Below are 72,089 nucleotides of genomic sequence, written 5' to 3' on the forward strand. Positions count from 1 at the left end.
TAACAATTGTTCTGCTTGTTGTTTTCATTTTCAAAATACGGTAAGCACAATATTTTTATTATGTTATTAAGATTTTCCGGAAAACCTTACTATTATTCTGAAATTTTTTTTAAATTTCTTATTATTTTTTTTTCTTCTAAACGCCAACTTTGATCCTTAATATCTCGCTCGTTTGTTCACTGATTGTTTTGAAATTTTCAGGACTGATAACATGCCGCGTGATGTTGTCGTTGCATATTTTAGTTGAGGAAAATCCATATCCGGTTTTGAGTTATTCCCCTTTTAGTAAAATTTAACGACTTCTTTTGTCCAGGGGGTTTAGCTTTAACGATGACCGGCAGAGTCTCAAAGATGGGCTGGTTTGCAAGCTAATACATTGAATTTGTGCGAGATATATTTTATTTATTATCTTAATGCAAATAAAATGGGTGGTATAGATGTTGAAACAAAGGTAAGAAAAAAAATTAAAAAAAATTCGCGTATTTTCCGTGTTAGTTTTTTACCTGATAAAAATTTGTTATAACATGTATTTTACAAGTTCTTGGTCTTACCCAGACCTTTCATTCGGTATACCGAAAAAGGGGCTGGCCCTTATAATGAGGGAGTTAGAGGCGTCCAAAGTTTCTTGTCAATAACTTAAAAAGGAATAAACATTTCTAAGTCATTATTGAAGCAAAGTTGTAAAGAAATTAATTTTGAATCCTTCTATAGTATTCAATTTAATGTTTTCGTAATTTATAGTCAGTATTTGCAGAAACAATTGTTGTCAGTTCGGTCCATTTTTTGTGGGGGTGCGCACGTTTATGAGGTTATGAAAGGGCTTCTTGTAATGCACAATCTGATACATATAGCGCACAAAAATAATTCCACATAAAATTCCCAAATGTTTTTATACATATGTACATTTTCATTTCATATAGATAAACCTCTTTGACCTTATTTTTGTTGTTTGTTTCATAACTGTGCCCCTGTCTATATTTAGATGCATTACGAGACTCAGGTAACCGATCGATAGGAGAGTCGCTAGCTGTATTCAGGCCGTCGCCTAGTCGACAGTGCATGTGCTTGTAGAGCTGGACGTACACGATTAACGCCCCACTGTGTTACTGTAACAGACATTTTGAATTGTTTCAGTACTTGGAGATGTGTTAATAAAATGGTTCCAATGCATGGTAATTTAACTCAACTTTTCTACAATACGTATACACGGCCGTCATATAAAGCACAACGTGTATTACTGACATGACAAATGTACGCTGGCAATTTAAACGAACGCGGGATTGCTCCCGATAGAACAATTTTTTTAAAGCAAAAAAAAAAATAAAATACTGATTTGCGATGGATATAATATAATTATCATCGTGGAGATGATTTTAAAAAGTGAACTTAATATTCGTATACGATAATATTTGAATCCAAAGCCGCTAGTTTTAAGTTACGGTTATTAGGGATATTAATTATGACTTGCCCCGCGTTTCAAGTTTTTTACCTGCAAAACATCTACAAACGAAAATACCAAACAACCTTCAGCAGCAACTTATGAATTATTTATTTCATATACAATTCTAAAGAGGTAATTAAATAAATTTTATAAATACTTAATACTTGTATTCGCTATCTTCCATGGAAAAAAGTGGCATGGAAAAAATGTTGTTCAATGTTCATCAAATACGCTGTAGCCTTAGCAATGGAAAATAATTAACAAACTGTATATTGATAGATTGACATATCAACAAACATTCAGACCCGCAATGTGTTTTTTTACAAGTTCTATAAAATGTAGACTTAATGACTGAATTCTTTACCGTTTTCCGTGTGGGTTATTTTGAATCACGTGTGTACGTTATGTGTAGCCATATAGTTGAACACTTTTTAAAAGTGTTTAATTTTTAAAAGAAATTGTGTACATGCAGAGCAATGCAATGCTAGGACAATAAAATTCTATGGAACGCCATAGCTGCCTTATGTGGTTATTTAACGAAAAGGGGTTGCTTTATTATGTTATGCTGTGGTTATTTCATGTGAAGATGGTGCTTTATTATATGAAGATGGTGCTTTATTATATGAAGATGGTGCTTTATTATATGAAGGTGGTGCTTTATTATATGAAGGTGGTGCTTTATTATATGAAGGTGGTGCTTTAATATATGAAGGTGGTGCTTTATTATATGAAGGTGGTGCTTTATTATATGAAGGTGGTGCTTTATTATATGAAGGTGGTGCTTTATTATATGAAGGTGGTGCTTTATTATATGAAGGTGGTGCTTTATTATATGAAGGTAGTGCTTTAATATATGTAGGTGGTGCTTTATTATATTATGCTGTGGTTATTTCATATGAAGATGGTGCTTTATTATATGAAGATGGTGCTTTATTATATGAAGATGGTGCTTTATTATATGAAGATGGTGCTCACTCGGAACTCCTCTTATTTTGACGACTGAGTTTAAACGCTATTTTTCAAAATTTTGAAAGTTAAACAAAAGAATTAATCTTATTAAAATCTAGTAAATACACAATTGCTAGCTCCTCTTCTTCTTTGCGTAATAAGTATATACGCCAACGAGATGATCTGTGTTCATGTACGACTTGACCTCAACCGAACGTACCATTAGTGACGAAAATGGCGGAACCGACAGACTCAATCATGCCGATGAAGAGAATATTAGAAGAACTTAAGTTAAGTAACCTAATCCCGACTTTTGAGTCCGAAAAAATTGATAGTTCTAATTTTTTGAGTTTGTGCGAAGAGCAAGTAATTATATTAGGGGTAACTGCCCTAGGAGACAGGATAAAACTGGAAGAAAAAGTACGGGAAAATCAGAGGGAAAAAAAGACAAATTTAGCTGATCTTATAAAGTCACAACGAGATGTCCTTTTTATTGGTAAAAGAAAAGGGAAAAAGCAAAGAAATACTAGCAAGATATCCTCATCTAATAAAAAGCTGCGTGGAATAGGTAATAGACGTTGGACTGTTACAGTTGTATGTTTACCAAACAAAGATTCAACTTCTTCTCCAACTGCACTGCAGAAGGAAACACATTTCAAGGCTGGCCTTGGACCGAAAAAAATCTGCCTATCAACCAATGACACTGAATCTGAGGTAATGGCAAAAATATCATCAGATGCTACAGATGAGAATTCTGAGAATTTGGGAATTCCTCAGTTACAGACTTGTGGAGGGTTTGAGCTTTTAAAATGCAGACAGAATTGTCGTGACTTAACATTGATTGACTGTGAATGGAATGCAATGACTTTAAAGAAGTTTTTGGGAAATCAAGCAAAAATATACGTCAGACCAATTCAGAGAAGCTTGTCGACAGATCCAGTAAATGAACATAGCGAGCAGGAACAATCGAAAGCCCACTGTCATTACTGCAGGCAGATGTTTAGTGTTCGGGAACTTAGAGAACATTTACATGCATGTGAACTCCGGTCTAATCTAATTAGTGAAAGTGAGGATGAATTACCTGACCCACACCTGACACAAGATTTTTCCAATAAAAAAAGTGACTTTGAAGAAGTGATAGATCAGAAAACTGCTCTTGAACAAGTTGAGGATTTTGTCAGTGATAAGGGTACAGAAAGTCCTGAACAATTAAGAACTGGCCACTTGACCGTGCCTGAGAATACCAGATCTGGTGATTTATTTGTTGATAGGAGTTCCATTCAAACAGAATTTTCATCTCAAATCTTAAATCAGACAGTCATTAATGATGTCACCCCTGCTGAAGACATGGAAGATGACAGTCAAGGAACCACACCTGATGCATGTGGAGGCCCGATGGACTTTATCATAGCAAAAGCCATAGACTATTGTATTTCTGAAAGCATCCAGGACCCTGTAGAAATTCTGAGATACTTGCAGTCTGTTATTGTTTGTGGCAGACAATTGGAAATCACAGACACAACACAATGTGATGAAGGAGACACAAATTTCATCATAGTGGACAGAAACAACATATTGGAGACAGGATTCGAAGAGGTCAATTCCATATCAAATCTACAAAAGACACTTGAAGTGCAGTTTTATGATGAGGTAAATGAGAAAATTTTATTGTATTAATTTCATTTCAAAATAGCTATCCTTGCATATATGCACTGTCCAAAAATTTGATTATCAGTTAAATTTAATTTGTGTATGAAAGTAATATAACCCTAATTCTATTTTTTTAAACATGTTTATGCTTTCTTTGTCATGTTCATAACAATTTAAAGCAAATTTGGAAGATTTAAAAAAAAGGTCCCTTTTTTTTGGCAGACAGCCAATGATCAAGGAGGCCCCAGAAAAGAGTTTCTGGCCCTAATTTTATCAGCCATAAAAGAGAAATAGTTTGACAAAGGACTTCGAGAGTTCATGGCTGCTGACTATACTGTGATCGGAAAACTCATAGGTGAGTATGTATTGTAAATCAATTATCAAAAACATAAAGAAAATATAACATGAATTAAATATACAGTTTAATAGATAAATTATTCAGAAGTTAGCATCTAGACCATTAGTTATCCAGGTTCAATCAAGGGTTTACGAGGATTAAAATGAACATAAATAAATTTACACCTGGTGTATTTTTTAATCACGTGAAAGTAACAAAATCCAAAATGCACACCTTTAAATTAATTGCAAATACATTTAATTTTGTAAATGCATATGAAAGCAGTTTCTGTTCTGATAGTAATATGATAAAAAATGTGTTTACATATACTATATAGTGAGTTTCATTAATTACATTAATTAGATTAATGCTTAGATCATATACAATATTAGAAGGGCAAAGCTTTTTTGCATGTACGTGATTTTCATATATTTCCAAATGTAAATTACATATTTCCAGGTTTAAGTATGCTACAGAATGGACCTGTGCCAAAATTTTTTGATGAAAGCACTCTAAACAGGCTTTTTTCAAACAACAGCTCAGAAGAATTTGAATCAGCATGTGTTCACAATTTGAAGAAAGGTTTAGATTGTCTTTGTCTGATCAAGGTAAATGATGATAAATTGTGTGGAATCTGTTGTCTCCTCCATCATACTCATATTAGTAATAAAAATTTATATACATATTATCATTAATTTTATAAAAAAAGCTACATATGTTTGGTAAATACATGAATGTATATTTAATATACATGACAATTTTAGGTTGGCTGTGTTTTGCCAATGTTCCGCCATCTTTTTCGACCAAGCAGTTGTACACTTACAATTAAAGCTGTGATACAGCTTTTGCAGCCAAAATTTTCAGAGGAGGGATCAAACAGCAAACGATATGAGAGTGCAGTTTATACATTATTTCTGAAATATTTGAGAGCAGTTGCAAGTAAGCTTTTTATAACTCTTCCATCCTTCAAATCTTAGGAAAAAACTAAGTTGGTGAAGACATTTGATGTGTCTTTTTGTTTGTAGATATTTCAATTTACAAATTGATATAAGAAACTGATTTTTGGTTGGTTAAAATGTTTAAATCTTTGTGTGTTACAGTATTATTATTCAACAACGTTACACGCAAAGAATATGTGGAATGTAAATATAAAAGATTGACCACTAAAGGCATGCAAGTCTCTTTTTACCAAAACTTTAGAATTGTTGACCCCTGAAGCTAGAGTATAAATAATCTGATCATCATCTAATGAACATCTGACCCCCTACCCCTTTTTAATGTATTGATGTTTGTAAAGAGCAAATAGTACAAGTGGAAGAGTCTTGGATTAGGGTTAAGACTCCTAAATGAAGCTTAAAAATAAATATGAAAATACGAGACCCCTGACAGGTCCATCTAAGGGCTATGGTGACTGTCAAGGCGGTGGGCCTCTTGGATTTTGATAATGCAAAACATTTAGTGCAATTTAACTCCTAAATTGCAAAATGAAATTCAAGTTGGTTGGGGGTTCATGTATCTCATTTTCACTAGGCCTATAAAAAAAAATTGTGTGTTTAGGGTAACATTAATGAAAAAATTAGGTTAGGTAGGTAGGGATATTTTTTTATTTTATCATATTTTTTTCTGCATGAATCCTAAGAATGTTTGTTTGTGTCATACTTAAAACCAGATTTTTTAATAGAAATAATATAAAATCACAATCGGATAAAAACAGACATCTAAAAATGGTAAGATCAGGGCATTTTTGTAGGTTAGGTCGGGTTACACTAAACTTACAACTTTTTTTTATAGCAGGGACTTGGTATAATATCCAACCATTTCCATGAACACAGAAAATCAAATTTAAAACAGTAGTAAAAGTGCAATATGTGTATAAATTCTATGACTTAATATGAGAAATTAAGAACATTGTTAAAGAGGAAAAACCACAATTGGCAACAAAAATATGTATACCACAATGCTTCCTTAAGAAATTTATATTTTTTGTTTTAATTTATAGAAATATATGTATCCATTTTGTTCGGAAACTGTTTTGTAGGTGGTAGAAGGAGAACTGTTGGTCTCAGGGATGTACTTCAGTTTGCTACTGGAGCAACAGAAGAACCTGTTCTTGGTTTTGTCCTGCATCCATCCATTGAATTTGTGGAGAGCACACCGGGCACCTCCTTTATTCCAACTGCAAGCACTTGTACCAACACTTTGAAAATACCTAGACCATCTGCTGAAATTCCCCTCCCACAAGAAGAGGATCTTTTCTCGTACTACGATTATGCATTTTCAAATGCATATTTTGGTCTTATGTAACTTGAAAGAACTTTAAATTGATTCAGCACATCACATCGCAGAACCAACATTGCTACATGTAACACTTTGATGGAGTAACATTCTCTTATAATATGAAATACATGTAAGGCCAAGGTGTAAAAGAATGTGAATAATTAAAAGATGTCTTTATTACAAGTTTTGAATAATGTGTGGTAATTGATTAATTTGGACTCATTGATCTGCGAACACCTTGTAATTTTTTACATTGAGTTGTTGAACAGATCAGCGTGTATTCTTTTTACCGGTATATGATTTTGCATATTTAGTTTTTAGCTCCCCTGAGCATCATTTTGTCTGCCACTGGTTTGTCTGTCTTTGAACTTTTAACATTTGAGTATTTTCTAGAACCATTTTATTTTTTCGCTAAAACCATATGGCAAAAGCAATTGACACTTATGTGGAAACATCCTCAGTTTGGGTAGATTTAATTTCATTCAAATCATGATCCCCAGGGGATAGGATGATGACACTATGGGATTGGGGTGTTAATATTTTTACACGGATGTTTTTCAAAATGTGTGTTCCATTTTAAAATATGTGTGGAATTTTAGATATTAACTATTTGAAAAAAAACATGACATGCTATTTTTTATAGAAATTTCTGTTTTTCACTTTTTAAAGCTGCTTGAAGTATCCTTATCATTTGACTGATGTTTCTCATGTGAGAGTGAGGATTGTGGCCCCTGCTAGTTTTGCATTTTTTTAAAGCAGTAGTTCTTAGTCATTAAGGTGTTGAGTTTGATTTATTTGTTTTAGCTAATACTCATATGTGAACACATTTTCTAGAATGTATTACTTCAAAGAGAAGTGAAATTTCGGTGATTTGTTATGGTAATTAGGGTCTTCCGTTTCCAACGGAAGACCCTCTTGTTATTCTATTGTTTCTTTTTATTATTATTATTATTATTATTCTTTTTCTTTATTTTTCTGACTTTTTTGAAGCTTCATATCTTAAAAAGTTTTCAACCGATTTGAATGAAACTTTCAGAGGTTACGTGACATTATCGTCCCTTAAAGATGTGTAAGTTTCCATTACAGCCTCACTTCCGTTTTTGCGTTACGTCAATTTTAAAACTTTTAAAAAGTGATTTTGTCCAGGACGTTTTTCAAAAACGCTTTAAGATAGAGACTTAAAATTTTCTGTGTTCATACATTGATCATTTTTATTGGGACATAAGGCTGGAATTCACCTTCCGTCACTTCCGGTCCAAACTGGGAGTATTTCAAAATTTTCGAAATTTTCAATTTTTTGTGTTAACTTAAAAAGTTGATGCTATTTATAGTGTTTTTCATGCTTAATACTAAACTGAAATCCGTTTTAAACTCGGATGACGCATTGCAGAGATATCAGGGTTCAAAAATTGATTTTTCCGGAAATTTTGATTCCGCGTTTTTTGGTTCAGAAAATAGTCTTAAGCTCAACGTCAAAATAACTCGTTCCAAACGAATTCGAAAATTGCCTGCTGATCATAAAACAGAAATCTGATTTGAAAAAAATTAAAGTTAATCAGCGTGGGTATTGAAATGATATCGTTAATTTGATTGATAAGTACGTTGAATATGTGATACCAGTTTAGAAAATAGCGACTTTTTTTTATCTGAATCATAATAAAAAAGAAGCAGGAGTAACACACTGTTCCCGATTTAAACAGCGAAAAGCTATTGAAAGTCATTACGGTAGTTAAGAAAGACTTTGCTGAGACTTGAAATAAGCGTAAGTGCAATATAAGCCATGCTCGTCAGACAGTTGTTGTATAATAGAACAACACGTACACATGTATAATTGAATGAAGAGTTTGTAAATATTTCAATTCACCTATTTATTATAATTTTACTCACAAAATAAATGCATAAATGCAAGTTATACAAGTTAATTTGTTCTCTGCATATCAAACACAAACATGTTTGTTTTGATCGAAATAAATATCGTACGATCACCACGTCCACGCGCCTTGTTTTGATTGCGAACAGCTGACAGTAAAGTGTCCACATTTTCATATGAAACATGGCTTGCAAAACTTCGATAGTGGAAAATGCATCTCAACTTTCCTTTGGGAGATTATAAAGGTATGTTTTAATATTGGTTATGTCCTGTTGACTTTTTCTTTTCAAAATAATTGCACTTTTTAGTCTAACCCGAGATTCCTCTGACTCCCAGTCTCGTAACCTCTGCTTTTATGTTGTGACGTGCGTCACGATATAAAAGCGGGGATTAGAGTCAGTGAAATCTCATCTAGTTAAGTGTACTTGCACGTTTTTGTTTTACACATCGCTGATTGGAATTTTTATTTGTTATTTCACTATATATATGTATACCGGTATGTCTATGTGTATTGAATTACATACCATAACCTGTAAAACAGTGCTTTTGAAAGGGTTGGGGGCCCCAAGGTACACAAACGAAGAATGCTGTAATTAGTGTAGTTTATCTCTTTTACATATTGTTTCATTCTTGAGTAATTTTTCATGCATATCACATCTACATTGTATGTAAACAATTTAAATTAAGACAGATATAATTGATACTGTGCCCAGATCTCTCTCTCTCTCTCTCTCTCTCTCTCTCTCTCTCTCTCTCTCTCTCTCTCTCTCTTGTGCTTTGAATCTTGGCAAAGCGTCAGAGAGCAATTTAATTTTGTAACAGAAATATCTCTGTCAGGTAGAAAAAAAATGAACAGTTCATTGAATTTTGAAATAAGCGTATAATATCAATTGCACATTTTTTCCCCCTATGTTCAGCGGAATAACAAAGCTTTGTAAAAAAGTTCATGAAATTTTATGTGCATTTATATGCATAGAATTGATTTCTCGCTAAATTCATTCCCCCCAAAAAACATTAGAATTGACAAAACTTGGTAGAGCAGAAGCTTATAATCTGATGCTGTTTGGATGTGTGATATTTATTTGTAGTTTTCGAATTGAAATATTGACTGTCGCAGTCGTACAATGAGTAAATCTCTCTCTCTTTGTGTCTCTGTCTGTCTCCTCACTTCTCTCTCTGTCTCTGCATATGTTAATGTAAACACAGCTTTTATTAGTATGTTAACACAGCTAATTGATTTTTTAAAATTTCAGCCCAAAAAGACTCTTGTTCCCACATGGCGACTACATGGCTTTTACTTGTTCATTCTTGTGGATTCAGCTCATGAGGTTACCCGTTCAACTTTACCCACATGCATGATTCCTTGTGTTTTACAGACTTTTTACCGGTAATTCAAATTCAATACGATAAAGCGTGAACAATAATGGAACTTTAAGATAGCATCATGCTTGTTGTGTTTGACAAGAAATTATGACAAACAAGATTAAGGCTGTTTAAAGAAATTTACAATTTTTATTTGTTAGTTGTGAAAATTGGTTTCTCAATAAAAGTATGCAATTATGTTTCCTTTATTTTGTATTTTATAATGATATTTAGATGTGTTTAATTGAAATATCATCTCTGTTTCTAATTTTCTCCTTTAAGATTACATGTAGGATATGTAAATGTACATTTGACCAGGATATAACAACTGCTATGATAATTACTTTTGAAATGAACAAGAAATAGCATATTTTTACATTTTAAATGTATATAATTATGCAAATGCAGAAAAACATGTCAAATTTGAACATTTATCATGGAGTTTTCATCCGTCTCCAGCTACCCAGGTTTGTTTAAATTTAATTTTAATGTAAGAAATTGTCAAACTTGTATACCTAAGGTCTTACTGTTCAGCATGAATAAAAGGAGACTAGAAACCAGAATTGATTAGATATTCTCAAAATATGACTGTTAGCTTACTTTTTTTCATGGAAATAAGAAATGACATGCAGCACAATAATCATCCAGTAAACAAAAAAAGATCAATTCTTAGTATCATTGCAATTGATTGTTTTCAAATATGTGTGAGAAATAACTCAAAGAAATTGCCACAAGTTTTATAAAATTAGGTAAAAGATTTCAAACCATGATTTTTTATTAAAATCAAAAGATGGGGGAGGGTATACATGTAAGGGCATTTCTAAGTGATATAATGCTTTTTTCATGATAATATCTTGTAGATGTATGTAGTACTGAATAGATTACTTATTAAAATAGGTTGAACAACAATTGACCTCTAAAATGTTGGGTAAAGATTTTTTACTATGGATAACCCAATGAGTCTGTGTTAAATGAGGAAAGTGAAAATGGTGCACGGGTTCACTTAAATGGCCATATTTTTCTTAAACCTCAATGGAATTGGCAATATGTGGTATCCTTTTTCTAAGAATTGCATTAGCTTTCTTATTGTAAGCCAAAACATATTTTTATATAATGTTGTTGTACAAAATGTACTAAGTTAAAGGTAGCAAAGAACAGTTTCAGATAAACTACCTGTGAATATTTTTGTAAAATTGAGAGTTGTTGTACTTGAAGGCTTATGAGTGTTGCTAAGATTCATGAAATGAATTTTAATGATTAACATTAGTTAGTGGCATGAACGGTTCGAGGGGGGAGGGGGTCAGTAAGTCTCAGACATGTGATGCCTGTGCAACAAGCACACAGTACAGACGGTCAACCCTTTAAAAAGCAGCTAGTGTAGAGGAAAAGTTGCTCAAAATAATATTTTAAACTAAATGCTACCTTTTTTTGTTAGTGGCCACGTTAATGAGTTTATGAGTCAGTCCCTAATACACAGTTGTTCAGATATGTCTAGAACAGTTAACAATGGTCTTGAACACTTGTAGAACAAAATGTGTTTATATTTACGAGACAGATTTCAATGAAACTTTCAAAATTGCTGCATGTACGTTAGCCACATTACAAAGAAATGTTTTTTACAGTGTACTATTATGTTATCTCGCATACAAATTGACAGTTGTCGATAATTAAAATTGATTTTATTGTTATTGTAAATATTAACATACAGAATTTTTAAATGGTATTGAAAATTAGAACTATATTTAATTGTTGAATTAAAACCCAGGCACGTAACATCGTGGGGGGGGGGGGGGGTGCCCCCTTTTTTTCTCTCAGCAAACATTTTTCTATAATTGTCTAAATTAAAAAAAAATGGAAATTAGAATTTTCACGTTTTATGAAAAGTTGTAGTTGTACCCCCCTCCCCCCTCTTTTTTTTTATTAGTCTGCCCCCCCCCCCCCCCCACACACACACAACTACACATTTAAAAAAAACAACGATGCTACATATACGTGTCTGTACAAACGTTACTTTTGAAAATCTGGGAGACTGAACATTAAATCGACATGTTTATCGTACGAGTTAACAAATGATGCAAAGGTGAAGGTCAAAAGAGAAGTTTTCTTGCTGTTGTTTACTTGTTAGATCGAATGTACTTATGTAGCTGATCCACCATTTACGAAAGAATGTAATGTGACGGGGAGAGAAGTTAAAAAACAGAAAGTAAAATTTTGCACCATAACATTTGGATGCCGCTTTGTTGTTTACCAGCGCAGTTTACTTGAAAGTCGTAAGTTTTGTTTTTGTTTTGTAACAGGTCACGTGTTCGTCGTACAACGGCCATTGTTTTGTAAGACCAAAATTATTGTTTCCCTAAGATTGTCGTGCTTTGTTTGTAAAACAGGAATTTTTAAGCCTACGAAATCTATAGAATCGGTCGCAATTTAGCTTTAATAATTTTTTAGTTTTAAAAACAAGAGTTATCGTTCCTGTTCATGGTAAAATGGGTAGGCAAACGCGGGCCAGGGCAAAATAAAAGCCGCGGCAGATCGAGATTTTTCAATTTCCGTCGATAATAATTAACTAATGTGAATTAAATTTTCAGGATATGTTACGGAGCGGTATATTTGTATTCGCTGCAAATATTGTTTCACAACAATGCGTATTTTGGAATTTATCGACGATTGTTGATTTTCAGTTTGCCCATTAAAAAATCCAGTATCTTACAATCAACTGATAGAAATAAAATAATTGTGAAATTATATTAACATATTAATTATCCATAGGAGTTATTAAGAGGCTGATATACTATATATATAATGAAAGTTGAATAGGAAAATGTCACCTGAATTTGTTACACATGCACATTTCTGATGATACCATTTCATAAAACAGAAAATAAATATCCATGTGGGATAACACAGACACGCAACTATTACGGAAATTTGGATTTTGTCCCGGGTGATCGAATCTGGTTGTAATGACCTGGTTTTTCTTAAAACAAAGATTCTTTGAAAACAATTTAAAAGATAAACAACACATTACAAATATCACTTGTCTGAACTTCATTGGTCACCTGACTACATCCTGTCAGAACATTTTTTCATTTACCAACCAATTTCATGTCTTGGTGAACTTTTTAACATTGCTGTTTGTTACTTATATTTACAGCTAAGAATGGTTAAATTGTTCAAAATTATAAATATAACCATGCTTTTATGTTTACAATATTGATGCAACTTTTAATGATGAGCCTGTGGGTAATCATTTTTACTCAGAATTAAATGTTTTCACTGTATATTCTATAGGTTCATATAAGGAAACATTTGCAAATCTACCTTAGTATGCAACACATTTGAGAAGCCAATTAACCCCACTCATAGTATATATCTCCCCAAAACAGGAGCTCAAAACTGTCAAGAGTCAATTATTTATTAAAACAACATGTGTGATTATTAAATTGTTTCTTTTAACACCTGCAGTAATTATAACAGTTTATTTTGTGCTTTGAATTATTAATATGTAAATCACTAAACTAGGGGTTCAAAAAGCTGGACTAAAATTTGTACTCTAGCAACTATTGAAGTCTTTGGGAATAGGTGATCTGCAGGTCCAGCACAATCTCTTGATTTAGCTATATAGCTTGAAAAAGCTATATAGCTTTATAAAGCTATTCAAAATAGCTTGATAAAGCTATTTATGTGCAGTTTTTGAAGAAAATATTTATTGGAAGAAATGGACAAAAAATCGCAATTAACTTGCTACTCATATTTTCACAACTGACCATTATAAACTTGACCACAATTATAGATAGTTTTAACACTGCAGCTTTTAAACACTTATAAGCAAAAAATATATTTCCATTGTTTGGGTAACTGTTTGCCACTTTGTGTGAAATGGGGCGTGGATAAGTATGATTTCTTCTCATTGTGATAAATTGTTACCAATCAATTATCTTGTTTACCATAACTGACCTCCTTTATATTTCATTCAAGAAGTAACTGTGTGGTCATGAATTAGTTGCCCCCAAACTTTTAGTGCAAAGTCTCTTAAGGAGGCGCAAATTGATGAATAATCTTTACATGCATTGTTCACAGAACAGTTCAAATTTGAAAACTATCACTGGACTAAAGTGCGATTTTTTATACATACTGATAAAATTAAAAATGAAGAAAAATGTATGACAAAATAGCTAAATGAAGCTACTCTGAATAGCTTAATAAAGCTGTTTAGCTTATTCAAGCTATATAGCTAAATCTGGAGATTGTGCTGGACCTGATCTGGTGAATTTAAGATTCATAAACTGACAGTGAAATGGCAAAGTATGCTAAATTGTGTTTTGATGCTTATTGATAGTTAATATCTTATATCTCAAACATACAATTGACATTGAGCAAATTAAAGAAATAAGGAATACAAATTTGTATTTCTCAGTATTCCCCAGTTTAGTGAAAATCAGTAGTATTTACCAGAACGGGAAATACCGGTATTTACCCAGCACTGGTATTTCCCGACCAACCCTAATACTATTTGATATGAATACACTGGAATAGCCAAACCTTTATCATTACTTGAGGTTTTAGTTGTTATTTTAAATTATTGTTAGTTAATTAAATAAATTTATGACTGGGTAGTACAGGTGCAATGATACACTTGCCTCACGTTACGATACATATCACGATACAGACAATGTGACATGATACATATTCTGATACTTTTGATGTGCTTTTAAGAATAACAAATCAACATTTGAACAATTACGCATATTGTTTAATCTCCAACTCTTTGTTACATAATTTTTTCCACATATTTTTCTTAATCAGCTATGTATATATTAGAATGTAAACATGATTTGCATAAGGTAAAAATGTAATGTTGGCATCAATACCGTTATTTTAACACTGACAACAATTAAATTACTTATATATGCTCTTATTATAGTTGTAATGAATTTTCTGAAGGCAAAATATTTAATGACTATGGTAACCTTTAATTTTGATTACATTTTTGCACATCTAGGAATGTGGCATTAATTTCTTGCGACAACAGACAAATGCATGGATAATTGCCGTTTTATACGAGGTGCAATACACATGTCGTTTGTTTTTAGGAAAAGGTCTGCAAAATAGTACTTGCATGTAGAAACACTCAATTTGGGAACTTCGTTAACCAATTTCGTTTATTCTACAAAACCCTAAATGTAACTATATCAAAGATTTATGGGATGCACTGTAGCTGGGGGCAAAATTAAATAATGCGAAGCACGTTTTTCAACACCGAAATCATTTTTAAAATATAATTTTCAAACCGAATCGGACGGATAAATATATTCCGGATCGAATTACAGAACCGCGGTATAGCCTACTGTATCATGACATACTTTTACAGTGATATACCCTCTCACGGTTTATTGTTGCACCCTTACTGGGTAGAGAAATTAAAGAAATTCATTTTTTTCAATGCATTTGTTCTAATGTTCTACATCAGTGGCACTTGCTGTTACAGCCACCTTTAATCAGCAGCCACTGCCCATAATTGGGAAGTTTCAATGTTGTTCGTTTCGTTTTTCACTATTATGAATATTTTTAATTCAATTAAGAGGCCACCTTTCTAAGGTGGACAGCAACCAGTGTTTTTAGGTCCTGTGCACTCAACGTGCCTGTTTTCAATGACCATTTTGTCTGTTTTAAGGAGACTTCACTTTCTAACAGAAAAATAGGGACGGTCGAGTGATATTTTTTTATTTGGCTTAAGTAATTTTCTTTCTATCAAAAACAAATTCATAAATTAACAATTTGAATTACATGCAAGTTAATGCTTAAGGTATTCAATGTATAATGAAGGAATATTAAACAATTTTGAAGCATTTTAAACTAGTTAGATATGTGTTGCTTGATAACTATGAAAGTGAAATGAACCAAATTCACATGACAGACAACATATAAGGAGCCGGTCATTTTGCACTTTGAATTTTTTTAAAGAGTTATTTCCCTTTGATGAAAAAAAGAAAAATTTTGTTTCGTCAAAATATCTGCGGTAAATGATTCATTTTATTTCATATTTAAATAAATAGAAAGTTTATGCATGTATTAACCAAAAGAATTTTACTAATTTTAAGTTACTTTTTACAATATCTTAATAAAACATACATTGCCTATAGACTTCAATGCAGAATTCAAGGTGTAATTTGTTGGGCCATAATAAAAATTTTGAAAATTCCTTTGGTGGAGTATTTATATTTGATAACACCTTCAAAATGATATCATGATTAAGAATATCGGACCATTCATTTATTAGGTACAAAATGTGGTCGTTATACATCGAATACCTTAAGCAGTACACTCGATGTACGGTTTAATACATTCAACATTCAGGTAAATACTTGTCCCTAAGAATACAATAGTTTACATTCATTGTCATTTACATTGCTTATAGATATGATTTACATGTAATTTTTTTTTTAGATTATGGTGTATAGATTTGAATAAAACTGTGATCGAAATGTACATTATGTGTTCTATAAATTATACTATACAGCACAATGAGTCTCTTGTAACTTCAAAATAAAATTATATTCAATGAAAAGGCATGATACAATAAACACGATAGGATAAATGGAAAAATCTGATAAATAGAATGATAAACCTGATAGGATTAACACTCAATTGGATAGCTCTGAGGCAGAGATAGAACAGCGTACTCGCACAAGACAAAAGGAATAATACACAAAGGGAAAGGATTGAATTGTAATAAATAAAATTGTGGGTTCTGTGGTGTTAATTAATTAAGGGTTGACTAATTGATTATAATGGATATTGATCACACAAAAGAAAGGTTTCCTGTCACATTGACACCTTTTCTTTTGTTTTATATTATTATACACCTAAATTTACCCCCCAAAAAATAATTCTTAGATAAATTTCTTAGCATTAATTCATCTGTATTAGTCTGTATATTTTCATATAATTGGCTCAGAACTTCTACACTCCTATTAGCACTTGAGCTAGAGGTTTAGCCTTCTGCTACATTGGTTTTTAAACTGAAGAATTCTGGTTTCGAGCCTTTTTTTCTATTACATTTGTAGCACTCAACAAAAAAACTGATGTAGAGTTGTTGAGAGTTTCTTGTGTGACATTTCTAAATGATAGATTTTTATTAAGAAAAGGGGGAAGAATGTTAAAGTGTTTAAAATTAAATTAGGTATATATAATAGGCTCACTACTATTATTAGCTAGTGGGTTAACCCTTTAGCTCAGTTGCTGGAATGTCGGTTTTAAAATTGAAAGGTCCTAGGTTGGAGCCAGCTCATGCCACCTGTTCTATTACACATCGTGAATAATTGAAATTTTTAATATGTGATTGAATTTACAGGTTCAGTTCAAATTTGGGTGCTTGGATGATTTTTAAACAGAGTTGTGCCTTTTTGAAAAAAAAGAGAAATTCCCAGTTTCCGCTCTCCAACTTTTGAAGGAATGCACATGTAAAGTTAATATATATATATATGTAGATTTATGATTGGCAAAAAAACAGCTTGAGTAGATTTTGTTTTGGTCCGTTGATTTTTGATAGATTTATGCCTCTTGATCTACCGGTATATGGAATATTCTTAGTGTGTGCTCTCTAACTTTTGAAGTGATGCAACTTTTAAAGTTGATATTTATATGTTAAAGGTTAATTTTTTTTTTTATAGAAATTACAGGTCTAGTTCTAATTTACTTTCAGTCCAATGATTTATGAAAGATTTATGCTTAGTGAACTTAAAACAGAATGAGTAATTTTAAGGGATTTTTTTAGTTTTTCTGTAATCAAACGTTATACTAAATTTGGCAGTTGAAATTTTGGTTGTTTACGGTGGCATTTGTGGAGTTTCGACACATCTAGTTTGTTTAGGCATGCCATATCGTGGGATTCAACAAATTGATTAACTTCCTGTTTTAAAAATGTCTTCTTTGCTTATTTGTATAATTACATCAAAGCACAGGTATTACTAGTGAGCATTGGCTCACAAATATTTTGTTTTGTATCATAAGAGTCTTCTAGTTTTTCAATGTATCTGGTCATGCACACTTATTATCTAAAATTATCTTTTCACTAAAGCCCTCTCCAAAATTATGAATTTCATGGCCACTGGGACAGGAGTTTTGGTGTCACACTTGTAGGTCTTACTATTTTAGCAAAGTTAAAAGCAAACTAGAAACCAAAATAGATAAGATATCCACTAAATATGATCATAAGCTTACTTTTTCATGAAAACAAGAAATCGCATGTAGGGCAGCATGTTTTTTTGTAAATAAAAATGCAACAAATTATCCATTTACCAAAAAAGATCAATTTTCAATATCAGTGATGGTTGTTTTCAAATATATATGAGACATGACTCAAGGAAATTGCAACGCTAGTTTCATTATATTAAAGTAGATCCAGTGTTCTTTGATGTCACACTTTTTTGTAAAACTTTGAATTCTTTAAATATTGTGCAAGATAGTTTTATTTATTTTATGTGAATATAATCACATGGATGTAATTAGAATTATTGGTAGGTTCAAGATATTTTCGCACTTAATTTTATACTAAATTTCCAATTTTATATATTTTATCTATGCAAAGGGGAAATAACTCTTTTTCTGACTTTTCTCTCAGTTGTATGTCTAAATGCTATAGTTTTTCTTATTCCAATGATTAATTTTAAAATATTTTTGTAATTTTTGTTTTCTGATAACGTTGACATTAAAATTAAACAAGAAAAACAAATTTCTGCCTACAAGATTTTACTTTTGATAAAAAAATTTACAGTTTTCTGATGCTAAAATATGCTTTTATTAGTTTATGTTTATGTGGCATCTCAAAAAGTGTGATGACATGTAAATTTTTTCTAACAATTGATGACATTTAAGTCTATTAAGTCGAAATCAGTTCAGTTTTTCAACTTTCCTCAGAGAATTTTACGAGTATGGAGCTACCTTAATTAGATTTAAGTGTTCAAACTAATGCTTATGAAAATCAAAAGATGGAGGTGGGTAAAATTGTAAGGTTATTTCAAAGTGATGTGATGCTTTTATCATGATAATATCATGTACATGTATGTAGTATTGAAATAAGATTTCCTATTTAAGGAGGTTGAACAACAATTGACTGCTAAAAGATTGGATAAAGATGCTTTATTTATGGAGAGTCCTATGAATCTTATCTGTGTTAAATTGAGGGAAGTGGAAATAGTGGGTTCACATAAATAACCATATTTTTCTTAAATATCAATGGAATAGGCAAAATGGGGTACACTTTTTCTCAGAATAGCATAAGCTTTTTAAATTTAAGACAAGATGACTTTTCAGAGAATGTTACTGTAATATAAAGGTAGCAAGGGGCAGTTTGAGATAAAGTACCTGTCAATATTTTTGTAAAATTGAGAGTTGCTGTACTTGAAGGTTGTTATTGTTAAAATTCATGATATAATTATACCCTCTCTCCAACAGAGAAGAGGGTATACTGTTATACCCTTCTGTTTCTGTCTGTCTGTCTGTCCATCCGTAACAAAAATTTATGTCGCATTTTTCTCAGCAATTATCGCAGATGCTTGAAATTTGAATACACTATTTGTTTAGGCATGCCATACGGTGGGATATATATTTGTTGCAATTGGACGTCAACATCCTGTTAAATAACCACTGTTAATTTTAGTCTACCGGGTAAATTTTTATCAAAGATATCTCGGCTATTATTTATTGCAGGAGTTTGAAATTTTAACACACTATTTGTTTAGGCATGCCATATTGTGAGATGTATTTTTTCATCAAAGATTTCTCAGCAACTATTTATTGTTTATGTTTAAGATAAATTTTAGCACACCATTTGTTTATATCATAGGATATATCGGTATTTAAGTACAAATCGGATGACAACCACTGTTAAATGTCAACTTTGCTTATTTTGCATATTCACATCAGAGTGGGGTTATCACTAGTGAGCATTTGCTCACACATATCTTGTTTTTAATGATTATCAAGTGATGTCTCTTGTTGAAATTGATATTCATATGTAGGCCCTATATGTTAAGTACATGAGAAAGAAGAAAAAAGCAAAAACCTGTGGACATTATGTACAAGGCATTAAGTCGAACTTCGGTATCTCGAACACCAATATCTCCAATACAATGGATATTTCGAAGTGATGTTTTAGTCCCAAACACTTAAACTTTAAGTATTTTACCCTTAATATCTCGAATACTCAGATATCTCGAAGATATTAACCAATCCTATCTAGGTCAAGATAATGAGGTTTAACTGTATTTCAATATGAAACAAATGGCAATCCCAAATGTTGAGATATTTTCTTATGGTAATTGCTCTAGCTTTAATTAAATTTATTCCATTTTCCAATCATCTCATAAGGGGAGACAACAATAGAAATTTTGATTTTTTTAAAATATAATTTTAGATGCCAAAGAGAGCAAGGATTGATGATAAGCGTAGTCGCCAGAAAGACAAGCTGAGAAAGAGACTGAAAAGACAACAGAATGCTTGCTCCTCTGCCGTCACACCACCAAATGAGACCACAGAGTCTGTTGTCCCTTGCGGGTCAATGGACGGAGCTGTGTCAGCTCCCCCTGGTAATCTTCCAGGGTTTGGTTTGATGGGGTTTCCACCTAAAGAGGAAAAACCCCTGGCCAGGATGCAGGCCTCGCCTCGAGTGAAAATGCATCCACCTGCCCCGAGGTTGCCATCTCCTCGGGGAAGTCGTCTGTTTGTCAAAAACGTGACAAAGGCACCGTCCACTGACTCCCCAGCGTGGGTTTGTACTCCAACGAGGGTACCTGGGCATGATGAAGGCTTTAAGCCTTGCCCAGCAGGTCAGGCGCAGCTGGACTCTTCTGTGCTAAGAGGGTCTAGCAGTATATCAAAAGATGAGGAAATAAAGACAGTGTTAAAAACGGCTTCTGAACGTAAAAATAGTACTGACTTGGTCAATGTAAACTTGTCTTGTGACATGGAAAAAAAGGAAGTAAAACATGCAGATGAAATTTTGAATGAGAATGAGATTGACATAGCTGAAAATAGTTACATGAATGAAAACGTTATGAGACATGCACATGAAACTGTATATGAGAATGTTGACAATCATCAGAGATACTTTGTTCAAAATAGTGAATGTACTCAAATGCATGAAATTGACTGTAATGTAAATGACACAAATTTTCAGACATCTGTTCAAGGTTCATTCCATCAGGCACATCCCATGTTTGGTGACAATGCAGGTACTCAATGTGTTGCAAACAGTTTAGCTGGTCTAGCTTTTGAACAATTTAAAAGCAGCAAACTTTGGACTACACAGGATATGAACAAGATACTAGCAACAGGTGATGAGTTGTACACATATTTGCAGAGAAGTTCTTCGATGCATAGTAGATATTTATTGGTAGATGAATTACCCCAGTACTTTGAGTGTTTCAACAGGGCATTTGAATTCACAACGAATTCAACGTTAGCAAGTATTATAAATTTGTCGGGTCATGAACCATGCTATGCTGACTTCAATGCATACCATCTATATGAGGCGTTACAAATTGCTTTGCTAGAATCAAATGGGTGTTTTGTGTGCTTTGGGGGAAATACATTTCTTATTGGAAAAACAAATGGATTTTATTTTACATTTGACTCCCATTCAAGATCACCACAAGGCTTATTTAGTTGTAGTGGGAAAAGTACAAGACTTTTGTTCCAAAATGTAGAGCAATTATTAGAACATATTCAGAAGCTTGCCATTTCCATGGGGTTTTCGAGCATTGTTGAATGCAATATAACAGGGGCAATATGCCGTGCAAAAAAGTTGGAAGAAGAAAAGAAAGTTTGTTGTACTTCTACAGAGCAAAGTGGTGAAAATGAATGTGAGAATACAACAGATTGCGATGGTGATAGTGATGATGATGCAATTGTATTTATTCGTAATGAAGAAAACCGATTTCGATTTTGTCCCCTATCAAATGCTTTAAAGGAAGAGTTCTGCATTGAGCTAGGAATACAATATGCTCAGATAGAAGTTACCTCAGTTGAAACACCAAATAAAGAATTAGGAATCCCTAATTTAACCATACCTATCACTGGAGATGGAAACTGTTTTTTCAGAGCAGTCTCATATTGTCTAACGAGTACAGAAAATCACCATCATGTTGTTCGCAGCGCAATATGCAATCACATTCTAAAGAATGAAAACAAATTTCAATCATTTTTGAGATCTAATGAAGCGTCAGTCAAAAACCACGTGTCTTCAATGGAGAAAGAAGGGAATTGGGCAACGGAAATCGAAATTTTTGCATTAGCTCATATGCTATCGGTCGATATTTTCACATTTTCAAATGGCAATTGGCTCAAGTTCTCAGGACAAAATGTCTGTGCATCTCTCAGAACAAAACGAAATGGTTTATATTTAAACCACCAAAATCAAAACCATTATGAAGTTGTCCTTGATGTTGGTGAGTTAATGGTTGATGTTATAAGCGAAAGCAAACTCGACTCCATGTACGTAGATAAAAGTTGTCGAAAATCAAGAATTGAAAAAGGAAATAAAAAAAATCAATACAAAAGGGAAATGTATCGAAAAAAGTACAACGAAAATTTAGACTTCAAAAATCAAAAGCTTTGGAAAGCCTCACTGAAGTACAAAGAGAATGAAAAATTCAGAATCTCATTAAAAGAAAGCAATAAAACAAAATATCAGAATGATCAGACATTTCGGGACAAAGCTAGGCTCATGAGTAAGAACAAAAGTCGAGCACAATACAATGACCCTGATCACAGAAAAAAGGTATTGAACAAAGCAAACTCTAACTATCGAACTGATCCGACATACAGAGAGAAAATTAAGCAAAAGGCGGTTTTAAAGTACAAGAAAGATAGTGTATATAGATCTACCTGTGTGGAGAAGAGCAAGCAAAAGTACAAAATTGACAGTGTTCATAGGCAGAATGTCAAAAGAAAAAGTACATTAAAATACAAAACCAATGACGTACATCGACTGAAAGTCAAAACAAAAAGTAGGCTGAAGTACAAAACTGATGACGAACATAGACAAAACGTCAAAACTAGAAGTACTCAGAAATACAATACCGATGATAAACATAGACAACAAATGAAAATGAGAAGCTCAAAAAAGTATGAATTGAATGAAAAACACAAAGAAAATGTGAAACAAAGAAGTATCAATAAGTATCGTTTGGATGATGCTCACAAAGAGAGGGTTAAAAAAGCGAGTATTCAGAAATATAGATGCGATGAAAAATTCAGAGAAAAACTCCTTCGCAGTAGTTCATTGAAATACGAAACGGATGAAACTTTCAGATCGAAGTCCCTAGAAAACAGCAAGCGTTATTACCACTCTAGTCCAGGTATTCAGAAAAAGAAGATACAAAAGTCCAAGCAAAGTAGGTTGAACAAAAAAATCAAACTTGAAAACTTTGAAGAAGTTATAAATCTGTTCAAAAAAAATACTGCTCGGGGTCCAGATTTTGCATGCTGTTGTTGTCATCGATTGTTGTTCCAAAATCAAGTACAAATGTGCAAAAGAGACGTGTATTCCAAGAGTGAAAAATCGAGAGAAGTGGCTGGTGCTTGTATCAAAGATACGTTTTTGCATCAATGTAAAACGTCGTGCTCAGAAAATTGTGCGAACTCATCAATGTGGATATGTTATACATGTCACCGAAAGATAATGAGTGGTGAAATCCCTCCAGAAGCATCAGCTAATAACATGTTCCTTGAGCCAGTCCCTGAGGAACTTTCTCGCTTAAACAATTTGGAACAGCATTTGATTTCCTTACATATACCTTTCATGAAAGTCATGGCTCTTCCAAAGGGTGGGCAGAAGAATATTCATGGTCCTGTTGTTTGTGTACCATCTAATTTGAAGAAAGCAACATTTTTACCTCTAAAAGAGGATGAAAACCTTTTGCTTCGAGTAAAATTAAAGAGGAAACTGAGCTACAAAAGTTATTATGAATATCAATTCATAAACCCAACTCATGTTCTCACTGCACTAGACTACTTAAAACAAAACAACAAATGGTATGCTGGAATCTTTATCAATAGAGACATTGAGAGTAATGAAAATGTAGAAGGTTCTGAACAAGATGAAGTTCAAACTTCAAATGAAAATTCTGAACGAGATGAAATTCAAACATCAAATGAAGATACTGAACAAGTTCAAGGAGAAACACCGAATGAAGATTCCGAACAGATACAAATAGCTGTAGACAGCTGTCTCCAACCTGTAGATATTGCACAAGAAGTTTTGGACCATTATTTTGATGATGTCTTCAATATTGCCCCTGCAGAAGGAAATAATCCAGTACGGATGCTTCAAGAACAAGGAAACGAAGCAAAGACATTCCCTTGCCATTTTCCATCAGGACAATTCTCATTTGATCAACAAAGAGATAAAAGATTGACACTTGCTCGATATTTCAATAACAGGCTGATGAATGCAGATAACAGATTTGCAAAAGATACAAACTACATCTTCTTTAGTCAGTATATGTCAGAACTAAATCAAGTAATTGAAAAAACGCAGATTTCTGTTCGGAAGACGGTCACCAAAAATGAAAAGGGGAGCGTTATCAATTCAGATATGCTTAGAAATCCAGAAACTCTGTCAAAACTGTTGAGGAACGATGAAGCAATTAGATTTATGCAACCGATAAGAGGTACACCAGCATACTGGTCAGCAACTCAGAAAGATCTATTTGCTATGCTTAGACAGCTTGGAATTCCAACATGGTTTTGCTCGTTTTCTTCAGCAGAATATAGATGGAATGATGCCATAAGTTCTTTACTCAAACAACTCAATGATGAAAGAAATCCGGATTTGTTAGACTGGACCGAAAAAAATGAAATTTTGCGGAGCAATCCCGTTACAGTGGCTAGAATGTTTGAACATAGATTTCGTATCTTTCAGCGGGATGTTATTCATTCACCGTCAGAACCTATTGGGAAAATAGCCGATTTCTTTCAAAGAGTTGAATTTCAACAAAGAGGTTCGCCACACATGCATTGTTTATTTTGGGTGGAAAACGCACCAAAAATAGATGTTGATGGTAAGGAAGCTGTGGCAGAATTTATCGACAGATACGTGACATGTGCTGTGCCAACTGAAAATGAAGACTCTGAACTAAGAAAAATTGTACTGGATGTTCAACAACACAGTAAGAAGCACTCAAAGTCGTGCAAGAAAAATGGAAAAGAATGTAGATTTAACTTCCCGAGACCTCCCTCACAGCGTACATTCATAACAGAAAAGCATGATGATGACGATGAAGATGAAACTGCAGAAATTCAAGATGTGCACCAACGTAATTCTACTTCAAATCTTACCAAGTCTCAAGCAAAAGAAATTTTATTGAGTGTTTGGAATAAGATTCACACTGATTGTGATGGGTATGAGACAACAGAAGATATTTTCGAGGATCTTTCTCTGAATCAAGACACATACCAAAATGCAATGAATGTTTTGTCAGAAAAACTGACAGTTGTCCTCAAAAGGCATCCAAATGAATTGTGGACAAATCAGTACAACCCATGTCTTCTTAAATGTTGGGATGCAAATATGGATATACAATATGTTTTGGATCCTTTTAGTTGCATCGTATACATCGTCTCGTACATCTCTAAATCTGAAAGGGAAATGGGAATGTTATTAAAACAAACAAACGTTGAAGCCCAAGAAGGAAATCTGGATGCCAAACAAACATTAAAAAAAATAGGATCTGCATATTTGACGCACAGAGAAGTTACTGCGCAAGAAGCCGTCTACAGAGTTTGCAATCTAAGAATGAAAGAAGCTTCAAGGAAAGTGATCTTCATACCAGTTGGAGAAAACCCTACTCGAATGACAAAACCCCTTTCACAAATGAAGCGAAAACAAAAGGATGCTAACGATGATTTACACGACGAAAATGACGAGGATGACGAAATTTTCATGACAAACATTGTCGAAAGGTACGAAAACCGACCAGACAACAAGATATTTAACAACATATGTCTAGCCGAGTTCTGCTCTGATTATCGCGTCCTTGCCAAATCCCAAGTTCCAAAAGGGGTTAATGAAAATGTCTTTGAACTTCAAAATTCTAAGGGATATGTTCAAAAGAGAACGAGAACAAAACAGGCAGTTGTTAGGTATCCAAGATTTAGCGCTGAAAAAACATCTGAGAAATTTTATCAATCTCGACTACAGCTGTTTCTTCCCTATCGGCATGAAACACAATTAAAACCGGAAACTTTTGATTTGTACGAAACATTTTATGAAAAAGGATTTGTGAAGTTACATGGCACGAGATCTGTAACAGCAGTAAAAATAATTGTGGAAACAAATCATGCTCGCTTTGCTCAGAATGAAAGTGTTATAGATGAAGCTCAAGAGTTGTATGAAAACATAGGAGAACCGGAAGATGCATGGGCAAATCTATGCCCCGAGACAGAAAAAAATAGAGATGAATGTGCCATGATGAAGTCAACACAGAAAACCCCCGAAGATCTTGTAGAAAATATACCAGATATTGACAGTGATTTCAACAAAGCTGATGTGTTATATCAAGTACAACAACTTTGCGTCTCTAATGAAGAGATGTTGAATATTGTACAAAACTTGAATCAAATCCAACAAAACGTGTTCTACTTTGTGCGAGACTGGTGTGTCAGAAAAATAGTAAATGAAAACCCAGCTCCGTTCCATATATTTTTAACAGGAGGTGCAGGAACAGGAAAAAGCCAAATTGTGAAAGCTATCAATTTCGAAGCATCACGCCTTTTCTCTAAAAGATTGTCGTCACCAGAGGCTTTATCAGTGTTGCTGACAGCTTTTACCGGCACAGCTGCATTTAACATTGGTGGCAGTACAATTCACAGTGTTTTTTCTTTGACAAAGTTCTTGCCACTGCCATATGAACCATTAAAAGAACAAACTTTAAGTGAAATCAGAATGAAGCTCTCAGACTTGCAAATTCTTGTAATAGATGAAGTATCGATGGTGTACAAAAGACTTTTATACTACATCCATGAAAGACTAGTGCAAATCAAAAAATGCAAACACCCATTTGGAGGCGTTAGTGTGCTTGCAGTCGGTGATTTCTTCCAACTACCACCAGTAAAACAAAGAAAAGATGAGAGACTATATAAAGACAATGCATCATATCCAATTGACCATTGGCAAGATTTATTTCAAGAAGTTGAATTGACTGAAATTATGCGTCAACGCAATGATGTTCCATTTGCAAGAGCTTTGAATTTGCTGCGCACAAGAACCTTAGAAGATCCTTTAGCAAATGAAACACTTGACACAGTGAATGATTGTATCAGAGATGGTCCGGAAGATGTTCTTCACGTATACTCCACTAACGATGAGGTAAACAATTACAATTTGAATATGCTAGAAAAGAAATGCAAAGATTTCAAACAGATTGATGCAAAAGATTATCAAAAAGATAAAACCTCAGGAAAACTCTGCCTTAGAGATAAACCGTGCATAACCAAAACTGACAGTTTATCAAGCTCGTTACTCTTCGCAGTTAATGCTCGTGTCATGTTGACGAGAAATTGCGATGTCAAAGATGGTTTAGTCAATGGAGTTATGGGATACATTTCACACTTTCAATACGGAGATGCAGAAAAAACAAACGTTACAGCTATAGCTGTTATATTTGACAGTCAAAACGTCGGTATAAAAACGGGAAAGCGAACTAAAAATGGAAACATGGTATTGATTGAAAGAATTCAAGAAGAAATTCTTGTAAGGAAATCAAATGCTATTGTTAGACAGCAGTTTCCATTAAAGCTATCATGGGCCTGTACAGCTCACAAGGTTCAAGGGATGACTGTTGAAAAAGTTGTTGTCAACCTTGACAAAACATTTGCTCCTGGCCAAGCCTATGTTGCATTAACGAGAGTAACTTCAAAAGATGGATTATTCATAGAAACAAACGACAGAGCAAAGTTAGCCAAAAAGTTGTACGCTGATCCAGATGTGAAATCAGCCATGAAAGACATGAAAAAACTGGAACTTGACAGACCATTTGAAGTTCACTCCAACAGCACCATAGTTGTACTTCATAACATTCAAAGCCTGAATAAAAACTTTTACCACATGAAATGTGACAGGAGATTCACAAATGCGGACATTGTTTGTTTAACTGAAACATGGTTAAGATCTGATCAAGAAACTGCTCATCTACATTTGAATGGGTTTCAATTTCGCCATCTTGCAAGAATAGAAGCTTATAGCAACAACGATGAACACACGAGGTCATTACGTAATTCAAAAGGAGGTGGGGTCGCTTTCTATATCAAAGAAAACAATGAGAGTCAGATAATTCATCATTCAATCGAAAACATTGAAGGCATTGCTGTCAAGTTGCTGAAAAAAAACATAGCCATAGTGAATGTTTATCGGCCACCTACATTGAACGTTACCATATTTTTGCAATCTCTGAAATCTTTAATAGACACCGTAAGATTACAATGCAAAATGTGCATTTTCGTAGGAGATTTCAACGAAGATACAAAGTTATCTGGCCCTATACAAACTTTTATGGAGCACAACGGGTTTAAGCAGATAGTGAATTTTTTCACAACAGAGGGTGGAACAACTTTAGACCATGTTTATATCTCTGATTCAATTGAAGCGCACACAAAAAGATTTTCTACCTTTTACAGTTATCATGAGGGTGTATTTCTATTTCTTTGAAAATCCATACTGGCATGAGTTGGCATGATTACAGTAGAATACTTTATTAAAAACACGATTTTACAAACTTTTACCATATTCTTAAGATTCTTGTCAATTTGGACAATTTTCAATTTTTGTCAAGGCAATTGTTATAGCATTAACATTATACACATTTTTCCGGATTGAGTTTGAATTTTAGAATATTCCGGATTTATGGATTCTGTTTTGTTATTAGGATTTTTCGCGGGACACGAGCAGTTTAGATTCTCCCTAGTTCCTGTGCTCAATACCATTTAGATTTACAATGTTTACTATGTTTGTTTCTACGAGATAAAACTTCTAAGTTGGTAAGTTTTACATGAATCTGCTTGTGTATAGTGTTGTGCAAAAAGTTATGTATAAACGATAGGTATAAATGTGTAAACAAAAGTGTTCAACTGTGAAGATGCATTTTAAATAACATGTTCGAATGTTGGCACAAGGGATATATCTAGAATGTGTATATAGATTTAAAGCTAAAGTATCATAGCATGTTTTTATTATATGATATGTCGGAATTTAAGGTTTCATTGTTTGCATGCAATGTTTTGTGCACTCTACAATAGGCGTACATATATAGTCATTCATTTTGAATTGTGTAATTTGCCAGTAGTACGAGTTTCGTTATATTTGCTAATTTGCTAGAGCATAAGTGAAAGTATTCATTTCAAGAACACGGGGCATATATATTTACTAGAGTGATATTTGTCATATGTTGAGTGTGTTTTGTTTGTTTATTCATAGCATCAAAACTTTTCTTTGTTTTTCCAGTTAATCACATCTAGTCACATCACGTGTTGTCCCATCAAGTCACATCATCATGCCATTGTCACAAATCATCATACTAGTTTTTCAATGACTGAATAAAGATGTGCATTAGCAACAAGTTGCCTCTTCATTGATGGTAGCCAGTACAGCAATATTAAGCTCAAGTTTCGTGAATGTTTATATACTAGTAATTACCATTTCTTATTATTCAAATAAGGTACAACCAATTCAAACAAGACGCTTTGAAAAAACACAGTCTATAAATCAATATGTCCTAAAATGCGGTTTTGATTAATGTAATATATTTTATGGACTCTGTAAAACACCGGTTTTATAACCAATATTAAAGAAAAAGTCAATGTAGATTTTCCAAATAAATAAGAAATATTTGTACAACATATCTAGCTAAATACGAAATTAAAAACGTAGTATCTTTTAATATTTCAAAGCTGAGACTGTACAATAAGATTTAGCTAAAAAAAACTGAACAACGATTATTATTGAAAAGATTATAACCAAGGTTTTTCGCAATCGAAGAAACAAGGTATGCATAATGTTTAGCAAATTCTGTACATTTTGTATATCACAAATTTTAATGAAAACAGTTCATGTTTTTCAAACATTTTGTCATATTCTCTGTAAAATCTTTCGTCCGAATATACGTTGTATTCTGATTTTTAAAAAAAATATTCTAATAACGGAAAAGCAGGCATGTCCGGAAATTTTGATTCCGCGTCCTGGGTTTAAAAAATAGTGTAATGTTCAAAGTAAAATTAACTCGTACCAAAAATAATTGCTAAGTCGTACCTGAACACATTCGGATTTTATTTGTTCAGTCGTTCTTAAAATCGGAAAGGTTTTTGTTAAGTCGAACTTAAAATCATTCGTATTTTGTCAAGTCGTACCAGGAATAATTCGATTTTTTTCATCTTTTTATTTTTGTTACTCTTGTTATTGGTTTAAGAGCTCTGCTTCTTACAGGAACTTCAAGCTTTACTTTCGACATTAACGGAAGACCCACTCGTTGCTTTGCAACGAGCTTTGCTCTAGTTTTCTTTTATTGTTAATGGTAAAGAACCTTCACATTTAAATAAAACATTGCACGACTTTCTTGGTTATTTTAGATTTATGTCAAGCATCAGTGTGCCCATCTTTTTTTTAAACTTTCACCCTTTAATAAGGGAGATAATTATAAAGAAGTTCTCAGAGACAAGAGGTATTGAGAAGCAAGTTGCTTATGATTAATACAGGAAGTTTTTAATATGCTCATAAAGCTCGACCAGGGTAATAAAGTGATCATAGAAGGTATAATAATGTACTGGTAAATTAAGGTAAAATAATATTGTTTTTTCTGCAGTCTGTAATGAAGCATTATACACCAATCTACAAAGTATGACAGTCCAAAACTGTCCTTTTAAATGTTTTGATTTATTTCACAAAATATTTGAACTTGAATTAGATGTGGTACAATTGCTTGTATCTGTTAATCTGTTGGGGCGTTTCTTTCAATGATTTCCAAACATTTCAGATAATAGTCTATTCCAACGTTAATTGTATGCCTCGGTGGTTCCATTGACAATTCTAGCCTGCACTGATCATTTATCCTGTGATCAAAGGGCTGGAAGATTGGTCTACCACTCTCTTCTTCATTGCTGTTTTCATCAATGTACCCTTCAGTTCCAAAGTCCTGCAGATTTGATCCTAAAATGTCCCAGCAGGTCGCGAAGTTTTATTTCCTTCTGGACTCGTAGGGCGAAACAAAAACCTTCGAAATCTTCCTGGAGTTTTAACGCCCGAGAGACCTTTTATGGAACACAATGGACTAGCGATTGCCAGGACATTAGTAGATGCTAAGAATGCTGTCATCTACACAATACTGATCAATTCAGGAACACAAGATAGGATGCTTTACCGGCATACTCGCATGGCTTTATTTACCCCAATATATAAAGTCGGACCAACGATCAAGATGAGTGACATCAAAAACGCTGTTAATGAAGTTGGGGTAAATCATAATTCAACAGAAGAAATGCCGGAACATTTAAAAGATGTTTATGAAAAAGGTTGTGAAAATCTTGATGCAGAACAAATGAAAAAGCCATGAGATAGTCGGCGGGCATCCCCTATCGCAGTACGCGATGTTCGGGCTCTTGCCACCCCCGACCCCGGCTCCCTGCCATGAGGATTGGGATGCTCCCGATCCCCCAGTCCTGGGGAGCATCAGCCTGGAGGAGTCCGACCCCTCTAAAATAATCTAAATGGATAAAAACAAATCAGCGAGACTGGTACCTTCATTTAAACTATATCACCATGGCATGGAACGCGACACCCCATTAAGTACTTGAGTGACACCGCATTAAATGGTGTTTATCAGAGAAATGAAGTTACCCTTAGATATTTTGTCTGAAAACATTACAGAAAAGTTCGAGCTTAGAACAGATTATGCTAAAAATTTGAAAAACAGGCTAATTGATACACATGAATTTGTAAATGCCTACACAAATCTTCTGAAAGACAAAACCAACAGTATGATAGAAATGTCAAAGAGAAAAATTATCAAGAGGGAGACATGGTATGGAGAAACCAGAAAATAAATGCTTTATGAAGAAAACAGAAAAAAGTAGAAATTGGAATGGTCCGTGGATTATGACTAAAAAAAATTAAGCAGTATACTTTCAAAATCCAGCATAAGAAAAGTTTGACATCTATTGTCGTACATGCAGATAGTCTAAAACCATATAGAGGGGAAAATAAAGTAAATTGGTTTTATCCAGAAAAAGAAAATAAAGAGCAGGTAGAATTGCCTCATTTAAATGATTTCCAAAACAAAGATTCAGAAGTAGCACCAAAAACAAACTTTGAAAATAGAAATAGAAAAAAGTGAAAAACAGCAGAATAATAAATTAGAGCAGAGAAACCTAAACCAGCCACCGACACTGAATTAGGATCCGGCGCAGGCGCCAAATTAGAGTCGTGCACGAACGCCGCATTTCAATCGGGCAAGGACGCAAAAATAAGATCGGGCTCAACTAGCAAAAAGTATCAGATTATGAGGACGGGAAGATCAGTAAACAAACCAAGAAGTTAAGAAGATAACTACAGATAACGTTATGAAAAAGGGATGGTACGTTGTACCGAGTGTCCAGTGACTTTCGCTAACTTAAGGAATCTGAAAAGACACCAGAACCAGAAACACAGAGATGACGTGAAAATGAGGAAATGTCCTATGGGAGGCTGCGAGGTATTTTCGTTCAGAATGGAGTATCTTGCTTCACACTTGCACAGATCGCATGGGAAAACTCTAGAGGAAGCAAAAATAACAGCCAGAAAACTCCTGTAGAGGTGAGGAAACGCTCAGAAATTAACAGCAGGAAGAATGAACAGAAACAAAAGAACATGTAAAGTGTAAATGAGTCCAGTCGCTTCTTTGCTTGTCAATGCAAAATTAAAAGGCATACAATTTTTCTCAATCACTAATTAGATTTATATTTAATATCAAATGTCCCTACTTTGGGTAAATCAAGAATGAATCAAGAATAACAAATGATTGGCAATGAAGGAGGAACACCTAACTTCTGCTAATATTATAGATAGACAAGTTTCAAGGACAGGTCGGCTCTATTCGGGCCCCTAACCCTGGCACTTGCGATCTTCCCTGACAAACTTTCAGTAATGTGTTTTACAATCACCCCTAATATACACTACCACACAATAGAACAGCTTCGGCTCTACTCGGGCCACTGATCTTATTGTGTGGGTCCGGAAGTTTAAAATAGTGTTTCTGTTACCTTCTCCTTCCACTGATCAATCAGGATTGACACCGACTCTCACTTATATACACATGGGAGAGTCCACTGGAAAGGGGTGTCGGGTTATTCCATTATTAACATTGATTTATAATAGTACAAAATTCTTTACATTCACAACAGAAATCAACAACAACTGTGAAGAAAAGTTAGAAAATCCTCTTGAAAATAGTATAAATGAAAATGAACAGAATACCATCGACTGTGATTTAAATCTAGACTTCTTAGATGAATATCTATATAACTTGGAAGATTTACAGACCCAAGAAGAGAATGTGGACGAGAATCAATCATCACATATGGCAGTTGAAGAAGATGGAGAAGAACCTTGTGTGGCCGAAATGAAGAAGTCTCAACCGCAAGAGCCTCACATTATAGAACCCTTAGAGACAATTACGCTGAATCTAGTAACGACACAAAGAACTATAAACGGAGTGACGTGTAAAAAGGGAGCGTAATATATCAACATCTATGCACTACAAACCGGAAGAGATCGATTGGACAAGGTTCTTTCAGTACCTCAAGGATTAGTTTGTGGAACACGCTCGGGCCAGGCATGAAAGAGAAGACCAGGAGGCGGAATACTTGTAGATGTTAATCTGTGGACTAACTGTGTCCAGACTGTATATATGTTTTGTAAAATGACTTTGACTTCTGATATATGTGAATGGTTTATTTTATTTTATTTGATATAGTCCCGTTATTTTGGTTTTTTTTGTTTTTGTATTGTGTAGATTTCTAGTCTGTGGTTTTGTTATTGTGTGTGTGTGGATGTTCTTTTATTACATTGAACAATGTGATATCATAGTGTGTAAAGTATTTGTTTTAATTTTTGAATTACTGGACCATGCAGTTATCAGCTAAAGATCACTTTTGCCAAATCTTTTCTTTACTATTTTTGTATATTTTAAATGTTTGCATGTCCAGTTTTTTAACTCGATTGTATATGACAGTGGAAGTATTGTCTTAAAAGGAGGGGACAATGTAATGTTTTTGTTTTATGCATTCTTGTTTATAAATAACTACTGTTTAGTAATTTGTTTTATTATTGATGCCCCAATTGTAGTGCCCTGATAGTGCATTAGGCCCTAATACTGGAGCCTGTTGCCCTAACAGGTGCCCTAATGGTGTAGCAGGCCCTAATACTGGAGCCTGCAGTCCTAATAGTGTAGCAGGTCTCAGTACCGGAGCCTGCTGCCCCAATGCCTTAGCATCGTTAGGTCTCTGGGCAGAGTATAAAAAGGGGAGAGAGAATGTGAGGGCAGTAGAGGAGCGATCGAAACTAATATGGCGACCAAATGCTTTTATGAATTCATGTCAGCATTAATTCTATAACAAACAATATAACCAATTACCGGTGACGTATTTACTGCATGTGGCAATTGCAAATGATGTACACATATACTTGTACGTACAATTGTATGATGTACAAGGCCGGGTATGTGACATATTTTCCCTTATGCATATATTTAAAAAATTAACCCCTATTTATGATCACCGGTATATTAATTAATTAGCCTCAAGATTTTACTCTTACATACATGTATCGTTAATTTGTAGACGTAACATTTTTGAAACCCAGAGCTAGGTAATAATACTTTGAAAATGAATTACAAATGTAAATTAACTTTTATTCACTAGACTTATCGTATACTCGTACATACTAAGATTCAACGTCTTTAGAAACCCTGACGTGCACCTGGGCACACGACACACCTGTTGTGTATATCTTGTATATTCTCTGTTAGTTCCAGGGGTTTTCTTAAGTTGGACAAACAATGGACTTTAATTAGATATACACAAACCTGCACCTGGGCACACGACACAACTGTTGTGTATATCTTGTATATTCTGTGTTAGTTCCAGGGGTTTTCTTAAGTTGGACAAACAATAGAATCTAATTAGATATACACAAACGAACAAAACTATGTCTAGACAAACAAAGCAATAATATTCTGCCCGATATAACAAAGGCAGTTGAGAGTCTTGTATCTAGCAGATCTAAAGTTGGACCTAGAAATATTGAAAATTGATAAAAAAAATACGAACCTTAAACCGATTATCAAATAAATCATGCATTTTTGGTTCATTATCTTTATTTTGTTTAATAACCAGATGAACTGAGAGAGAGAGAGAGAGAGAGAGAGAGAGAAATTTCGCCGATTAGTTTAATTATAATAGGTAACAAACATACTTTAATTAGTTTCATGCACAGATTAAGATACAGAGACTGCGCTCACCACTACAATAATTTTGAAACCCCCAAAAAATTATAAAGAATTTTATAACGGCAATCTGTGTCCATCGGAGCGGTGTTGATGATAGTGATATGTGTTTAATGGAGCGACAATTAAAACCGCCTGGAACACCACCCCCTTCCTTGGAAATCATATTATCATTCGGATGACCCCCTCCCATCACTATAAAAGAGCTTTTTAATTTAATATATGTTTTTATTGTTCAGCTTGATCAAACTTGATTTAGGGGGAACCTAAAGATGGTTTAAAGACAACTTAAAGGAAGCGTAAATACCACTTAAAGATGCTTAAAGGCGGCTTAAAGATGGATTAAAGGTGACTTAAAGAAGTTTGGACATTAAGGACCTATAAGCTCAGCTTAAAGGTAACTTAAAGGTGGCTTAAAGATGGTATATTCTTTAAGCCACCTTTAAGGACTTGCTTAAAGATTGTTTTTCGCCCTGTGCTAGTGGTCAAGAAGTTGTCAACATCTCCTGAAGTAGGTACGGTTTGGGCACTCAGCCACTGGACATGTCATCCCAAAGGAAATATGTTGCGTTGCTCCTTCTAAAAGTTCTTTAATTCCCTTTCGAATGCACTCAAATCAAATTCAAACAATGCAATGCATAAGTTTATTTTGATTAAATCTACGAAGTTCCTTTTTATAAAAGAGAGTAGAACAATTCCATTTACATTTATACACCATTATTCTAGCTATGTCAGTCAATATTGACATGTTAATGACATGTATGTCACTTTAACCATCATTCTTTTTCTTTCTGCTGTGGTATGGCACCTTTTAAGGCTGTGCCTAAAATACAACAACATCTGTCAGTAAACATTCAGCAAACATTATTTTAAATTTACCAGATACTGGTGCTAGGAGCATTTCTTAGATATCTTTCAAACAACTTTATTTATTACAGTGTATTGATGAACTTGGGGAAAAAACCCACTTTCCATCTTGTTGTGCACGGTTTTCTCTTCTATCTTAACACTTCACATCTTAAAAAGGAGGGAGTCATCTCTTATCACAAAACATGTAAGCAAAGTATTTTAAATTTGACAGTTCACATGCATCATGGTGCTGCAAAGAATCAGGAGTAACAGGTTTCATTTAAATCTTTGCAAGTTTAATATTGAAATTTAACTACATTATCTTATTTGAAATTTGACTGAAAATTTTAATTCTTATTGTAAATGAGAACAAATATAATCCACAAAATGGAATGAAGTGTTCTCAAAGTTACTACACCAGTGATGAACTACAATTGACAAATCTCACCTTTTGTCTTTGGGAAAGCTGGAGTTGTAGCAGTGTGTGAAATTAACAAAATGCAGGAAATAGCCAACAGGACTATCCCACTTAGATTTGGGATAGACCTATAAAAAAATGGGATTGTCCAAGTGAAGTATCAACAACAATTTTTTTTAATCAACATGAATTTATTCATATTCACTCTCGTATTCAGCAATTTTTTTTTTATCATTTTCAGTGTAATCTTGCTAAAAGTCAGATTCAATACTTTCATATAACTCTTCTTTTTCTTCCTCTTCTCTCTCTATCTCAGTGTCTCCCATTCCCTGGTCTTGCCTCTGATCTGTCTTAATACCATATCTCTCCTGTTCTTTTTCTCTCTCTTATCTTTGTTCTTCCACAAAGCCTTCTTTCTCATGCTGCCTTGTTGTTTCATCTTGTTACCTCTGTTTCAACAAACTGTTTATGCTGCTTTTCTTCTGCATTTCTACAATCCATCTTAACTCTTCTAAAGAATATGCATGACGGAAGTTCCGTTAGTTTTAATAGCATCAATTCTCCAGTTTGATGTGCTATGACAGTGATCCAGGATGTAATGTCCCTTGGTTTTTTTAGTAGAATTCTCGACAAACCTCGCATCACATATTTTTCACTCTCATCGCATTTGAGCCATGATCTACCCACCTGCCAATGTTTGTGGAAAGCACGATGTCTTGCTTCGTCTTCATTTCTTTTTCTGTTTTCCGTTTTGCCCTTTCCATCAGTTTTGCACTTTTTAAAAATACTCTCTGCAGTTAAATACGTTAGCATGGCAGATGTACACAATGACAAACAGTAAGATTTGGTATATATAGTTACACAATACAAAATATGTTCAAAATTTACTTTAATGTTGAAATTAATAACTATATTGAAAAAAAGTTTGTGTAAAAACATAACTTTGAAATTATTTATTCTAATTTTTTTTTTATTCCTATTCAATAATAATAAGTAATTGGAAATCTAAACATAGAAAAAATCTTTATCGTCACAACTGTGAAATTCATGGACATGGAAGATTCCATCATCAATGCCCTGTAACAACCTGTGGCAGAACTTTTGGAAGAAAATATGCATTAACTCAACATTTAAAAACGGCTAATTGCCGTCATTATAAAGATCCAGTATTTGTTTCTGTTACCGATGATCTATATTCAGATACTTGTGACGAAAATAAAAATGACTTTGAAGAATGTTTAGACAATCCCTATTCACCTGTAAGTGAAATATCCTTAACATCTTTACAAGAAACAATGGACCGTCTTCAGTCTCGGAACGAAAACTATATGAATGAAGAAGAATATACCCTGAACCTAGAAAATGATGAAGACGATGAATATATCCTGAACCTAGAAGAGGATGAAGATACTCTGCACCAAGAAGAAGAAGACGTGATGATTCAAGAGTGTAATGAAGTACATCAGATAGTTCATCAGATGTTCCTCATACTAGTGAAGTAGACACTCGTGAACTAATGCGTATCAATTTGACTTTAAAGAGATTTCAACATCCTTATGTGCACGGGCAGCAATCGATAAAAAGAGAAACTGAAGTAAGTTACAGTAAAGGACTTGTACCTGAAGAAATTGGCTTCTCCGCCGTAGCCGAAAACATTCTCAATGAAGTACCGGAACATATGGAAAATTTAAGAAATCGTTTTGTATCCGCAGAAGATATTTGTTAGTGATTTGGACATTCGAGTATTTCGATTAGTTGGATTATTTTGGACTTATTTTCGTGAATTGACAGTTAAAATTGTCACTAGTCCTATGAACAGTTAAAAGATATTATTTTACTAATGTATATAATTGATGTTTTATTGTTTAATTCGTTTGTGCACTTCTTTTAATAGATTTTTATGTTAAATAAAATCATTTATTAGTAGTACTGAGATAAAAAATTAAGGTAGGCGGTAGAGAATTTCATCGTTAATTCGTAAATCTGTGAGGTGTATATGCTTACTGTTTAAGTAGTTTAGTGGAGTTTTTGTTATTATTTCTAATAGTGTATTCTTGGTGGTAGTTTTTTGTAGTGGTAGTTTACAGATATAGTAGTCATAAACTGAGGACAGTTTATTATTTACATCAAAAATGAGGGGAAGGAATGATGAGGGGTAAATTTTAGTGTATTAGTAAATAGTGATTTATATAGAGTTACAGATTACTGTTCTTTATTAGGAAAACCTTGGATTGCTGATCAAGGATCCAAACAATCCAGGAAAGTTCGACTCTGTCTTTGTGGACAAGATTAGAGAAAGACAAGCGATCATTCTAGCCGAGTCGTCTAAGAAAACTGCAATGACCTTGCTGAACTCAGTTCTCAGTTGTGTCTTCAAAGATGAAGAACTTGCAAGCTCATCTGGGCTGGGACTAAGGAAAAGTGGAGATGACAAAAAGCCACCACTTAATAAATAAAAAGTTGATGCAGTCAGAGGTCTGTATTTAAAGCAATAAATTATTTTTCATATAATAATTTAATGTACATTTTTTTGGAAGCAATTGTCAATTCAACTAATTTAAAGTGTATTAGGATAGTTTGTATGTAAAACAACATTAATAAGTATTTAATTTGTCTTTATGCAGGATACATCACACGCTACTGCACGATAAAAACAGTGGGAAGAACTCTCTGTCACAGACTTTACTAAAGTAGTGACCAACAAGGTGACCAATAAAAGAAAAAAACTGTACACATCACCAAAATTGAAACATTCCAGGACCTTGGCCGCATCTTTTTTCAAAAACAAGAATCGTCAAATGACCAGCTCGACTATAACTGGTGAACAGTAAACCCCAGTATGAGACTTAATTTTCATTCAAGCGACTATGTATGTGATAAATATACACATATTCTGCAAATTGGAATTAATCATTTGTGAAAGAAGATTATTGTTATTCCCAGGGTTTTTCCTATATGTAATCATTGGGATGGTTAACTGTTCAGTTGGAATAATTTGTAATTTTGTAAGTATATGTTTGCATGTTCATGCAGGAATGTTTACACATATGGAAATTAATTGTCAAGGAAGGCAATATATAATAAATAATAATAAACGAAAGTGGCTTTTTAAAACATGTCTATTAACCATGCCATATGGAGAGTAGTTGGGATTCAGTGATTTTATTTGGCATTTAAAAAAACTTGTAGAACCTCTGGCAATGTCATTTTTGTTTTACAGTATATCAATTTTGAAATCGAGTAAGTGGTACAGTGGTAACAATTTTTCTTACGGTTCAGTAGATTCGTGTCCTCTTAATCTATAGTGAATGAACTGAATAACATATCAAAATAATTTGTTTTTAGCATGAACATATTGCCAAAATATATTTATTTACAAAGTGGTCAACTTATCAAGTTCTATATTTTTTTCATATATTGTAGAATTTAGATTGTTGATATAATGTACCTTTGTGTTGTAAAATACACCGTCACAGTAAATTTGTTTCGAATGTGTGCATTTTTAATAAAACAAATTGTTGATTATACTTTTGTGCTTAATTGTGATAACTTTAGGAAATTTGCTATTGAATATATTTAATTGATGCAGTTTTCATAGCAGTTCACAAACAGTTATTATGATGGATGTATAAAGTAACTGCTTATGGACTGCTAGTTTTTAACAGTTAACAGAGCACTCACTGTTCTTAAACAGTTTTATTATACTTTCATGTTAAATACTGAAATCTAATTGGTTTAGACGCAGTTGGTAATCCGTTCTATTACACTCAGCAACACTTAGCAACATACTGGGCAACGGGTAACACAACGAATTGTTACATGCGCGTAAATTATGCGCGTACGGTTCCCCGTAGAATTCACTTCATTTCTATATAAAATCAGTAAAAAAATTGATTATTTGGGGAGTCAATTTTGTTATTATATATATCTATATATATCTTGGTGATTGCATACGTACATGTGTAAATATATACATATTACATGTTCTTGCCTTGTGTGAAAATTTGTGGGAATTTTGTTTTTGTTCCCCGGTTTCCTTGATTTTGGGTCCGGGCACCGGTCGTTTTCAAAGTGACAACTACAAAGCTTCTGGTATTCTGATGGCGTCCACTTCGTTCTCGTGCCACTTTCGTAAACAACTTCTCGTTTGCAGGCATTGGTCCACCTTTGAAATTATTCTGGGTCCTCGGGAAATGTGATGAATGTACAAGTTGCCCCGTCGGCACGGTGGTGGTTGCAGCCGTATGCAACACAAAAGTCATATTTGCCCATTTCGAAAACAGTATCTAACGACGCTTTACCCCTGACCTCGCTTGACCCAAACATCCGCCGCATGGATTATCGGAATTGTACAAGTCGAGAATGTCCAAAACACCAGTAAAAGTTTTTTTTTTAAAGTGATTTTTTTAATCTGCTACATTGTAATCGAACAATAATAAACAGTTGTGAACTAATGATAAGACACTTGGGTTTCAGAATACATGTATATCTTTAAAATATGATTTACCTATCACAGAACATTTTTATTGTCCTTAGAGCACAAATTCTATAAATAAATTTGTGTAATAATAAATCACTAAAATTGGGTTTTCTCTCTCACTTTATGGTTAATGTATTAATTTTTTTGTCAGTTTATATCAATTAAAACCTTACTACAAGGTCTTTATATCATGTAAAGTTCATTTTTTGTATTATTCGAAGAATAGAAAAAAAAATATCTTCAAAAATTTATTTAACAGAAATTTTAGACGATGTTCCAATTAAAACAGGATTAGTTAAAAATTAACCTTGATCACACCATCAAAAGTGAAATCTATGAGGACATTTAGTCTGATAAAGAGTCAATTGAGGAAGATTTATCTCTGAAAAATACAATGATAAAGAATTTGTTCCCGAGTATGAGGAAACGTCCGAAAGTCCAACATCAGAGATTCCAACATCCGAAATTCCAACATCAGAGAATTCAAACATTCGATAACGATTCAATTCATCAAGAGAACAGTTTCTTATGGGGACGGAAGAACTGAAGTTATCAAAGAAATTAACTTTTCATACACCGAAAAAATGAGGGAAGTTTCTCCACTCGAAGTATTTTCGAACTTTCTTAACGATTTATGGATGAATCCTAAAACGAGTGGGAGTTTGTTTCAAGAGAACCTGAGCCAATTGTGATATCTGACCAGATGAACTATTTCCGTAACAGTTATTTACTCGCGTACCTTGATGACTTATCATAGAGTGACTTCTGTAAATAAACTGTAAACGTTATGTTAAAAACACAAGTTATAAGCTGTACGTATTTGTTCTTATAATGATTTCGTACCATTTTTTGTTTGAAAAGCATACGTTATTTAAGCATAGCATATTTTATTTGCATTTCCTTAATTGAACGGTGTGCAGTAGATTAACCCTGACTGCGAACAGGTCATGGGGGGGGGGGAGAGTTAATTGCATTAGGAGGAGAGTGTTAGATAAAAGAGTGTGGAGAGCAAGGGGAGTAGTGATTTATTGTCTTAAGATTTAGAGCCTGGCCTTAGGCAAGTTTATGGGGAGTGAAGGATGAGTGAGGGGAGTAATTGGGTACATATAGCCGGAGTAATTCAAGAGGAAGAGAGATATTTTGATTGTTAAAATGGATTTTAACGTTAGTGCCTTTCATTTATTTCGGATTTATTAGGTGAATTATATTTTGATTATATCTAAATCTACTTCTGGATTTTAAAACACATTTGTATCTTTTTGAATTGCGTTCATCTCATCAGAAGGAATTAATTGCTACCGGAATAATATATTGATATTTACTTTCCGCCACCAAACATAAGGACAATAGTAAAGTCGATTAAAACTCGGTAACACTATATAATTTTGCAGAGCTTAGGAGTATATTCAACCTCATAATAAACTTGTTACGGAAGAAACTCTGGGGATTTTATTGTTTGGATTTATTAACATCCGCAGTTCCTGAAAGCAACACAGATTGGAGGATACTTGGTGACGCATGGATAGAGAGACAACTGAAGCTCACTCGATCATTGCCGATCAGATAAACGTGGCATGACGACTATTTTATGAACGAGTTAACAAGTCATAACTGGACAAATTTAAACTAAATCTTTCTTAACCAAATTCGTAAAAATCATTCCTCCTTGTGCAAAAAGTGATGATGACAAAAGCTTACATGATCAGGATGATCGACAAAACTCTGAATCTAGAGTTTTTACTTTGTTTTATTCACAACCAGCAGAAGATGAGGACATTGATATATTCAAGCCAATGATATATTCAAGCCTAAATATATCTTTATTAATTTAAAAGTCGGAAACAGAAATCAACACCAATACCATAAGCTGCTTCACATATTTATTTTTGAAAACATTCTGTTGTAGTTTGATCTTTTTCACTACTGTATATGATATTTTGACTTCGCGTTGTGTTTTTACATGATATTTCACCCAGATAATTTTGAGTCCACCTGTTAAGGCTATTAACAAAGAAAAACAGAAGGATTTGATAAGTTGAAAATATAATTTATTCGTAATTAAATAATAATTAATGACGATGAGGAGCTAGTGTACCTTAGTGACCAAAATGAATAACGAAAAATCAAAGAAAAAAGTAATTTTCCAAAATAAATATGGAATTTGAGTCTACTTAAAATTGCCACAAGGAGGGCGACTTCTTACCTTGATGCAAGGTTCAGTGAAGAAGCCCTGAGAATGTGCTCTGGTTTATATACTTGTTAAACAATAGTGACTTTGTACCTTGAGGCAAATGTTCAGTGAAGAAGCCCCGAGATTGTGCTCTGGTTTACATACTTGTTAAGGCGTCGAGCTAATGCTCGGCAGCCTTCTATCGATCGTCTGGATTGGCAAACGTCCAAAAATTCATGCACTGCACACCCTTTTAAATGCGCACAAAAAATAAGTTCCTTAAAGTATTAAACGTATTACAAGATTTTTATTCCGCTAACTCAACTACATTGTGTACAAAAAATCCAACTTTGCCTCCCTGGTTATTGATAACTCCTTGCATAATATTCAAGAATGGTGGATGAATACAAAAGGTGTAAACATTCACTAAATATTATTTTAGTTTATCGATTACATTTTAATTGGAGACCGTGCCCGATAGAAATAAAATTTGATATGTAAATTTATTTGTTATCGGGCACGGTCTCCAAAATGAATGTAAGCGATAAACGTATCTAGTGATTTTGTTGCAATAAATAAACACGATAATGCAGTCGGTTTGGTCGAGCAAAATATAGCACGTGTTGTGGATTTGTTTGTAAACAACCATACCTTAGGTAATCTTGTTTCAAACGGGAATTGAAATAAATAAAAGTATGTTTTATTATCATAATTAGAGACACACTGTAATCAATGTATTCACCTTGAAAAATGTTCAAAGACTGTTTAAAGCAGAAAGAAAATATATATTTTTTTAACTTTGAAATTTCTTTCATTTTTGTAACTATGATGAGTTATTGTATTATAAACGCATCACAACCTATTTTATATGGAAATATAGTGATTTTTGTTTTTAAAGAACGCAAAACATAATTCATTTACTATTTTTATTCTAATATGTATTATTTGATATACGACTATTAGTACAAAAATTCAAACTATTGATTACCATTTCATTTTATCAATCTATATAAAAGAAAATGTCAGCTCGACGCCTTTGTGGCTGTTCCGGCCTTTGATTACACAAAAGTGAACACTTAAAACAGAATTGGCCAGTAAGAATTTACGTTTTATAATACATGTAGATGAAAGAGAAAATGAATAACGAACCCGATGAATTTGGAAATAATTTAAGTAGGTACTAATACACTCCTCCTCCTTTAAACAGTTATTACATTTTATTCAATAAAATTAATAATTGAAACAATACGCCATGTTATAAATAAATCAACAAATTGTAACTTTAACTGTACAACAAATGTCTTGAGACATTGTAGTATCCTTAAGCACTGGATTACTATAGATTAATACCGATTGTCAATGACCCATCACATGGAACACACTATGCATTTCAGACTCTTTTAATCAAGGGCAATAATCCAAAGATACATTACATACAGAGTTATTGTTCTTACATATAATCATTACATTCCTCCTTTTCTTAAATTTAAACATAATTCAAATTTATTTGAAATTTAAACTGATATGAGTTTTAACTTTAAAGTCCAAAATCAAGATAAAATTCACTGAAATGAGATGCGTCAACATTTTTTAAACAGTCCATAAAATTTTCACTTTATGTCAAAACAAAGTCTTTGAACCGATCCGGTAACTTGTGTTGCCGAACTGGTCTTGTACGCACAGAGTCTCCACGATCTGTCTCAATCTTCTGGTCATCGTCCATGTCAGTGATCTTCAGGTCGTCCCCATCATCTGGTAGTTTACTTTGTGGAAGATCTAGGTCAGTCACATCGTCTGCATCATCAAGTGGAACGCTACCGTCAATCTCCAGATTTTTCACTTGCTTTACGTTCCTGCGATATGTACCTCCATGTGGTGCCTTCAGCAAAACTTCATTTCCTGTACGTCCAACGACCTCGTATGGTTTTGTCTCAAAGGCAGGTGAAAGTTTGTTTTCTTTTGGCTGCTGAACCAACACTTGGTCTCCAACTTGTACTTGGCTGTATTTTGCGTTTCTACTCTTGTCTGCATATTCTTTCTCTTTCTTCTTTTTTATCCAGTCTTAAACTCGGATATCTTCCTCATCTCTCTCTGGAAAACTGGGAATCTTGGTCTTCACTGGATATCCGAAAATGAGTTTGTTTGATGCAACTCCAGTTACTGTATGTGGTGTGTTTCTATAAGCTGATAGAAATTTTGGCAACTCCTTTCTCCAATCCTTTCCCTCAACATGAGCTGTCCTGATAGCCTTGAGTAAGGTCTTGTTCTGTCGCTCGACTTCTCCATTAGCTTGTGGCCAATAAGGTGTTGATGTTTCATGGTTGATTCATGCCGTATTCCTCTAAACACTTTTTAAATTCTGCAGAACGAAATTGGGCTCCATTGTCACTCCTCAGGGTGTCAGGAATACCATATCGAGCAAAAATCTCCTCCAAACATTCAATGATCTTGGTTGATCCTGTGTTTTTCAAAATGAAAGTTTCAAAGAAACGGCTGTAATAGTCCACATGCACCAATACTGATTCTCCTGTTGGAAACGGTCCCATTAGATCAATTGCTGTAGCTTGCCATGGATAATCTGGAAGCACTTTACGGCGTCAAGGCTCAGGTGACGATGGACCTCCTACTACTTGACATGCGTAACATTTCTTGCAAACACGTTCAGCATCACTGTCAATCTTTGGCCACCATACTTTCTCTCTCAGTCGTTGTTTGGTTTTAGTGATTCCTTGGTGTCCCTCATGAGCAGCGCTTAAAACTTTCTCCCTCAAACTGGTTGAAATCACAATACATGTACCTCTGAGAATCACCTTTCCTATGCTGCACAGTTCAGTTTTAACGGATACGTAGCTCTCCTCACAATCTGTCCAATTTCCAGTTAGTAAGGCTTCTTTCACTCTGTGTAGCTCAAGATCTCCAGCGGACTCTTTCTCCACCTCCTGAATCGTCAAGGTTCTTGGTACGGCTTGCAGAGCCACGAATCTCACAAAATCCTCTGATATTTCACTTGGTGAGGGTGCATCAGATTTATATATACACAGTCGAGAAAGTACATCAGCTACATTTTTGTGTCCGGGAATGTACTTTACTGTGAACTGAAAGGGTCGGAGTCTCAATACCCATCGCTGAATGCGTGCACACGGGTTTGATTTCTTGCTGTAAATGAACTGTAAAGGCTTATGGTCTGTCAGCAAATCAAATCCGATGCCATACAAATACATGTAAAAGCGTTCACACGCCCACACCAGTGCTAGGGCTTCTTTCTCGGTCTGCGAGTATCTTCTTTCAACATCTGTCAAACTTTTGCTTGCAAAGCAAATAATACGGGGCTCTCCCTGTTGTATTTGTACTAACACTGCACCAAGCCCCACAGGACTGGCATCCGCTATCACTTGAGTTCTCGCTTTTGGATCAAAATATCCTAAAGTCTCAGCTTTCGATAAACTTGTCTTCAGCTTTCGGAATGCTTTGTCTTGTTCAGGACCCCAAGTAAATGGTTGGCTTTTCCTCGTCAAAAGTCTTAACGGTTCTGACAGTGATGCTAGGTTTGGAATGAACTTTCCACAATATGTAACCAATCCCAGGAAACTTCTGACTTCTGATGCGTTTGTTGGTGGTCTTGCTTCTACTATAGCTTTCACCTTCTCTCTGGTCGGGTCGATTCCTTTGACTGATAAGACGTGTCCCATGAACTCTAGTTTTCGGAGACGAAGTTGACATTTTTCCTTATTAAATGTCAATCCCTTGCTGCCTAATTTCTCAATCACAGCTAGCAATCTGCGGTCGTGCTCTTCCATTGTTTTGGCATGTACAATAATGTCGTCCGACATATTTCTCTCTCCGTCACATCCATGAAGTGCCTGCTGAATGGTGTGCTGATAAATCTCAGGTGCAGACGTGACACCAAAATTAAGTCTCTTGTAGCGAAACAGTCCAATATGAGTAACAAAAGTGGTAAAGTCACGAGATTTATCAGCTAGCTCTAATTGATGAAAACCCCACTTAAGGTCTAACTTGCTGAAAATACAACTCCCATTTAGCTCGTGCAGGATCTCATCAATGGTAGGTATTGGATGTCTCTCTCTAATAATGGCCTCATTAGCTTGCCTCATGTCCACGCACAGACGAATATCTCCAGACTGCTTCGGTGTGACAACAATAGGGCTGACCCAAGATGATGGTCCCTCAACTGGCTCAATGATATCCATGTCCTGTAACTCCTTGAGTTTTGCCTCAACCTTCTCCCTCATAGCGAATGGAATCCTCCTGACTTGCTGTGCTACAGGGGTAACATTATCATCTATATGTAACATCAACTTAAAGTTCTTTAACTTGCCCACACCATTAAAGTACTTTTCATATTTGGTAAATATACTGGCTTCCGACAGGAAATTTGCATGTGCCACCTTCAGAATTCCGAGCTCTGTTGCTGTTTTATGTCCTAACAGGGCCTCTCCTTTACCTTGAATCACAATAAACTCTGCTTTCACTGAAGAATTTCCCACTGAAATGTCTGCCATAAAGCTTCCTAGGGTGTCCAGTGGTTTTGAACTTCCATATGGATAAAGTTTTTTACTAGATCTCTGTGACGTACATCTTACTCTTTTCTTCTTTAACTCCTCCCATAAGAAGCGATCCAGTACGTTACAACTAGCACCAGAGTCGACAATCATCACAATATCTTCTACTCAACCAATAGTTGTGGTAACGGTTGGGTGATACGGTCCATTGACTGTAAGTGTTTCAAGTGTTTCTTGTGGGTTATCCATAGACAATGTAAATGCATAAGCTTCATCAGAATCCTCCTGATCTGTTGTGTCCACCAGTCTAACTCGTGGCTTCGGTTTGCTGCGTCCGGAATATTTGTGACTATAATTGTAAGTCTTTGGTGTGAACGATTTACAGCACTTAGCAAAGTGATAGGGCTTGTTGCATTTAAGACATTTTTGACCGATGGCTGGACATGCTGGATCTGACTTAATGTGTCCTCTTTGACCACACCTATAACAAGTTATACTTGAGTTCGGTTTGTGTTTTCGTACACTTACTTTATTCACAAAAGCTTCTGAATTCCTTCCTTCTTCAATTCCGGTAGCTTGTTGTTGACTTTGTTCAAAAGCCCAAGCTGTAGTTAACGTTTGCTCGAGTGTCAAATCACCTCCTCTCTCCAGTAATTTCCTACGTAAGTGAGATGATTTGCATTGTTCGATGACTTGATCCCTAATATGTTCGTCTGCATTGTCAAAGTTACAATGTTGCGCTTTCTGTTTCAATCGAGTCACAAACTGATCCACACTCTCTGTTGGTTCTTGTGTCATCAATCGAAATCCATGCCTTTCGAATGGTGTGTTTACTCTAGGCCGGAAGTAGTTGTCAAGTTGTTCCATAGCTATGTCGTACACCGTCTCATCTCCATCAGGTTCGCGAGCCGCGGGAAATGTGAAATATATATCTTGCATCTTCATACCTCCGCAATGCAATAATAATGCTCTCTTCTGTGCCGCATTTTCTATCCCTTTACCGAAAACAAATAACTCAAAAGCTCTGCGCCATTTTTGCCATCTGACCCCTACCGTAGTCGGTTCTCCATCACAATCAAATGTAGGAATGCCCCCTAAATCAGTCGTAATTAACTGCGCCATTCTAAATCATAGAGTCTATTCACAATCCTCGTCGCCAATGTAGTATCCTTAAGCACTGGATTACTATAGATTAATACCGATTGTCAATGACCCATCACATGGAACACACTATGCATTTCAGACTCTTTTAATCAAGGGCAATAATCCAAAGATACATTACATACAGAGTTATTGTTCTTACATATAATCATTACAGACATACATTACTTTAATCAGTTTAATGTTCAATATTTTTTTCGAAGTTTGGAATGATGCAGTAGTCTCCAATCACTTCACTTTCAACTTTCTTTCCGTTTTCTCGAAGACTCTTGATGATTGATGTGTTGCCGTTGTTTTCTCCCAGGAAAATATCGATTTCCTCATCTCGACAATGAATTCGACATTCCTCTTCCAGGGAAGATGGCGCTAATAGGCCCCTCTGTTGTGCCCGTCTCTTCCTCTGGGCCAGGGCCTTTTCTTCTTTTAAATTCTTTTTTTTTCTTTCTTCCGGCGCACTTAGGCGGAAAGGTACACAATGTCCAGGTTCAACGTAAAAAATGTTTTCTTTTTCCTGAACCTCTAAACTGGCTTCCTTGTGTATGCGAATGTGTACGCGACCTTAATTTTGGATCACAAAGTTCTTATGACAAACAGAACATTTGAAGATATTAATATATTTAGTATGGACTTTGCTCCAATGGTTAATATATTTTCGGAAAGTAGAAAAAGGGCCAAGTTTCCTACACGTCTCCACCTCACAGATGGTGCCGTCGACCCACAGCTTTCTTTCATTCTCCTGGAATTGCTGCAATTCCTCGTTTGAAATATTAATGTCGAGAAAGTCCATCTGGAAATACATATATGTTAAAATGAATAAAGAACATGTTTAGTTTATACAGAATTTGAATGCATCTCAACACTAGGATAAAACAAATAATAAACATTTACCATAAACCAAAACACTGAATACATTAATTTTATCTACAGTTTTATTTTATAAATCAAGGATATTCCGCAGTTTTATGAGGCGGCCCGCTCTTGAACACTTCCTCGGGGGTGGCTGATCTATTTCCCCAGTGTCTGAGTCTGATTAGTTTACTGAGTTATCATCAGAAACCCAATTAACAGGAGGATTCCTACCCAGATATTGTTTGAGATAATCTTTATTGACTGATATAACTGGAGATGTTGCATCTCTCTGTATTCTACAAATGGATGTGCACACATCTTCCACAACTAAATAAGCATTAATCATTGCTTTTTTCTCATCTGTAAAGTACAATAAACCCGCCGAAATACAGGCACACGAGGATACACGTTTTCACAAATATATTTTCCATCCTACTGACTACAAAATGGATTTAAAACCTGATAAAAAAAAATTTGGTAATTTTAGATGATATATATATAACATGTGCTTTGATTAAATACAATGAAAAAAACTTACCTGTACAGAAATATATCCTTCCGATAAGCTAGTCTTAGCGACAACATAACCGGATGTTTTTCTTTGTCAGAAATATGCTTGAGAGTTTACAAAATGTTTCATGTGCTAAGGGAGAAAACTTCAAAAAGCGTCCGACGGAGTCCAAAAAAAGCGAGTCCTCTGATAATGTGGTTAATTTTAAATGAAGCTAAATCTGTTACTAAACTCAGAAGCAACTAAATAACGTATTTTAGTTTGAAGGTTAGGAGCTAAGCTCATAATTTTGAAAAACTCTTAAGTATGTTCTGGACAAATCTTTCACCACATAAACGTTTATGGTTGACACAGACGGACGACGGACAAAATGTGATCAGAATAGCTCACTTGAGCTTTCAGCTCAGGTGTCAGGTGAGCTTAAAACTAAGTTTTCTACTAAAAAGTATAATCCTATCTTCATCAATTTATATCATAATAAAATTGTAATCAAATTATTTATTTTTAACCAAACGTTTTGCTAACGCGGGGTCTTAAAAAATTCTTTAAAATCGGTCTCTATGAGTGAGGAAAATATTATTTAGCGGCCAATATGTGCATAAAAACTTAATAATAACATTTTTACGATATATATTAAAGTAAAATTTCATTTAATTTATATATGTTGCTTATTTTTCGAAAATATACTTTGCACAATTCTTTTTTTTTGGAATGTATTTTGGTTTGAAGACATATGCCCCCCCCCCCCGTGAAAAAACAAACCCTTTGGTAAAAATATGACAAATAACAATAATTAAAAGGGGGTGATTTGTTAAAAACATTTCCGTTTTCATTATTTTCTATTATGAAATTAGCTATTTTAACCAAAAATAAAAAGTTATCTTTTTTTGTTTGACCAAATCATTTATATTTAATTAAAATATACATAAATGTTAACATTATTATAAAAAAATTACTTTAATTAGACAACTTTCAAAAAATGACTATAAGTTAGGCGGCTGAACAATGCTATCGTTCGCAAGCCTTATAGAATCAGGCTAAATCGGTTATTAAATTAGAATTTTTTAAAAAGAAAAGCAATTCGTAAAATAAAATAAAACAAACTTCCAAAAAGACCAACAAAGCTTGTTTGGGATATAAGATATTAACAAAAAGCATCAAACACAATTTAGCATACTTTGCCATTGCGCTGTCAAGTTATGAATCTTAAATTCACCAGATCACCTACCTTCAAAGATTGTTATAGGTGCTAAGATACAAATTTTGGTCTAGCTTTATAAATCCCGAGTTAAGTTTTTTACAAATATAAATTTAAAAGCACAAAATAAACTGGTATAATTACTGTAGGTGTTACAACTAACAATTAAATAATCACACGTGTTGTTTTAATAACCAATTGCCACTTGACAGTTTTGTTCCCCCGTTTTGGCCAGATATATACTATGAGTTGGGCTATTTGGCTTCTCCAGTGTGTTGCATACTAATGTAGTGGCAGAAGTCACACTTTATTTGTCATATTTTTTATATCATGTCTATGATAACTGTATAGATGCACCTATACCTGACTTGAGTCTAAAAACAAATATCAATGGTGTATGAATGAACCATAACACAAAATCATAGATAATTATAAAATGTCATGATGTACTATTGTTTATATTTTAACAAATTTGATTTAGACGAAATATAAGGAAATTTTACTTTATAGGTTGTACTTTATTAACCAGTACTTTTCGCTTTTTTGCCAACCTTGAATTGAACGACTTAATACTAATTGATGCTATCCTTTGATTTGGCAATTAACAAGTATCCAACGTCTTTTCAAATTTGGAATACACTATCACACAACATATAATTGCCGAAATTGTTAGATCGACACTGGCAAGTTACGCAGCTAACCGATATATAAATGCTTTAACTGCACAAATAAGTAGACCAAAAAGCAACCTTTTCTTTCATCACTACACGCTACAGTTTATACTTTAACTGATGATCTTTGTCTCTTACATTATGTCCGGATTTCACCGAGACATAAAACAGTTATCTGCTAATTCGGCCTATTATATCAATGATTTCAGCAACCATGTCAGGACCAAAATGCTTTTTATAGTCAGTATCAGTTGGTGTCTAATTCAATATTTTTGGAATTAGTTCTGTTTTCTCTTGCGGAATGCGGCACTGTCTCCATCTGTAGTCAAATGGCTAATGAGGGTAGGTCTGTAAGTAATTTATGACAGATTTCCTCGGTGGTGAAGTGTTCACAGCCGATGGGTGCACCCATGGTAAGGGTTGCTGAGAATTTTCCTGAATGATATGTGCATTTGCTGTTATAAGTACGCTTACGACAAAGCTTGTTTTTTGCATCGAACCTATGATTGTTTTCTCAGTGGCAAGATTTTTAGTTATGGTGTAAGTACTCTGTGGTGCAGGCTGGAATGGATTCCTGTCCCGATACCAGTATAGTGGATTGTTGTAGCGACCGTCACCTTCAATTGGTATGGGTGTAAGGGGTGGGTATCCACAGTTTCCACAGTGTCCTTCAGGTACTTTCTTTAACGTCTCTTACCTTCTTCAACCATCTCCACCATCATGGGACCATTATTACTCCCACTGGATTGCAGTCCGGTGTAGGATAGAGCTGGACAATTGAGGGCCAGGAATATTTCTTATAGGGTGGTCCCCATTATCGAATTTTCCATTAAGGCTACCCATAGGCTTATGTTTGGTTTAAGCAGTCTTTGGACCCCGGCTGTCTGTCTGCATTTCTTCCTACAGATAATTTTTGTGATCAGAAGTTGCAGTACAGGCATTTAAGGGTCTATTTCCAGTAAACTTCTTTTTGTCGTTCAGCTTTAAAGGCATCTCTATGGTAATCTAAATTGTGAAATTCATGGCACTACCATCCCCTTGGCGCCACATGTGGGGCCAGATATAAAAGCAAGCCACATTTTTAAAAATTGTCTTCTCTACTCCCACACATGTGAGGAAAAAACTGGTTGCATAGTTATGATGTCCATGAAGCCATGAAAACAAAAAATGCCTGGAAGAAATTTACGCATATTAGCATTAAACACCATTCTACATATACAGCAAACGTTTCTTCTCCCATTGACAACAGCTTGTCTTTGGTCAGTATATAGATGGGGCATTAGTGATCCAGCTGGAATTAAGTGAGGTCCTCTTGCTTTTCTTTGAAGAGAAAAGGTATGCCTGCTAGAGTTAGGCAGTCTTCTGCGTTTATAAATTAAATAAAGCATTTACCTTCAGAATTTTTTTTCAGGTTATGTGTAGTTTATTAGTTAATTATTTTCATGAACTCTTTATTTAAATAAAGAGTTCATTCTAAAGTATGTATAACTAATCACTTAATGTTTTTTTTTTGTTAGAACTTGTTGTGTGCAACAAGAATAATGTTTGTATATTGTTTCGTCCTATCAATAATTGTGAAGCTTCCTTAGTTGTCTTACTGAGAACTTGATGTACATTCTTGTACATGATATTGTCTCTGATCGCTAATCCATTCACACCTGTAGCAGAAGCAGAGATGGGATTCGTTGAAGGAGTAACATACTTATAAAGTAATTGATCATTAATACAGTAGCAATACTATTTAAAACGTACACTGTAAAAAATGTGTTTAGCTCCGGAACATTTTTCTAAACACCAACCATGTTAGAGGTTTTTTGTGTGTTTAATTTTTTAACATGTTCATAACATATTTAGATAAATGCTTAAAATCTTAACATGTTACTCATGTTTTGCGATTAGGTGATAAACACATGGAATTTCAGGTGTTTAAAATCTAAACACATTTATTCCATGGTTCTAAGGCATACTCAAAAAATTTCACAAGGGATACATATTTTTTTAGATGGCTATTTTGTATATTTTGATAGAAAAATCTGAAATGAGACTGGAATATACATTTCAAACTTTTATTAAAATAATCTTTTAATTTTTCGAAAATGTACAGAGAATTTTAAAAACTCATGTGTTCAAGTTTCAATTGTCTTTTCTACAGTTCTTATTACAAACGAAAAGAATGTTTACTACTTTATTTTCAGACATGTGACAATCTAATGACTCATTGGCTAGCTCATCATCAACCTTTCTGGAAAACTTGAGGTAGCTGGTCGACATGAAGAAGTAATTCTTTCTGTCCTGATGTACATAGTGTTGAAGAAATCCCACCAACTGATGTTGTTTAGGATATGTCAGATCTAGCACATAGTACAGAAAGATTAAAATGTTCAACGCTTCCTTTATGTTGAGCCCCACATCCATACCGACACCATCACCAACCACGATACAAGTTGATACAGATTCATCTCCATTAGTGACAACAACAAGCCTTGGTGCCTCAGATTTTCCCCCAGTCAGTACCATGTTGGAAGACTGTATAATGAAATATCGTTATATCAAGATAAGTCAGTCATGTAATTTTCTTTCTCAAATGGGTATTTTCAGGATAAAAATGATTTAATTCCTTGAGTAGAAATCACATATCTTGCAAATTTATGGATATATAATATTGGCACATGGAAATGCTATACCCCATATAATTTCCAACATACAAACCCTGAAACGTACTACTACACCAAAAAAGTGTGCGACGTTCGTGCGAGAAACGTTTCGTGTAAACCGTTTAGCGTTTCGTGTAAACCGTTTAGCGTTTCGTGTGAATCGTGAAGCGTTTCGTGTAAACCGTTTAGCGTTTCGGGCAAAGCGTGCAGCGTGTCGGGCAAAGCGTGTAAATCGTTTCGGGCAAAGCGTGCGAGAACCGTGTGAAACGTTTATCAGATTTCATTCGGAACTCTCTGACAATTTAATTGTTTCAAAATAGCGCTCGTGTTAAACATTACTTTAAACTGTTTGTGATTGGCAAAACTCATTTGAGATATTCTCGTGAAAAAAAATCTATAAGAAATGATATACTTATCTTTTTACAAAATTAAATTAATTTTTAACAAACAAAAGAAAAGTACGCGTATTGAAAGAAGACTAGTTACTGAGACTATTCGGCTGTGTACAACCAGTACACATAACCTCGGATATCGGATAAGACCTGCATCTGGCTGAACCTGTCAATCAAACTCTGTGTATTCGTTTTCATTGGATGGTCACGCGTCTCTTTTTTTGTCAATAGCCAATAGAAATTTAATGACTTCAAGGTAGTCGGAATCAGTATTTGATGATGCACACAATTTCAACGATAGATTATTTAACATTAATTTGAACAAAATTAAATGTAAACATGGAAAGAAAATATACTGTTAATTTCTATGAAGTAAATTCTTCTGAATGCCGATTAAAAATATTTCTACAAGTTATTATTTTAATTATTTAAACACTGATAACGGAAAACAACAAGTAATTAACACACTGAAATTTTCCTAAAATGCAAACATGCAATTAATTATTATGGGAATCTATATGCATGGTACTTTATTCAAATAAATTATGATAGATATATTGTACGCCGTTATGCGGGGCGCCGGTTATGTATACGAATATTGAGACAAAAATCTAAATCATTTTTTATTTTTTGTTCTTTTCCAAATTCCAAAATAGAAATGACAACTTTCTTTATTGTTTAATCCATTGATTTTTTTCTGTGATATTATGTACGGAACATTTATTTACGCGAATGATTCTATAAAATTGATTTTATGGTTTCCAAATTTATTTTCCAAATTTATCAGAACAGGTTTTTCATTTTCCCCAATTTCGTCCGATATATTATTTTCGTTATGTGATGCAAGGCCGCCATACTTGTAAGAACTGTAGACTACGGCGTAGTGAAGTTTTGAACTGTTTGTTGAATAATAATAGATGTATCAGAGAATAATCACGGTAATTACCATTTGCATTGTTGTTATACACAGTAATAACTTTTTGCGTTTCCCCCCATAGTGTATTTTTGTCGTTTAAACAAGTTTCAATATGTAAACAAAATGAAGGGTATGGAACCTCGGTCAAGTCTAAATTTTCTACTCTAATATTTTCGTACATTGCTTGTTTATTGTATATTATCTCATCGGGTCAGGCATTATTATTATTATCATAATGGAAATTTCTGTCAGATTTATACGTGTACATCATAGTAAGTTTCGTAATTTTACCTTTTATTGTAGTCAATCTTTTCCTACATTTGATTAATAAAGAAACGGAAACGAATTGGCTGTTGAGATACAATATGAAGCAGTTCATAACATTACATCATTGACGTGAATACTTCCGACATGGCAGCCAAGGAGTTAGAAGAAAATGGCCAGAAGCCATTGGCAGATGCCACAGAACTTGATGTTGGAGAATCACGACCCTCAAGAAACAGAAAACTTACAGAACGTGGAAAGTCATATAAATTAGAACAATATTATAGCACGTTTAGAAAGTTGAAAACATTAGGTTCACAAATAAAGACCTTGATGTTCGAAAATAAAAGTGACACTGAAGATGTGAGAAAACAATACAGTGCATGGTTGAATACATATGAACGTTTCCTCAATTATTTTGATGAACTTGCAACGCAAATAGATGAAAGGGAAAAGAGTGAAATGTTTGCAGATCACTATGACTATGATATATTCCTGATTAACTTTAAGAAGGAAGTCGAAGATTACTTTTCTCGCATGGAAGAGACAAAGAGCAAGATCATTAAAGTTAAAAGTCATGCGACATCATTCACTTCTAATGCATCAAACATTTCTTCACAAAGAATTAAAGAAGAAACAAAGTTAGCAGAATTAGAAGCTCGTAAATCTGTCCTGAGGAGAAAAAAGCAACTCGAGATGGCTAAGCTGCAACTGAAACTAGATGAAGAGGAGCTGGATATCGACACAGGTATTGCAGTATCACACGCTAAAAGTGAAGTGCTACAAAAATATGAAAATATTCCTGAAGAACAGTCTTTAAATCGGTTTGATTTTATTGAGAATAAGGAAGATAGTGTTGGTTGTCCTAGACAATTAATTCCAAAACCTTCGCCACGAACGCCTAAGTTTCAACAAGAAATCGGGTCACAGATATCATGCTCTTTGGATCCAAATGCCAACGCCTTTGTTCCAAGATCCCACAGTACTGATAAGGAAACAAAGCAACAAGATGCGCTACAAGATGTTGTTAACTATTTGAGAAGACCCTTACCAGAAATAAAAAGGTTCGGCGGAGACCCACTGGAATATAGAAGATTTATTAGACAGTTCCATGCTAAAGTAGTTATAAACACTAAAGACGATGATGAACGAATGAACTATCTGGAACAAATGACACATGGGGAGGCAGGTCGCGTCGTATCCGGCTTCAGCCATATGGACGGCAAGAGGGCATACAAAGCAGCAATGAACCAACTTGAAGAAAGGTACGGCGACGATGAACTAATCGTCACAACCTTTATTAAGAAAGCTCTCGAATGGCCTCAAGTGAAAGACTCAAAGATGTTGGATGAGTTTTCCTTATTCTTGGTAGAATGTCAAAATGCTGCAGAGAGTATGGATAGCATCAAAGTTTTAGACTATCAGGAAAACATGAAAAGATTAATGTTGAAATTACCAATATACATGCATGACAGATGGAGAAGCGTCGTCTTGAAGAAAAGGGATGCAAAGAAAAGAGTGGCATTTTCAGACTTTGTGACTTTCATAAAAAATGAAGCTAAAAAATCCAACGATCCAACCTATGGAAACATATCAGTTAACGAATCTCGACAGAGCAATTATAAACCACAGAAGAAAGTTGTACTGTCAACAGACATTATAAATGACACATCTAAACCAACAGACTTAAACGTGAAATGTGTTTATTGCGAAAATTCTTCTCATCTACTCAGTGACTGCAAGAAATTCATAGGGATAAGTCTCCAGGAAAGATACAGCTTTATGAAGAGTAAAGGACTGTGTTATGGATGCTTGAAGAAAGGACACATGAGTATGAAGTGTAGAAACAGACTGAGGTGTTCATTATGCGGACGTTTTCACCCTACAATTCTTCATGATCCAACGAAATCCTCAGTAAACGCGTCAAATCACAAAAGCGAGGCTGGTGACTCTTCACTAGCAGTTCCGAAAATAAAGCCGTCTGCTGCTAATTGCTTTGCAGAGAATTCAAGTATTAGTGCTTGTTGTGATACTGGGGCCGGTGATCAAACATGTGCCATGGCTATAATCCCGGTAAGAATAAAATTGAAGGACAAAAGCCATAGTGTTGTAACATATGCATTTTTCGACTCGGGCAGTAGTGTCTCCTTTTGCACTGAAAACCTAATGCGGCAACTCGGAGCAAGTGGCAAGAGATGTAACATCACTTTGAACACAATGGGAGAAGCCTACCAACTGTCATCTCACTCAGTTAAGGGTCTGCAGATCAGCGACATGAGCATGACAGAATTCATTGATCTTCCTAAAGTCTACACTAAAGACAAGATGCCGGTCAACCATGACCATATCCCAACTAAGAAGGAAATATCAAGATGGCCCCATTTATCGCATGTTACACTTACAGATGTTGATGCTGAGATTGGCCTCCTCTTAGGTAGCAATGTTCCAGATGCTTTCGCTCCATATGATGTGGTAACTGGTCCTAGCGGTTCCCCTCACGCTACTAAGACGCGGTTAGGATGGATCGTATGGAACGTACTCAGGGATGGAGAAACTAGAACACGTGATGTGAACAGAGTGACAATTGAACAATATTGTGAATGTGACATGAAACTAGAAGAATTAGTTAAGGCATCAATAAACTCTGATTTTCCAGAACGTGCTATAGAAGACAAAAGAGAACATTCAGTGGAAGATAAGAAGTTTCTGAGTCAGGTAGAAGGATCTATCAGTCAAGAAAATAGTCATTATTCCATAGGACTACCATTCAGAGAGAATTCTGTGAATCTACCAAATAATATGATTCAAGGACAGCAACGACTTGAAAGTTTGAAGAAGAAGATGTTGAAAAATCCCCAATTTAGAAATGATTATATCAGCTTTATGAACAAACTGTTTGAAAAGGGTTTCGCAGAAGCAGTTCCTGAGATGCAGCTAAAGAGGGATGACGGGCGAGTATGGTATCTTCCTCATCACGGTGTATACCATGAAAAGAAGCCAGGAAAGATAAGAGTAGTTTTTGATTGTTCAGCAGTTTTTATGGGTGTGTCTCTAAATAGTCAATTACTACAAGGACCTGACCTAACCAATAGCCTCTTGGGTGTACTTTTGAGATTTCGACAGGAACGTATCGCAGTACAAGGTGACATAGAGGCCATGTTCCATCAAGTTATCGTACCAGAGAAGGATAGAGATTGCATGCGATTCCTTTGGTGGAAAGATGGAAATCTGGATGCTGAACCTAATCATTACAGAATGAAAGTGCACATTTTTGGGGCTACGTCTTCACCGGCATGCTGTAATTATGCATTGCAAAAGACCGTCAAAGAATATGGCGAAGAATATGATCAATGTGTACAAAATGTCATAATGAGAAACATGTATGTTGACGACTGCTTAGCATCGGTTGACACTGAAGAGGAAGTCATATCTCTTATTAAGGACTTGATAGACCTCTGTAAAAAGGGAGGATTTCGTTTAACAAAGTGGATTAGTAACTGTGCAGAGGTTTTAAAGTCAGTTCCAGAAGATGATAGAGCTGATGACATCAAGAAGTTGAGTCTAAATGGTGAAACATTGATAGAGCGTGCCCTGGGGGTGTATTGGTTTGTTGAGAGTGATTCCTTGGGATTTCAACTAGGAATAAAGGACCAACCAACGACAAGAAGAGGAATTCTATCTGTGACGAGTTCCATATACGATCCTCTCGGCATTGCATCACCATTTGTTATGACAGCTAAATCTTTGCTGCAACAGCTGTGTAGAAATGGCATAGGATGGGACGAGAAAATCGATGAAACTTTGTTGAGAAACTGGAACAGCTGGCTTACACAAGTAAAACAATTAGAAGATGTAAGGATTGAAAGATGTTACAAACCAAAGAATTTTGGACACTCGGCGTCGTACCAGTTACATTGTTTTGCAGATGCGAGTGAACTTGGTATGGGAGTTGTCATATATCTGCGAATTACTGATGAGAATAAGGTAGTACATTGTTCATTTGTGATGGGAAAATCAAGAGTCGCACCACTTAAGTCGATGACAATCCCTAGGATGGAGCTTGCAGCTGCTACTCTAGCTGTGAAGTTAAGCAAATTAGTTGATGACCAACTAGACTATCCTATAGAAAAGATACACTTCTGGACTGACAGTATGTCAGTGCTTCGTTATATAGCTAACACAAAGACTCGATTCCAAACCTTTGTTGCAAACAGGCTTGCCATCATTCATGCCGCTACAAACTTTGACCAATGGCATTATGTCAACACAAAAGAGAACCCAGCCGACTGTGCATCTAGAGGGGTTTCGTCAGTTGTTAAATTTATCGATAATCAGCGTTGGTTCCATGGACCCGAATTTCTCTGGAAACAAGAATCTACCTGGCCCGCGGAACATGAAATTGATACCACTCTGGCGACGAATGATGTGGAAGTGAAAAAATGTGCCAACACTGCTCTCATACAATCTCCAGTAGAAGGTGTTGAAAGAATTCTGGAACATTTTTCAGACTGGAAAAGAATGAAAGTTGCTGTTGGATGGTTCCTGACAGCCAAGGATAACCTGCGGAAAACAGTCATCCAGAAGAGAGAAAGACATGAGAAAATGATGAACTCTGGGATTCCTGAAGAAAAGATCAAGCAGAATGAAAACATGGGGAGTGAAGATAGATTAAAGAAGCCTAGATTAGTAAAGAACATTCCATACCTCAATGCTGACATCCTTGATAGAGCAGAAAGAGAACTTATTGCATATGAGCAGAGACGATATTACGCTAACGAATTGAAAGATCTTGTAGCCAAACACGGACATGTCAAAAGGTCTTCGCAGCTTTCCAGATTAGATCCGTTTCTACATGAAGGAGTCTTAAAGGTTGGAGGAAGACTAGAAAAGCTAAACGTACCTTTTACCGCAAAGCATCAAATGATTGTCCCAAAAAATTCCAGACTGGCAAAGTTGATTGTATTAGATGCCCACAGATTTACAGGACATCTGGGCAAGAATTCCACTTTAGCTGTGATTCGAGAGAAGTTTTGGATTCCTGGTGTTTCTTCTCTATTGAAATCGCTTATCTCAAAATGTGTTTTATGCAGAAGATACCAGTCTCCTCCAATGCAGCAGAAGGTGGCTAATTTACCCGCTGAAAGGCTTAAAACAGATGATCCGCCTTTTACTTATGTAGGCATGGACTACTTTGGACCATTTGAGTTGAAGAGAGGAAGGAGTATGGTAAAACGCTATGGTGTGATATTCACTTGTCTTAACACCCGAGCAATTCATCTTGAAGTTTCATTCTCCTTGGATACAGATTCATGTATTGATGCTATTCGCCGATTCATTGCACGGAGAGGAAAACCAAAATTTATCAGGTCGGACAATGGTACAAACCTTGTGGGTGCTGAGAAAGAACTAAAAGAAGCTCTCAAAACATGGAACATAAACCAGATTCATTCTCACTTACTGCAGTCAGGGATAGATTGGACATTCAATCCACCATCAGCGTCACATTTTGGAGGTGTCTGGGAGCGGCTCATCAGATCTGTTAGAAAGGTGCTATTTTCTGTTCTACATGAACAAACTATCCATCTCGACGATGAAGGACTCGCAACGTTGTTCTGTGAAGTTGAAGCTATTCTCAATGGAAGACCTTTGACGCCTACATCAGATAATCCAAGTGATCTGAGTGTTCTAACACCAAACCATTTGCTACTTCTCAAATCCGGAGAAACATTACCACCTGGAACTTTTTCACAAAGAGACAACTATGTACGCCGTAGATGGCGACAGATCCAGTACCTTGCAGACATTTTTTGGCGCAGATGGATTAAGGAGTACCTACCTCTCCTTCAGAGTAGACAGACGTGGCTGAAGCAAGGTCGCAATGCTAAAGAAGGTGACTTGGTTCTCATTGTCGAAAATGGACCGAGGAATCATTGGAATCTTGGTCGAGTTCTGGAGGTTCAGAAGGATGTACATGGTATCGTGCGTGTTGTCAAAGTGAAAACTGTGTCCAGTATTCTTACGCGCCCAATAGCCAAAGTTTGTCTCGTGTTGGAGTCAGATGAGAAAGACTAAGTTGTTTTGTATGCAAAATTGTAAAATATGCTCTAGGTAGGACCATATTTTAGGGGCCGGTATATAAAATTGATTTTATGGTTTCCAAATTTATTTTCCAAATTTATCAGAACAGGTTTTTCATTTTCCCCAATTTCGTCCGATATATTATTTTCGTTATGTGATGCAAGGCCGCCATACTTGTAAGAACTGTAGACTACGGCGTAGTGAAGTTTTGAACTGTTTGTTGAATAATAATAGATGTATCAGAGAATAATCACGTTAATTACCATTTGCATTGTTGTTATACACAGTAATAACTTTTTGCGTTTCCCCCCATAGTGTATTTTTGTCGTTTAAACAAGTTTCAATATGTAAACAAAATGAAGGGTATGGAACCTCGGTCAAGTCTAAATTTTCTACTCTAATATTTTCGTACATTGCTTGTTTATTGTATATTATCTCATCGGGTCAGGCATTATTATTATTATCATAATGGAAATTTCTGTCAGATTTATACGTGTACATCATAGTAAGTTTCGTAATTTTACCTTTTATTGTAGTCAATCTTTTCCTACATTTGATTAATAAAGAAACGGAAACGAATTGGCTGTTGAGATACAATATGAAGCAGTTCATAACATTACAGATTCGACAGAAAAAAAAAATTAATCGGTTGTTTTATAGCATTTTTCTAACTTATGTGACTAATTTCATTTTACATTACTTTCAAAATTATCAATGTAAATAATTACAGGTTTATTTACAGTTAGTATTTTTACATCGTATTCTTTGAAACCAATAAAAATATTAATGTGAGAAGAAAAAACAAATCCCGCCGAATACTGAAAAACCGATTTCAGTTTGTAATCATACGGATTTAATTTTTGGTATTGAATATTGTGTTACGGTAACTTTTTTCTCTCTGAATATTTTTATTATTTACGGCACTAATAAGAATCATGGATAATTTTTTTGAGGAATAAATATATTTATAGAAGTAATATTTTAGGCTAATTCTGTGAATAAATAATTTTTTGCTTTAAATATAAGTACTAAATTAATTTATTTAATCAATTCAATACTTATGTACATATATGTTTCTAATATCAATATTTCTATTATTTCGTGTTTTCTTAAAATTAATTCTTACTAACAGAGTCAGGGTAAAAATCCGAGAGGACCCGAATCGATCAGGATAAAAGCGTGTCCAAAGCGTGTGAAAAGCGAGCAAATCGTTTCGTGCGAGAATCGTTTCGTGTAAACCGTTCAGCGTTTCGTGTAAATCGTTTAGCGTTTCGGGCAAAGCGTGCAGCGTTTCGTGTAAACCGTTCAGCGTTTCGTGTGAACCGTTTAGCGAGCGTGTAGCGAGCGTGCAGCGAGCGTGTGGTGTAGTAGTACGTTTCAGGGTCTGTAATAGAAGAAATACATGTAATATAGAAATGTATAAATTCAATGTGTGGATTAAAAAAGGGATTGGGTTTTGGTAAGAACCCCCTTCCTGATTTTCAGTTATTAAATTTATGTAATACACTTATCAAAAAGAAGCTAATTAACTTGTAACTACACGGCAGATTTCCATACCTTGCATTTTGAAATCAGTGGCACCATTGCTTATCCCATTGACTGGTATTTAATTTGCTGTGATACTGCTGTCCTTCCACAAATTCATTTAAAAATTAAATTTGTTGTTATGACTTATTAGTGATAAATCACGTGACCCGTACAGTTTATCCGTTTAGTTGACATAACTCAGCGCAGCTGTACATAGCCGTGGGTCATTTGCAAAAAGAAAAAAAGTACAATAAAAATGAAACTTGATTACGTAATTGATTAAGCCTATTTCGGACTAGGCCGGATATCAAAGACTGATAAGTAAACTATTTACACACAATACAATGGATGGTCCATTAAGTGGACATGCTAGGGATTACTCAATTTACACCTTCTTACATTTTGTAAAAAAAAAACTATTTACCAAATAAACAACACAATGTCCAGAGGAATTGCTGTCATGTGTTTGAACATTTGACATTTGAATGAATAAAAATTACGTAATCAAGTTTCATTTTTATTGTACTTTTTTTCTTTTTCTAATAGGTTTTTTCTTAAAATGGTAAATTTTCACACTTTTGATATTTCCGATCATCTAATACTGAATTTTGATTGGTCAATGACCTGCAATCCAAGCGCGTGGGGACGTCGCTGGAAATTTGGCCTAACTCGGTCACTTCCATGCCACGCTCCATTCAATAAACTTTTATTCATATTTTATTATCATTTTTCTTATTTGGATTGCAGGTATGTTGCTCTCTATTTTATTTTCTATTGTTTCAAAGTTCATAAAAGTTTGATTTTAAGAAATTAATAATTTGCTTAAACGTTTATTTTCTAATTTTGGTATTTAAATAAGTTATGATTTTAAAGGAATAAGTTTCTAAATTTGAGCTTTGTCGTTTATGAAATAATTCATTATTAACCTATCGGCTAGGAGACAGAATAATTGCTTTTTCATCCGTCTAAGTTTTGCCGTTAACACATGTATTTTTTTAGTAAATAGTTTTATTTTTGATAGTCGTAGAATAGACAAGTAAATGAAATACTTTTGTTTGTTGCATTGATGCGTGGTAAATTAGAATTTGAATTTAGCGCCATTTCTAAGTTAAAGAGACTCTTTAGTAAAAGGAGGTAATTTAAAGTTAGTTCGGGAAACAAAATACGGGAATCATGTTTAGATCAAATTGTAAGTTCTCCGTAAATATTGACAGTTAAATTAGATAAAATTATAAAATAAAGGCTTTCAAATTATTCATCGTTTAAGATCTTTGTAATCGCTTTTGGTTCTAATTCACATACGCGTTGTCAAGTTTTAGTTCGAATTTCCTCGACGTTAAGTCTTTGTTTATATTCTTTATATTGTTTACATTGGATTTTATTATTTTTCATATTGTTAATTAATAATACAGAGGTTATATTTTTATTACATCTTGTTTATACCTCTGTTACGGTCACCAGAGTTTTAAAATATTATACGTAAATGAGCTTAAACTTTTGTAACTGGTGACTGTTGTTTATAGCACTTCCATGCGACGCTCCATTCAATAAACTTGTATTCATATTTTATCATCATTTTTCTTATTTGGATTGCAGATTGCAGCCACGACAGATTGTGTTCAACATATAACAACGTCAGTAGAGCTGACACCAATAAGAAATTACATCAGCGAGTTAAATTTAGTTCATCACAGCAAGCGAGTGTTCAAATTAAAGTTAAATTTCCCCAAATTTATAGTGAATTCATATCACGTTATTAAGGACAAAAAGCAAGACGTGACACTGCTTCCATGCAACTGAGGATGTCCAGCTCACTCTCCTTAACATAATTATACTTAATTAAAATTTTATGTGCATTGTCAATCATTCAGCAAATTATTCTGATCACGTTTTGTCCAGTGGTACATGTAACATGTACAGTAAAATCTGTTCATAATGAACTCTCAGTTATAAGAATTATCATTATTGCCTGTTATTGGTCTTTAAAGTAACCGTTGATGCCCAGTCAAAGAATCTTAACAATACAAGTTATGACAGCTTGGAATCGTATTTTATTCTGTTCTAGGCAGAAGTTTACAATATCAGGAAACGATGCTTTTGTGAACACCATTACAGTATTTATTATGGTAATAAATTCAGAATGATGCTAATTTCAAATAAAAACACGATACAAAAAAGTGATAACTTTGCACTAACGAATGCCTGAAAATAAATATACTCAAAACCATGTGCACTCGGACTGGACTCGGTCCTTAAAAAAGCTAGCACACCATTCACAAAGCTTAAAGCTTTAGTTTTTAAACAGAACCGTGGAAAACTTGAAACGTACTGTTTTAAAAAGCATACTGATTCGATCTGTGAAACTAGTGTAGTAGCATGTTGTAGTGTTCTGTACACACATACCTTAAAGCTCTACTGAAGTCATTTAAACGACAGGCCACTGTCAGCCATATTAGTTTCTATAGCCCTAATATCTGGCAACCACGTACTACCCAGGTGAATGGTCACGCACGAATGATTTTGTTGAGATTGTCAACGTGTTCGAGTTGCATCGGCCAAAACAAAAGGCGTACTTAAGAAAATAATTTCCGGCGTATGAAAAATACGACAAAACGCAAAGGTTTCGGAAATGCCCCGAGTTCAGAAATAAAATAAAATACATGTACTTTACTACTCATTCTTGACGTTGAAGAACTGCTGGCAACACACGGGCTCCTAGCGCATGGGAAGGAAAATTTCTACTTCGAATACCAATATCGGTTCTTTGTTTCAAAAGTTCAGGAAATAATTTGTTTAAAGCGTATCGGCCTACACTGAACATGTACCTTTACATGCATTAAATTGAAAAATAAAATAACGACAACATGACATTGTAAAAGTGTTAGAGAAATTCAACACGAACCGAGTAAAACCACGCGTTTACCTCCAGCATGGACTGTTCACGATATGCTTTGCTCATGCACAGAGCGGTGTCTGAAAATTAAAGTACATGTTAAACGTGTAAACACAAGGGAGAAATTATTAGTTATTGCTTCAAGAATGCGAACGCTTACTAGGATAGACACAATTGGAAACAAGTTTTATAGAAACAAAAATATTGCTTTGGATGGCATTTGAGACTCTATTTTGTATTGTAGCAGTGCCTTAAATATGGATTTTGACAGAGATGGTGACGATAATGTTATATAAAAGTATGTTAAAGTTTTCTACCCTTCATACTCATAAATAATTCACATGTTGATGTACATGTATCATGCATTTCTTAATGACACTCTCTCTCTCATGACAACTGTGAAATAATTATACACTCTGCAGTGATAGCTTACCCTTATATTATATTATATATATATATATATATATATATATATATATATATATATATATATATATATATATATGTCTTGTGAAATATATAATGTATATGCATTGTTTTAAAAAATCGACAGTGATAAAGACCAGGAGGAGATGAACATATTGTCTGATAGAAGATTTTTGTTGGGGAGAGGGAACTATTGAACCTATTGAAAAGGAGCACCTGTACAGAGTGTGGTGATCCTATCATTCTATCCTCCATTGTTGAGGCAGAGTAAGTTATCATGAAATAAATAAATGACCACTACCTACTTTTTTAGCACAAATATATGTCAATTAAATCATACTGTATAATGTAAATTTAAAAAAATTAGTTTTGAAAATGTACTATTAAAAATTTATTAATTCGTGGAGGATGTTAATTTAGAGGTACCCATGAACTCCACAAATATTGAGCCACCACGAAATCTAATGATTCCACAGTAGACATTTGTGATACTGAAGCTCTGTATAACAGAAAAATATACATAATGTTGTCATTGCTTAGTACTCAATTGATAATTGTTGTAATGTTATATTTGAATAATTTCACATTTACAAATAATTATTATTAAAACAGAATGGTCATGTTGGAAAGTGGACCATTCTATGGAGGCAGGAGTGCTGTTGCAATCTTGCTGCAACTAATGGTACTTTTGTCAGGAGCATCATGGGATCAGTTCAATATGGGTGCAAAATTTATTAATCTTGCAATTGGATCAGCAAGACAATTCTATAGAATGCATCTTCAGTACAGAGTATGTAGCAAGTATTGATTTCTTTTTTATCATTTGTAGGTTTAAATATAAATTGCAGATTCATACTTGCTAGTACATGTATTATTTTATAATTTATCCTTTTTTCATTTCCGTCTAACATACTATTGCATGTACCATGATTTAATTTGTCACAATGAATGTATCAACAAGTATGCTAACAATCTTTTCAACAAGGTTGCAGTACAGAAAGTGTTCACTAAACACATGGAAGATATTGGTGACAAACTGAAAGAGATACCCCTGAGCCTGGCTGTGGATGTAAGATATGATACTTTATTGCTTCCATATGTATTACGTTATTGCGAATATTTTACTGAATACATTGCCAGGCAGTCATTTAGATTGACTGTACTGCAAATGTTGCCTTGTTTAATTTACTGAAAACAATTTCTGAAAAAAAAAATTGTAAAAATATTTAAGGGTTTTGTACCAACAAGTATACATCTGTCTTTATGGATGTAAATTCAAAGCACATCATACATTTGGAAATTGGAGATTATCGGGAGGTTGGACGACACAGTCCTAAAATGGAGAGGCTCCTGATTGAGAGAGGTCTCAACTACATTCTAAATGTATCACCGTATGTAGTGTGGGAAATAATTTCTGATGCTAGCAGAAATATAATTTCCATGATGCGTAAGTAAATATCCATGTATTTACATAATGTAAGAAATAATATAGTGTGTAATTAATTCACCATTACATATCTACTTTTTAAAAGGGAAATTTTGAAAATAAAAGTTTTCATGTGTATTACAGGCACTGACCCATTCAAACATCTGCACCACAGTTTAGACATCTGGCATAAAGCAAAGAAACTGGCCTTTCTGCTTGGAGAGATAGCCAAAAAGGATTCGACCTTTAACATGTATTAACCATTTTTGGTACTGCTGCAGTGCTTTCAAAGGGAATGTAGAAAAATTATTGAAAAAGTGGTTAGGCATTCTCCATCATGTCACCAACCAACACATTTGGCCCGGGGGAAGGTAATGTTGAAAATCTAATTTGAATCAAATTGTGTATGATTCACTAAGATAATATCGTAATAGATTACATTTCTATGATTGCAGATGTCATCATACTGAAAATAACTTGGAGTCCTTATCTTCAAATAGAAAATGGCTTCATAGAAATTCTTCTGCGTTTCAAGAACTAAGGTAGGTATGGTAGAATGTACATTCTTTCATATTTATAACTGTACTTATGAATAAGCAGTAATTGTAACCACATACATATATTTTTATAGGAAAGCAATTTCCAATAGGGATTGGTGTGGAAGTATGGCATTCTACCTCAACTGCCGTCAAACGTGGGCAATTGAAAACTTCTTTAGCCATACCCTTTTACACTATGTACCAAAAAGAGTGTCCTATAGCTATGATTCCTACACCATAAGAAATATGCTAGCTGTAGTGGACCATAATAACCATCTTCATAGGCTAACACAGTTCACAGAGAGTGGTTTGCCATATGTTTATTCCCACTTTTCACAGAAATCAAAGCAGTGGATTGCATATGAAAAGAAGTCAATCGAAGAATACTTCTTCATTCAAGGTAACAAAAGATACATGCTCTGGGGATTTTTTATTCTTCCTTATTCTCCTGATTATATGAACTACTAGTAACTGTAGTATTATTGATATCTGATGGGCACTTATTTTGGCATAAAAGAAAAAAATATTATTTATTTTCAGGACTCATTATAACCTGCATGAAAGAGATATATTGGAGATCTTGTGCAGGTTATACAAGGACCAAGCACTCAAAAGATCTTGACAACATATCTGCCAATTTATCTGGATCATCAAATCCTGGGGCTCGGGTTTTACTTGCAGAAATGAAAAGCAGAAAAAAAAAGAATTCAGTTTTTCAAATTATAAATTTATTCAGAGTCTAAATTTGCGATGTGGTAGCCCCTACATTGTCCATTTACTTGTGGAAATCTCCTCCTGGTGGCCACACACACACACGAGAAGGCACTGGCACTCTCCTTCCTGCTCCCAGAGTACTGTGTTGCCAAAGCACAAAATTCCTGTACGCTTGGTTCCGGAAGGTAGATGGAGTGAATGAAGTTTCAAGGTTGGTACGATAACTCCAGTTCAGAATGTTGCGCAGTACAGTAAAGACAGTCAATAAAAATATGGGCAAATTTTTGTGATGAAAACACGTATACTTTAGTTAAACTGGCATGTCCTTTTTAAAGTCAATAACAGTCACTCAAATGCAATATATTTCTAAAATATATATATATCAGTACAATATTTTATGTTCATAGTGGTCACGTGATATGGCAGTCGCATGGTACAAGCAGATGTATTTGTGGTTTTGAGGTCATTTAAAAAATTCAATATTGCAAGGGCATAATCATGTCAAAATTCACAACTGAATTATGAAATAACTTGATGTTATATCGTAGATTTTGAAAAACGGTGGGAACTTTTTAAGATAAAAATATTTGTTAGTAGAAACCGTAATTTATAATGCATATGTTGAATAATTTTGAAGGTCACAGGGTTAATTTCATTTAAAAATAATTAATTTGTAAGATTTTACAAGGATCGTAGAAGTTTTTAAGTTACATAGCATATTTCAAATTCACATGTAAAAGTTTGTCGGGATCAGGTAAGTGTATGCCCTTGCAATTAAGTGATTTATTTAGGTACTCAGATTTTAGATATACGATATTTTATACAAAACCGAGGTGGCTTCTTTATACGATGCATACTTTTAACAAAATGAAAATAAGACTATATAGGTAGCATTCTACTAATAATAATTTTAAACAAAATATTCATTTATTCTTTTCCGTTAATGTATGACATTTGTTTTTCTTCGCTATAAAACTGCACGATAGCCTTCAATGATTTAACTTAATGCGTCATTTTGAAGCATATGACGTCATATTTTGTAGTACAGCGAGAATGACATCTCGCTTATTTTTCAGTGTGTACGATATAACGGACATCAAAATTGTAAGTAATAGCATTTGTTGTTTTTAATTAAAAAAATTGTATAAGTTAATTTTACTAATAAATAGATTTATAAGTACTTTCGATGTTTGTAATATACTGTGATGTCATAATGCACATTTCCCGTACTTTTTGTCTGAACGAAGTTTATTGACAGCCTTAACTGTGCTGCGTGGCAATCTCCAAGACATCATGCCTCAACACAGATTTCTGAATTCTTGTTTTGAGGTTATGCATGGAGATTGGCAACCGCATAGGTTCATGCGAGGATCATCAAATGCTTGACATCTCCCACATAAACACCATGCTATTTCTGGGGTTACTGTCCTGCCTTGAACCTTCTATGAAACTTTTCATCAAGTCAGGTTCAGCTTCAATTACCCTAATTAAAACTTGATGCAGCGTCTGCTAATTCATTTCTGAAATAGTTTCCTAAAGGAAAATAAATATCATTTTGTAAACCAAACAACTTGAAGTATATTTGAAGTATGTCATTTGATAGAAAAAAGTTATAACTGAAATGCAAATTGTAGTCATTGAACAGAAATATACAGTTTCAGAAGGCAAGTTAATTTGTATATTGCCGTACAATTATAAGAGACTATGATAACTTCATAAATACTTACTCGCAATGTTGACACTGTTTCAATGTCCTGTCTATTTTCAGGACTTGCCGCAGCCTCCAAGACTTGATTTCGGCTTGGAATAATTCCTGTACTTGAGTTGCGGATGCTCTGTGCGGCATAAGGGTGATAGGGAGCAGGCTACAATCAAAAACAATTATTATAACATCTACAAAATATATCCCTTCTGATTTAGGAGGACCTCATGTGGTAGAAGGGTGAACATCGAAACAGATGGCCAACACTCCTAGGAGAACAATTCATCTTACTTTCTGATTGGTGGATGTTGTCTTGAACT

At 34.5% G+C, this 72,089-nt stretch overlaps 2 protein-coding genes, 1 long non-coding RNA gene and 3 pseudogenes across 3 annotated transcripts; 5 read left to right on the forward strand and 1 right to left on the reverse strand.

Moving 5' to 3' along the window:
- The first annotated feature begins 3,106 nt into the window (after nt 1-3,106).
- Nucleotides 3,107-6,829, forward strand: LOC128171087 (uncharacterized; annotated as a pseudogene).
- Nucleotides 6,830-8,232: 1,403 nt separating this feature from the next.
- Nucleotides 8,233-10,085, forward strand: LOC128171133 (uncharacterized). Its single transcript, XR_008242010.1, has 2 exons — nt 8,233-8,768; nt 9,777-10,085. It is a non-coding gene; the product is annotated as an uncharacterized LOC128171133 (long non-coding RNA).
- A 1,788-nt stretch (nt 10,086-11,873) lies between these two features.
- Nucleotides 11,874-33,644, forward strand: LOC128174795 (uncharacterized). Its single transcript, XM_052840250.1, has 3 exons — nt 11,874-12,155; nt 20,300-28,208; nt 33,310-33,644. The coding sequence occupies exons 2-3, from the start codon at nt 20,300-20,302 to the stop codon at nt 33,642-33,644; spliced, it is 8,244 nt and encodes a 2,747-aa protein (XP_052696210.1). The 5' UTR covers nt 11,874-12,155.
- A 22,967-nt stretch (nt 33,645-56,611) lies between these two features.
- LOC128174797 (uncharacterized) lies at nt 56,612-62,536 on the forward strand. Its single transcript, XM_052840251.1, has one exon. The coding sequence runs from the start codon at nt 56,612-56,614 to the stop codon at nt 62,534-62,536; it is 5,925 nt and encodes a 1,974-aa protein (XP_052696211.1).
- A 5,499-nt stretch (nt 62,537-68,035) lies between these two features.
- LOC128171112 (uncharacterized) lies at nt 68,036-70,048 on the forward strand (annotated as a pseudogene).
- A 33-nt stretch (nt 70,049-70,081) lies between these two features.
- LOC128171119 (P2X purinoceptor 7-like) lies at nt 70,082-71,585 on the reverse strand (annotated as a pseudogene).
- Nucleotides 71,586-72,089: the final 504 nt, after the last annotated feature.

Source organism: Crassostrea angulata, chromosome 2 (assembly GCF_025612915.1).
Source record: "Crassostrea angulata isolate pt1a10 chromosome 2, ASM2561291v2, whole genome shotgun sequence".
In the NCBI taxonomy this organism is placed as follows: domain Eukaryota; kingdom Metazoa; phylum Mollusca; class Bivalvia; order Ostreida; family Ostreidae; genus Magallana; species Magallana angulata.

Excerpts from the sequence above, each read along its gene's own strand:
- LOC128174795 (XM_052840250.1), top strand. The coding sequence starts at position 20,300 with ATGCCAAAGAGAGCAAGGATTGATGATAAGCGTAGTCGCCAGAAAGAC. Across the intron at positions 28,209-33,309 it reads TATCAAAGAAAACAATGAGA|AAATCAACAACAACTGTGAA; the intron begins GTCAGATAATTC and ends CATTCACAACAG.
- LOC128174797 (XM_052840251.1), top strand. The coding sequence starts at position 56,612 with ATGGCAGCCAAGGAGTTAGAAGAAAATGGCCAGAAGCCATTGGCAGAT.